Genomic DNA, 72089 nt, shown 5'->3' with positions numbered 1-72089 from the left:
AAATAAACCTATTTTCCCCTGTCCAAAAGATCCTTCTGGCTTCCCATATACCCTCCACCAGAAAACTCTACCACAGCAAGTGGACCAGATTTGTTATTTGGGCTAAACAACAAGGTCTAGACCCCTTCATAATGCCAGTTCATAGAGTTTTGGAGTACCTGTCAACCATTCTTCATGCAGTTGCCTCAGCCTCAACTATTACTGTACACCTAGCAGCCATTGGCAATTTTCATAACGGTTCTAATGACTATTCTGTTATGTCCCACCACCTTTGCAAGACTTTTATGAAAGGAGTCATGCACCTCAGACCACCTATTAGAACACCAACCGAACCATGGGACTTGACCTTGGTCCTAAAAACTTTAACCTGTCCTCCCTTCAAATCTTCTAATACATGCGACAAGAAGTTCTTATCCTGGAAAACCTTATTCTTGGTAGCCATCACTTCAGCTAGGAGAGTATCAGAGTTGCAGGCTTTGAATGTTACCCATCCTTATTTGATTTTTCACAAGGAAAGAGTATCGCTTTGAACTAATCCTTCCTTTTTACCCAAGGTTATCTCAAATTCAAGCTTAAACCAGACCATTGATTTACCGGTCTTCTTTCCAAATTTTTCTAACAGAGGTGAATACCAGTTGCACACACTAGATGTGCATAGACAGTTATGGTTTTATTTAGACAGAACTAAATCCTTCAGAAAGTCGGACCAGCTCTTCATTGCATTTTCAGGCCCCAGACTTGGCAAAGCTGTTTCTAAAGTTACCTTGTCAAAATGGCTAAGAGATTGCATTACCTTTATCTACCATCTAAATCAATTAACCTTGCCTGCTGCAGTCAAAGCTCATTCCACCAGGTCAGTGTCCACTTCAGTGGCATTTCATTCCAGGGCTTCTATGGATGACATCTGTGCAGCCGCCACTTGGGCATCCCCTCATACCTTTATCACACATTACAAATTGGATATGGCCTCCAGGGGAAGAGCATCCTTCAGCTCAATGATGCTCAGGAATATCCTTCCATAGGGCCACCCAGGTCGCAAGTTGCTGGGGATTCGGTCCTAACAGTAAGGAATGAATGAAGATTTACAACATCAGATAAAGAAGTTATTTCTTGCCATAATGTTCCATCTGTGTTGTAGATCTTCATTCAATCCTTATGTCCCACCCTCCATCCACCTGCCTAATGACTCCTGGTGGATCATTTGGTCCTGTCTGCCTGATAAGGAATTTGCTCAGATAGGGCCTCCATTATTTCCACTGTCTTATCTCCATTATTTCCACTGTCTTATACTGGGTGGGCAAACTCGATCTGAAAAGAAGGAGAAGAGGGCACTCTGGGTGGGACTTAGCATGAGAGTTTTTGGCTGGCGTGAGCTTGTGTATTGGCTGGGTCAGTTCCAAGGATGGAACCGAAGTCCTTTCAGTAAGGAATGAATGAAGATTTATGACACAGATGGAACATTATGGTAAGACATAACTTATTTTTTGCTCACTTCTAAGTCATCAGAAGCATCATCTAGGGTTCAAACCCCCAAGAAATCAGACAACAAAGATCTGAAAAAGCATTTCCTGGATCAGCCTTCTCATTTGTTCCTGGGTTCAGAACTTCCATGCAAAGTTTTGAAACCTTCAGATCTGACCCCCTTGGATCTGAAAGTTAACCTGACAAATCTCCTTAGCTCAGATTTACACCTTTGGTCTTGGATCTGGGTTCCTCTTGCCTGCCCTTGCCTTTCTTGGATAGGTCTCCTAGGCATCATCACTCAAGAGCACCTTCAACAGCATCTTCCACTCATTCCTCCAGAAGTTTGACAGAGGCCTATGTGGAAGGGAGGATGAGAAAATTCCTCTCAACACAAATTCAGATGGAGGTTCTTCAGATCCAATCAGGTCCAGAGACCTTGGTTAGTACTACCCCAACAATACCGGTTCCTTCTCCGAGCTGAGCTTTGGTTTCAGACCAGTCAGATCAGAAGATTCCAGAAATATCTAAATTGGATTCAAAAGACATGGTATCTTCAACTCCAGTGGCATGACTAAATGGACTGACTGAGCACTTCAGAGATGGATGACTGTCAGAGATGTAGTGTCAGTGCTGAGTCTGTGGTGTTGAACATGACTCCAAAGTTGTCCAAGCCATCTCTACTCCTTGGAGCTTTGACATTAGATAGCTTGGCTCTGACTACTTTCTTGGGTAGTGTGTCTTTGGGTGGAAGGGAGATGATGGGCTAGAAGCATGTTTTTTGGAGCTGTGCGTTTCTTTCTTACCAAGGCATTCTGCTTTTGAGTTGGTAACAAAAACTTTCTTTATTCCTAGATTCAGGACATTGCCCCCCTCTTCAGCTCTGACTTCCCAACCCCATTTGTCTGTGCATCTTGAGCCTCAATTTCCTGTGCCATGGGGGCAGCCAGGCCACATAAGTCACCAGGATTTACCTGCAGGGTATACTCATTTCTTCCGATACTTTTCTGGAGCATCCCACTGAAGAAGTTCAGAGAAAGAAAAAGTGCAAGTGGAGGCACTTAGACTCTCTACAAGACTCTATCACAGAGGATACCAATTTCGAAAGGTCTCCAAGATCGCCACCTGATGATGTCTCCTTTGGAGACATTCTAGAACTTTTGAAGCAAAAAGCCGGTTGGTCTCCCCACTACCCTTCACAAGAGAAGTCATTATTCCAGGAGGCTTTTGGAGCTAGCCCATCTACCTCTAGAGTGACTCCACCTGCCAATGAGCTCATTGATTTGGTATCTTGATGGGTGTGGAAGGAACCTGACACTATTGAGTCGATCCCAAGAGACCAGATAGAATCCTGGCATCACCAAAGAACAGAGAGTTCTGGAGGAAGGGAGTACCCATTGATGCCATGTTTGTAGCAGCAACCACAAACAAGGAACTAGCAGAACAGAGTTCCTCTATCCACCCCCATAACAGGGAGTCTAAGGAATTGGACAGATTCAGAAAGCGTGTAATGGCTTCAGTGACCTTTGCTGTTCAGTCACTGAATTACTTTGCATACTTCAGTAGAATCCAGAGGAAATAAGGAATTCAGCAAATCCTTCTCTGGATCCATATCTGCTGAGGCAGACAGTACTGTTGCCTTGCATTTGGCTATCCTTCAATCAATTTCAAACTTGTCTATGAGACTCTACTCACATGCAACTGAAGGTACCTCATGGGTGGCAGGTTCAGGCATTTCCATCAGGAGACATTCCTGGATGTGCTTGTCTGATTTTGTGGAGCCCTTCAAGTCTTCCTTCATCAATGTTCCCTTTGATGGAAGTTCTTTATTTGGCCCTAAAGTAAAAGACAAAATCTCGACATGTGAGCAAGAAGGTAAAACCTTGTCTGCTGTGGGCATACATTTTTTGACCCCTCAAAGGACTTTTCCTAGGAACCAATGAGGTAGATGAAAAATGTGGTTCAGAAAGTCCCAGGGTACCTTTCAAGATCCATGTAAAGATATTTCTCCCAGGGGCAGAGGGGGAATTCTAATGGAAGATGCCATCCACACAGCATAGGTGGTCTGCAGAACCAGGGATCTAGAGCTACATTGTCTGACAGATCCTATCAGCGCTCCTGAAAGGAGGCCTGACTGCGCATCTCTGGAGGCAGACAGGGGTCATTAATCCCTGCACCAGAGAGCCTGGCTTGAGATTGCAAAAGATTTATGGGTGCAGAGGATTATCTCCAGAGGTTATATAAAACCCTTTTTTCCTACACCCTCCTTTGATAGTAAACAAAATCTCCAATATTCCACCTATTCAGAGGGAAGTAGCAGCACTAGAAATAAAGAGTCATCCAAGAAGTCACCCCAGACCAGAGTCCAGAACTTATTCAAGATTCTTTTTAGTGCTAAAGAAAACATGGGACTGGAGAACAGTTTTGGATCTCAGCAATCTGAACATGTCAGTTCAGTACACCAAGTTCTGGATGGTTATGGTTCAGTTCATTCTACCTTCTCTGCACAAGGATGACTGGATAAGAATCAATAGATCTTCAGGATGCATACTATCACATAAAAATGAACAGCTGATCCAATCATTACCAATTCAGGGCTCTGCCCTTTGATCTCGCTACAGCCCCTAGGGTGTTCAACAAGTGTATGGCAGTAGCAGCAGCTCACTTGAGGCTAAAGGGAATTTGGGTGTTTCTATATTTGGATGACTGGCTGGTAATAGCTCTGACCAGGTGTGATGCCTGTGCACTGGCCCAGCAATCAAGAAGCCTCAATCCTCATCACTAACACCAGTGAGGGGCATCCATATAGGGAAAGGATAATAAATACACACACAGTAAAGTACAATTTCCCTTAGGAACACACAGAGATCACAGTCAGTCTGGGGCTGGTTTCTCCCTTTCTCTCCAGGTCCACAATAAGACTCCCCACTGGCACAGCTATAGGGTCCAGATCTCAGCCTATTGGGCAAGCTAAAACCTCTAGGCACCCTCTCTGGCCAACCAGTGCTTCATGTCCCTGCCCAAGTAGCTGACGCACACACTTTGAGATAAGAGTTATATACAACCACACAGACACTCCTGGGGAAGGCTGGCACTGGTTCTCCAGCTGTGCCCCTTTTACTCAGACTATACAGTAGTGCCAGTTGCCACCACCCACTAATATCAGCTACTCAAAGGCCCTTCTGAAAGGGTGTCAAATTATTACTGTGCAATATTATTATCCAAATGGCAAGTGTGGCTGACCAGTCAAGGCTTATTAGAGTGACTTGGTACTGTATCACTATATACATGCAATGTACTCTTAGAGCTTAAATTATCTCTACACAAAACAGTCACAGTTGAAAGGTTTTAAAATATTTAATAATAAATAATAAAAACACAAGACAGTACTTCTTACTACACAGTACTAGTCGGGTCTATATTATGATATTTCATGCTCAGAAGAGCGAACGACACATAATCAACCCCATGTAAGCAAAAGCTTACAACATCAAACCCTCAGGACAGCAATTTTTTTCCAAGGAAAAAAAAAATCGCTGCTCCGAGAAAAAATAAAACTATAAAACATTACATAATATGGGGGGCTTCGCCCCCACACCCCTACTTAAATATACCAACTCCGAGATCGCACTACAGTGCCAAAAAGACAAAGTAGCGAAAGCGGCCAAACAAATTCTTTCCCAGGGAAAGAATTTGCTGAAAAGCTGCTTCGCTATTTTGCCTTTTCACACTTTTCAGTTCAACAAAGACACATTCAACAACCTGCGTCTTCGACAGCGTAATAGGGAGCCTAATAGTCAAGAGTTCAGAGATCACAGAGAAATACTTAAAATAATACAGTAGCAAAAGTTCTGACATCACAGAAAAAGAAACTAATCTAATCTTCCTATTTCCTAGCTATATCTAAGAGAAAACACAATTCTAAACAACTTACATATAGAGCAAAGCAGTGCTTGGATGTTCTCAAGACAAAATGTTCTGAGCTCTCTCTTTAAATTGACACAGAGCTGCTTCATATTACATCATTTTCACACTTCTCTGGTGTTCCCAGGTTAACAGAAACTACATTTACATCTTTTTACCTGGTCAGAAACCAGAGACAGCCGTGGTGGTGCAGCGGTAGCATTGTTGCCTCACAGCAAGAGGTTCTCCTGTTCGATTATCGGCTGGAGTGCGGGGAGTGCCTTCTGTGTGGAGTCTTAATGTCCTCCCCGCGGTTGGGTGGGCATTCGAAAGACATGCGTAAATGGGCATGCCTTCACTGAAGGTTGAACGTCGAGCTGGCACCTTGGCGTTCGTGAAAATCTACTGCCAATCATTAGCAGACCGGAGTTCTGCTGTGACGACCCCTAACCGGGAAAAGCCGAAAGACAACAACAACATACCTGGTCAGAAACCAGAGCAATAAAGGACATTTATACATGCAAATTTTAGCCATTAACTCTGGCCTTAAAACAATAGGCATGATGCCTCCCTCTAGACATATTGGATCTGAATTTCAACATCAAAGACAGTCATAAAATGCTTGTCTTAGCTTTCTTACAGCAGAATGCACTGTTGTTACATTTTTACAGTTTAATATCCAATGCAGTCTTTTTACATTTAAGAGAACAATCCTGTGGCTTACATTAATATTTACAAATGACAGAATTATCTACAGAATTCTATATGGCTGGGATGGCAGCCTTTACCTATCTTTACACCAGGCATAATCTCATGCTCTCACCTGGGAATTGCCATCAATCAGAAAAAAAAACTCGAGCCATCTTAAATATTGGAGTTCATCAGAGCCTTGTTCAATACAATATCTATGACAGCCTCTCTCCCTCTATCAAAGATTCAGACCATTCGATTACAGGTTAAAAAGATCATTCAATGTTCTTCTCTTTCATCTGGACTGATCCTACAAGCATTGGGATCAATGTCTGCTGCAATTAATTTGGTACCATTAGCAAGGTGCCACATGAAAATCCTTCAGTGGACCATAGGCACTCAGGGGTCCATTCTTCACCAGTCTTTATCCAGCCAGATCAGGATAACATGGGCTTGCAAGAATTACCTTCTATGTTGGATATATTCAAATCTGGTTATAGAATGTCATTTCTTTGTTCTCCCTCAGTCCAAGGCCATAGTGACCATGGACACTTCCCAGACCAGGTGGGAGGGGCATTTCTTGGGAGAGACAGTCCAAGCACATGGTCCCCTGAAGAGGCCAATACACATATCAGTGTTCTGGAAATTAGAGATATCGTAGCGTGGCAGGACTTGCAAGACACTCTCCTCTCTGGTACTATTGTGATTCAGACGGACAATATGTCAGTGGTCTGGTAAATCAGCAAAAAGGGGGAACCAAATTTTACCCCCTGTGTTGAGAAGCTATGAGAGTGTGGCAATGGGAAATATCATCCAATTGGTTTCTGACAGCAATGCACATTCTGGAGAAATCCAACGTTATTGCAGCAAATTAAACAGGTCCATTCTGATGCCTCACAAGTGGTCCCTCAATATGAAGTTTGATGAAAGGATTTTCTGCCGATGGGGACAACAATATTGAAATCTGTTTGCATCTCCCCTCAACAACATATGCAGCAGGTTCTTTGCTCTGAACCCCTACTGGGGGAGTCACCAAGGGATGCTGTACTTCACAATTGTATCACGGTCTCCTTTACGTCTATCCTCCATTACCTCTAATCCCCAAATTTCTTCAGAAATCATCTCAGTTGAAGATCACAGTTATCCTCATTGCCCCTTAATGGCCTCATCAGATATGGTTTCCTTTTCTTTGGCCTCATCTGCTTTACTAATCATAAATTCTAGATCAAATTCCAGACCTTCTGTCTCACCTGGTAGACATGACACATCCAGAAATTCCAGGCCTAAAGATAACCGCATGGTTTCTCCACTTCCTTTGATAGCTAGACAGCCCAGGCTCTCCTCCCTTGTCCACCACTTTCTTTTATCCTACATAAAGCTTTCACCAGAAAACTTTTCAGAAGTAAGTGGAAAAGATTTGTTTTTGGGCACAAAAAAAATTGATAACTTTTCAGCACTGGTTTCTGAAGTTCTTGAATTTTTAGCTGCAGTTTTCATTAAAGGTGCTAGCTTTTCTACTGTTAAAGCACAATTAGTTGCCAGTTCCAATTTTCATATAGGAGTAAATAATTCATCTTTAGCTTCTTCCAGACCTTATAAAGCCTTTCTAAGAGGAACTTTCTTTTTAGACCCCTATTAAAAGATGCCACTCCTCCGCAGGATTTAAACATTGTTTTACAGTCATTGACACAATCTCCAATTGAACCATCAGCTTAGTGTGAAATAATATTTTTGACCTGGAAAACTGTCTTTTTAGTGGCCATTACCTCTGCTAGAAGAGTTACAGAACTGCAGGCCCTGTCTTCCAAGCCTCATTATTTGATTTTTCATAAGGGTAGGTTATCCTTAAGAACAAACCCCTCCTTTTTTCCTAAGGTAGTGTTAGAATCCAGTATTAATCAAGTTATCAACCTTCCAGTTTTATTTTCAAATTTTTCTAATAAAAGAGAGTATACGTTACACCTTTTGGATGTTCACAGACAACTATGGTTTTATCTACATAGAACCAAAAATTTGAGGAGGTCAGAACAGTTATTTGTTTTTTTGGAATCAAAATTAGGCAAACCAGTCTCTAAAGTGACTAAGGCTAAATGACTAATTAACTGTATTACCTTTGCTTACAAAAAGTTGGGTTTGTCTTTACTAAAACAGCGAAAAGCTCATTCTACCAGATCTGTGGCAACTTTTTCAGCTTTTTTTCTAAATCTTCATTGGATGATATTTGTTCAGCCACAGCTTGGCCTAATCCTCATACCTTTATTACTCATTAAAAATTGAATCTGGTCTCTAGGGGAACAGCAGCCTTTGGCTCAGAGTTGCTCAGGAATATCCTTTCTTAGAGTCCTCCTAGATATAGGTAGCTGGGGACTGTGTCCCAACAATTGAGGAATGAATGTCAATGACAACATCAGATAACAAAGTTATCTACTCACCATGATGTTCCACCTGTGTTATCCATTTTCATTCTTCCTCAACTTCCCTCCCTCCAATCACCCCCATATTTGACTTTTGGAAGGATTGAAAAGATGCTGAAAGGACCAATGTCCCTTTATTTAAGTATCAGATTCTGTTGTTTCATCATTATATAATGTGTACAGGCTTAAGGGGCAGCAGACAAGATATGATGTATGTTAGGTGACTTTGGAACTATGGGTAATGGAGGCACTCCAGAGTTTCAGTGTGCCATGAGCTGGAAAAAAATAGCTGAGTCGGATTCAAGGGTCAGATCTGAACCCAACAGTAGAAGAAGAATAAAAATGGTCAACACAGATGGAACATTATGGTGAGTACATAGCTTTTTTTTATTACACTTTAAATATTTAGTGATTAAAAATAATTCCAATAAAATAACAATAATAATTAAAAATAATGAATTCTGCTCAGTCAGTGCTAAATTTGGCACTTCCAGTAAAAAATATTTGTTTCACGCTCTGCCAGACAATCAAAGTAATTAAAACTCTACAATTTTTGGCTGAAAGTGATGACCCAGAAACACCAGCATTACTGAAGCTGCAGGGATATTCCTGAAAACTACAATTATAGCTACACCTCAGTGAGTGCAGGCTTGGGGACAAGGCATCAAGGGAATCAAGTGTGTCATTTTCTATGTGCTACAAATGAAGAGGCTGGCAAGTTATTTAACACTATGAGGGGTATTTGTATTTATGTTGCACTTCTGTCAAGTACTACTTACCACGAGGCAGTGTTTTTTTTATTTCTACTTAGTTTCACAAAATATGGCTAGATATGCATTTCATAGACATGCCTTTTCACTTAAGTGGAAAAGCACATATTTGAGATGCATAAAAGCCACAGTAGAGACAGGCATATTTATCTAGAAATAAAATACAGTAGATCTGTTTCTTATAACACCTTATTAAATTATCGTTTGTGACATAGGCAAATTTACATTTATATAGAAGTAATGAAACCATATTAAGTTCACATTTACAAATATTATAGGATATATAACAATATATGTGATGTATAATGTAAGCAGCATTACATAAATTTTTCAATTCTTGTCATATCTTAAACTTCATTCCTCCTCCAAACATTTTTTTCTGCATGTATTGTTCATGCAATTTCTATTTTTTCTATGTAAATTACTTCTACTCTTTTCTAAAGATCCCATTTCCTGTTATTTTATCTATGTTACAATATTCACTAGTTCAGGTAAAGTTGGTTTAGATTTTCATGTCCATTTTCAAATAATTGCTTTTTTGACAGACACCAGAATTAAACCTAACAAGGACCTAGTGTGTCTAGACAATTCAGATCCTGTATCTCAGCTCAAAAATTATTTCCTAAATTACATTAATTTCCTCACCCAGTATTGCTGACAGAATACTCTGCAGGAAATGTTTAAAGTCTGACAACTCATTACACTCTCAAAACATATGTTCCCAGTTACTTCTTTCTTCCCCTCAGACCACCAACATTTGCCATCTGCCTGAGGAAAAAATGTTTGGAGCCTCCTTGGGGTATAAAAGTATCTGTGCAAACACTTCCATGCTTAAATCCTAAATCTTCTAGACTCTGTTGCATATTTTGGAGCCATACATATGTGCTTCTATCGTGTCTTTGTGAATTGCATATCTAAACTCTTCTTCCTAATATTTCCTGACCTCTTCTGATTGATTCCTATAGTTATTGTTAAATATTTTATATGCCCTACTAATTATCCCTTTTTAACAACAGCTTCTGTTCTATATTCAGTTAAAAATGTAATCAGTGCAGGTCTTTCATTAAGGATCACCCTGTTCCTTTCTCTCTGTCTATAGTCTGATATCAATCCCTGATAGGGAAGGCAATCACTATTCTGTGATCCAATGTCTTCTTGGCCAATTCCAATTCTATTACCTTTCCTACTCCAATTATTTGTTCCAATACCTTGGTTGCTTTATCAACTTCCTCCAGAAAATTCCAGCCCCACTCTTGTCTATTCTCTGTACCGCAAATTGCAGTTGTCCCTATCAGTAGAATCTCCTTTCTCTATTCCAGTGTTGGCTTAGTTTGTAGTATACTTTCTCTTAGTTTATATGAATGTTGTTATTCTCCTTAAGGATCTGCATCCACAATCATATTATTTCCTTGTTTCGTGAATTACCACCTTGCTTCATCATCATTTCTTTTCACTTTAGATTTCTGCTTGTGTTATGTATAAGTGCCTTAACTGTGCAGCTCTGAAATATTCCTTCAAATCAGGGAATTCTAAACCTCTTTGTTCTGTAAAACATCATAGATCTTGACAATTAACACTTCACAAATGCTAGATGTTTAAGACTATCCCCCTATTTATTTCAAAATGAGAAAAAAGACAAGTAAATTCCAGGCATCCTACCTGCTAAGGAAGCATTAACCTAATGTGAGGCCTTTACTTTTTCAAGAAATCAAGGGTTCTGAGGGATTACTGTTGCTTATCTCATTGAACTAAAACATAAGAATGCATGACATTGAATCTGGAGAACTGTATGACTGGCTCATCAGTCTTTGACAATTAGTCTGTGGCATAAAAAATGATCATTTAAAGATCAAATTTATGAGAAAAGTTGACTTAACGTTAGAAACAGTACAGAAAAAATGTGGCATTTGAACAACCTACATAATGTATAATTCAAAAGCATTACAGAAGGGAAAATTAAAGCATCTGTGTGAAATAAAGTAAAAACAGAATTTAGAAATTGTCAAAATAAAAATAATGAAACTGAAGTCATGCAGTCCTGCAATACAAACACGATGACATCTGGTAACAAGCAAACAGTTAAGAGCCACAGTCAGTATAAATGCATAGAAAGTGGCAGTGTAGAGCAAAGTATCAAGTATGTACGTTATGTGGAGGCACCAGTCATCTTCCAGTGTGTGCTTAGAACGGAGAAAATTTCAGAAACATAATATTAATGCTGTAAAATCAAAGGAATGGTTAAAGTCAGACATGCTTGTCAGTGGAGCAGAAGTGCAGTCTGAATGCTGTGTGCAATAAACTCAAAAGCAGTGTGTTTGGTATAAGTCACAACAGCTTTGTGAATATGTAGCAAAAGATGTTTATCAGAAAGACTATGGATAATTGGTTTAGCTGTTATGTTTAATCTGGGCACTGGTGCTGAATGCATGAATCTGCATATAAATTGCTAGGTTTAAATTCCAAGCTAAACATACCTGCATATATGCTGCTGCATTACTTTGGGCACAAGTTAAAGACATTGTGTCAGATGTGATTGAGCTGTGTACATAAAAATAAGGTATATACAAGCTTTTTCAGGTAGTCACATTACAGAGTTAAGTAACCAAACATATTGAACAGAAGTGCAAGTGTGACTTTTGGCATGGTTAAAAGAATTCATACTGTTTTCATTAAATATTACATCTTTATGCAAATCTAAATGACAGAAGTGCAGCATGTAACCAAAGTGAGCAGTATAATACTATTGGCAGTTTGCAGACAGTTTCTGTGATGCAGGACTATGAGAATGTATGAGATGACAGTCATGTTGCCTTGGTTATAGAAGAGCTACGAGTGGTGCTAGATATGAGGTAGAAAAAGGTCTGTTAAAGGGTCAGACCCAGGGATTTTTTGCTTTGATTCAGCCTTTGTTTACATTTCAGGTTTGCCTTTTTGAGCATGCTCACCTTTGGTTGAGGGGGGTGGGGGAAGAGTGCCTGAAGTAAGTTTCAAAGGTGTTAGCCAAATTCCATCTCAAATTGCAGTTGTAATGACAACAGTTCTCCATGTGAGCCATTCATTAATTTAATCTGTGCATTTTACCCATTGAGAAAAGTAGCCTTTCAGGCATTTTATGACCTGACTGCTGCTGCTACTCTAGAAGAAGCTGTACTAATTTTTTTATTGAAATGCAAATGTAAAAATATAATTACATGAAAACAATATACAGAAATATCATCTTAATTCTTTGACAAGTGCTAGTCTCTGATACCACAAAATTTGAAATTATAGTCTAATATACTCAACTGTAATATTTCATGTTATTTTAAATGATTGTCAATATACTTTGGTATAGTGTTCATGTGTGAATGTAGCTTTCCCAGCCATCCCCTTTTCCTATCACTACCATACCATCACTGTATTATACCCTTACACAACACTGCCACTGCACTGCAAGCCAATATCAACATTGACAAATACTTGCTAGACATTAAGCTGCATTTAGTCTGTCTAAGTGTAGTATTCATTAAGAAACATATGGCAGCAGCAAAGATTTAAAGTCTTTTGTATATTTGTCTTTTAAGTTAATTTTAACTGTGTCAGGAGCATGACAGTGACCAAAACATACATTTCAAACACATATTTTGAACCAGAGTAGGCCAAACCAAGGTCTATAGAAAGCACACTGTCTTCTGAGAAATGTGGCTTTAATTCCAGTACTGCTATTAGCAAAAAAAATATATATATCTTATACCTCTGTGAGCAGAGTTGGTCCTGAAGAAGATTATATTTAGTGTTGGGACATGCAGGGATGCCATTTCCAGCAAACAGTTTCAGTGTTATTCCATCAAAAACTATATAGCACCATTTTTTTCTGGCTTTATCACACTTTGACCAACTGCTCCCATCTTAGTGTAGTCATCAATGCAATACAGAACCTTGCAAGATTAGTTATATAATGAAATACCAAGATTTATAAAACCACAGTTTGGACAGAAGAAGAAACAATTTTCATGGAATGCAGATTTAAGTAGTACTTGGTGATAGTATGTTAAATACTCTTGAATGATAAAAAATACACAAAATTGAACATAGTGAAATTAAATAATTAGAGACAGACTGTTGAAATAGTATAACAATACAAGTTGAAATACTAAATATAATAGATGAATAGATGCAGAAGTCAAATGAGTTTATATTCTTTCAGTACTCTGACAGAACATAGCTCACAACAAAAACTAAACATACATGCAGGATGAATCAATGAAATTACAAATTATACACATTATCAGGTTAACACAAGGCAGGTTTACAGTTCTAAGTTCATAGAAGTCCACTCAAAAATTTACAAATTCAAATTTGTCAAAAAAAAAAAAAGAACAGTTTCACTAAAATAAAACTTAACAAAAAACACATACCCCGGGATTCAGTAAAATCCATGTAGGCTCCATGTAGACCCTACACAGAATGTGCCCATGTAAATGGTCATGGTTCCCCCTTGGTAGTGAAACATGCATATTAATCGTGGCATGCTGCCGAGGGACAGCATAGAAACAGTGATATTGAATCCATGTAGGTAGAAGTGTTGAGGCCGGTCAGATGTTATGTACATGGTGAAGCTCCCTGTAATGTTCCTTGCTGCAATTGACATGTGCTGTGAATTAATAGTTTGTGTTTTAAATTTCTAATTTTTGTTGAATTATTATTTTTTTTAATTTAATGCCCGTTTGCGTGGCATGGCCCAGAGCACAACAAAGCCAAGCTGCACTTACTCATAGGCAGCTGACACCTGCCAGACATCTAAAAATAGGAACTGGATGTAATTAATTACGATAACTGTTTTTTTTTTTTAATTTCTTTTTAAATGTTTGTTTGCATGGCGCTAAGAGCAGCAATGCCAAGCTGCGCTTACACATAGACAGCTGGCACCTGCCAGACATCTAAAAATAGAAACTGGATGTAATTAATTATTTATTTCTGCTTATGTTTAAGCCTGTTTAAGCCTGTTTGTGTGGTACACCATGGTAGCTTAGCAGTATATGTGAAGGTGTACTAGTCTGTATACTATCCAATTAGCTAAATGGGTAGAGTGACGGCCTAAAGCTTCATAGGTCCTGCATTCGAGTCCCTAACAGACATACCATTTCTTTAATGTACTCTAAGTTTTTGTGTAATTTAAAAACATATAGCTTTTACATTTGAAAGAGCTGCACGGTGACAAGCACTGCTTAAATGTGATTAATGGCTACTATTGTTTGTGCATTGCTAAGCTTTGCTAAAACCTTGGCTGTGCAAGTTTTCATGATGCTCAGCTCTACTTAACTGGTTTGTGTGACACTAAGTGTTAAATGAAAAAATACTGTAATAAAAAGATCAATACACAGGAGGTTCAGGTTCAGTTCTTTACTAGTGTACACCAGGAGGCAAAAAACGTACAAGTACAGAATTTTGTCTGAATGAAACAGGAAGAACACAACTTTTATAGTATTTCTTACTAGTATTAACCCACCAGGCTGACGTAGTCAGTCACAAGGGGTTTTACATCACTTTAGCTTACAATATTCTATTCATCTAAAATGCTGATACTACATTTTGTTTAAAAACTTTTCTAGTAAACAACGTGGCCTTGCTAGCCACCTGGTTAGTTACAATACCCTTTTACAAAAGTTTCCACTCAAGGTTCTAAATTAATTCGAACATAATAGTAGATACAGTTCTCAATACATTTTCCTTGTTACATGTTATCACTTCCTCCTTGCAACCGGTGCATTATCTAGTAACATATACAAGGTCGATTGCTCAGGCGGAAAAGAGCAGAAGATTCTCATTATTTCACACATTTAATTTCCTGACCCAGCAGATAATCACTTGTGAGAAGCATAAACATTAATTCTTGCTGAGCTAGCAGCTGCTGGGGTCAGAGGCCAACTTGCAAAAAGGCACACTGCAGTTTCCAAAAGCTTCTTGCAGTTTCATATGAATTCATTTTTCTTGTCATAACATTAACAGAATAAAATGCATTATATCTTTCTTATTTCTTAATAAGCACTAAACATATACATTAATACATATTTTTCTAACATTTTCCCCCCTGTTAATACTTTTTATTCTATTCTCAGAAGTTTAAATGATTTTTATTTCTTCTCCTAACCTCTTCCACTTGGGACTTGCAGTTAAGAGAGTCATTCAGTTTAGACTTCAAGGAGAATTTCATTTGGAACCAATTCCTCAAGTTCAATGTCTTGATACAAGGTTTCAGAGACAGACATATCTATAAAATCTTTAATTAATCTTTTCATGCAGGGGATTCCACAACAAACACATGCTCCTAATAGGAGTAAACCCACACAAATGGCAGAATATTCATTAGGATGGAACCCCACCCCCCCAAACAGATTCTGGAAAATATCTGTCAGAGGGTTTGGGCCTGGTTTGGTCATGGCCGACACTTGCTGAATCACCTCCAGATGGTTATTAATTTCATGTCTATTATCTGGTATGTACACACAGCATTCTTCTTTGATAAGCGCACACTACCAACTCTCGCCGCTAGGGTGAAGTCAAGAGCCATCCGATTTTGCAACACAACAGTTCTCATGGCATTCAGTTCATCAGTCACTAATTCAAGAGCAGAAAAAGTTGCATTACTCATTACTTCGAGAAGTTTCGACAGTTTTCTCAGCTCCCAAATCGATTTGACTGCACCATACGCTGGGAGTATACCTGCCCAAGATATAACACTGTCACTCAAGTCCATATGAGTCAATTTGCCTTTGTCCTTCACAGAATTATGGTCTTTCCAACCTGCTTCAACTCACCCTACTGGATTCACAGGTTTCTCGACTGGATCTTTGGTTTTCTTGGAAACATCTCTCACGTTCCGTATTTTACCCAGAGGTAATTCCGCAGTGTGTCGTATGGCCAGAACCAGGTAGCCCAAAAAACAACTGCCGGACCAATTCTCAGGTAGCCATTTGTATGCCTTTTTCCCCACACACAAAATAACAGTTTTCAACTTTAGTGCTAATACGCACCAACCCTGCATTAAACATTTTCTTATCTATGATTGACAATTGTTTAATCAAAACAGGATTTCTTTGTACTTCATTCAATGTCGTTTTCATTGAGTTTAAATATGAATCATAGTTAGTATTGCAAACAGTACCCCCACTTTTAGTCTTAATATAACATTTATAAGATATTGTTATGTTACAGTTACTCTAGCCCACCTGGAGAGTATCATTCTTGAAAAAACACACAATCCCTTTTTGTGTAACAGGTAAATACAATGCTATTTTATCCTGTGATCTCACAGTTCCTGTGTCAAAAAGCAAATTCTCCCAAGTCTCATTGATCCCCTAAAGGAACAGCAGACATTAGTAGTCCTCCATATGCTGTTGGTATAGCTGTACAAACCCAGCAGTTTGAAATGTTCATAGTCTCAGTATATACATGTTTAATTGCTAGGTTTGTGTTAAAGTTTGGATGCCAGTCTATGGATGTCTCATCACGTTTATCCAGTTTTACTTGTGTGGTTGAGAAATGAAAAAAACACAACAAAAAGAAAATTGTCAAAAGTACAGTCAACAAGTGCATGCTCAATAATATGATTATGCAACATTTTTCAGGTTAGTCTGAATTCTTATCTTTTGCCATTTTGTTCTTGTTGCGTAACAGTTACAATGTTTTTATCAAGTTGAAAGTTCTTTACCGGTTTACAGTGCATCAAATGGATCCAAGATGACCTTTCAGCTATTTTGACTGCAGTAGGCTTGGCCAGCAGTACCTGGTACGGTCCTTCCCACTTCGGGCTTGCCCAATTCTTCCTCTTTGTTACCTTCACCCAGATCCAGGACCCCGGGGCTAGAATCGCTTCCAATGGTCTGGTCTGTTCTTTATCTGAAAAAGAGTTAAACTGCAAGAGAGATTTATTTGTTAACAGTTTCCTCATATAACTAGCTAGTGAACTATCAGCCTCCTGGTCTGCAGCCATGAGAGCTTTCCACTGAGGTACATAATATGCTCTCCCAAACACCATTTCAAAAGGAGTTAAACCCTTTGCATTTGGAACTGTTCGCATACTCAGCAGCGCCAGAGGCAGACAGTGCACCCAGTTTTTCTGTGTTTCACTGACTAACTTTCTAAGTTTGTTCTTAAGGACTCCATTGTGCCTCTCCACCAGTCCTGCAGACTGAGGGTGATAAGCACAATGGTTCTTAAGGGAAATCCCAATGAAGCGTCCCAATTGCTGTATGGTCTGATTCACAAAATGTGTACCATTGTCACTATAGATCCTTTCCGGTATGCCAAATCTAGGAGTAATCTCCTTTATGAGAGTTTTTGCCACTGTTGTTGCATCCGGGTTTTTAGTCAGAAAGGCTTCCACCCATTTGGAAAACATATCTACAGTGACAAGGCAATACCTTTTGTTATCACATTTGTTCAATTCTATAAAATCCATATAAATAGTATGGAACGGATATGGCAGTGTAGGAAAACCTCCTTGTTTAGGTTTAAATGCCCCTTGTGCATGATGTTTGTTACAAATATGATGTGCCGCACAAAATTTTTTATGTAATTTGTGAATCCATATGTTTGGAATATTCGGTTTACCAACTGTACCATCCCCCCTGTTGAGACATGGCACTGCCCATGGCTCAACAAAGCTGCATATCTAAACAAATTAGACGGCAAATTTGTTTTTTTCTCTTTGGAGATGTACAGCCCGTTTTCAAGGATTGCTCCTCGTTTTTCCCATTTTTGTTTCTCTGCTTTTGTAGTAAGCGTCTGCATTGTTTTTAACATTTCTAGGTCTAAAATTTCAGAGGGTTGTAATTCCTCATCTAAAAGTAAAGTTTCTGAGTCTGAAGCTGCTTGATTCGCAGCTGCATCAGCTCTCGCATTACCTTTTGAAATTCTGTCCTGCTGTTTCGTATGAGCTACGCATTTGCAAATAGCTACTTTAGTAGGTAACTGAATAGATTCTAACAATTCTAAAATAAATTGCGCATGATTAATTGGTTTACCACTAGATGTTATCATCCCTCTATTTTTCCACTGCTGTGCAAAAACATGTACAGTAGAAAAAGCATACTGACTGTCAGTATATATGTTTACACATTTGTCTTTTGCTAAGGTACAAGCTCGTGTTAAGGAAATCAATTCTTCTGCTTGTGCAGACAAGTTATGTGGTAAGGACTGGGCTTCTAAGGTTTCAGTGTCTGTAACTATTGCATACCCCACTAGATTTTTCCCTGTAGGGCCCCTTCTGCATGAGCCGTCCATGTAATATGTCACCTCGGCCTTATCCAACGGAATATCCATGAGATCTTGTCTGGGTAATGTTTTCTGCTCAATTTCCTGCAGGCAACTGTGTGGTGTGCCATCCGCAGGAGTTGGGAGAAAAGTTGATGGATTTAATGTCGTGCATTGTTCAATTGTCATATGAGGTTGGCTCAACAGTATAGTCATACAGGAAAGGTGTCTAGCAGGAGAAAGATAAGCTACCTTTTCTTGCAGTAACATTATCGTGACTGCATGAGGCACTCTCAATGTGAGAGGGTGGAATAACACCACTGAGGCTGAAGCCTGTACTGCCATTGCAGCTGCAATCACTGCTTGCACACAGTGGGGCAATGATCGCGCCACTGGGTCTAACTGTGATGAATAGTAAGCTATGGGGCGTGGCTTATCCCCATGTTGTTGTGTCAACACTGATGTCATATATCCTTGCCTACAGTCTACAGTTTGAAAGAAACGTTTATGATAGTTTGGTAATCCTAGAACTAATGAAGAAGCTATTAATTGCTTCAATCTGCAGAAAGCCATTTCTGCTTCAGGTGTCCATTGTAATAAATCCTGTGCTGCCATCGGTTTTTTATATGAGGTCGGTCAGTGGAGCAGATTCCAAAGCATAGTTTGGTATCCAACTCTGGCAGAAGTTAGTTGTTCCCAGGAAGGACATCATTTCCTTCTTGGTCGCTGGTTTGGGTGCTTGTAAAATCGCTGTTTTTCTGTCCTCATCTAGTATTCTACCTTCTTTGGATATTACATATCCTAGGTATCTAACTTGTTTTCTCCAAGGCTGTAGTTTGCTTTTGTTTACTTTGTGTCCCTGTGTTGCTAAGAATTGTAACAGTGCTATGGTATCCTCCCTGCATTGCTGCTGGGTGGGGGCTGCTAACAAGATGTCTACATAAAGTAGAATTTGACTACCCCCCCGGTGGGGTGAATCCCGTCAAATTACTAGCCATTTCTTGTGCGAATATTGTTGGACTCTCACAATATCCCTGTGGTAGTCGAGTATAGGTATACCTTTTCCCCTGAAATGTAAATGCAAACCAATATTAGCTATCAGGATGTATAGGTACTGAAAAGAAAGCATTGCTGATATCTACCACAGAGAAATATTTCTGGTGAGGTTTCAAATCATTTAACAAAGTGTGTGGATCTGGCACCGTAGGTGCTCTAGGTATTACTGCATTATTTACAGCTTGTAAGCCCTGAACCATACGCCATTTCCCGTTTGCCTTTTTAACAGGAAATAGGGGTGTATTACATGGTGAATTAGGAGATTCTACCAGTACTCCTTCTCTAAGTAATGCTGCTATTATAGGTTTGATTCCTATCTCTGCATCCTTTCTCAAAGGATATTGTCTCTTCTGTGGTCTGCCCATTTTACATTTTTGTTCTTAGTTAAACTGACATGTGGTAATCGATTAGATTTGTATAGTGCAAGGAATTCTTAAGGTAATGAACAGCTAACAACACTGTTTCCCTCAGTATCCCAGTACAGATTATGTAACACTAATCTGTTTGCACGATTTCTGAACAATTCTTGCTCATATTCCTTATCAGGTCCTGGTGTGCTACAGTAATACAGAGTGCAATGCAACAAATGCTGTCTGTCAGTGTCAAGGGAGGGGGATTTACTGATGGCTACGTTCATCAGTTCCTCGGTCACTGCCCCTGGACCAGTCGTAACTTAGTCCTGGCTATACCAGTAAAAAGTTTCACCCTCCGGTCGCACCACAAAAGTATCCATTTGTCGCTGTGCTTCCATACCCTGCATAGTCAGAACTACTGCTATGCCAAATATCTGCATAAGGTCCCTACCTAATAGGTTCACTGGACATTTTGTAGAAACAACAATTTTACTCCTTTGAGTCATCCCTGAAACAGGGTCAGTTATTGCTATATCATGGGAAAGCGGTTCCCGGTATAGCTGTCCATTTGCAGCTTTCACTAATATATAATCAGGTGACTCTGAATGTTCCGGTAACTTGGAGGGGTGTATCAGAGTCCGTGATGCTCCCGAATCACACAGGAATTTAACTTCCTTCCCCTCCACCAGAAGTGTAACTTCCGGTTTTGTGTCTGCTAGGTAGAGCTCTAGGCTCAATAATGCTAAATCTAAAACCTCATTTTCTTCATCCTCCATGTCTACTTGCACTTCCTCTACTCCTTTTATCACATTTACATTTGTTCTTTCTTTATTGTCTTTTCCCGATGATTTCTGACTCTCGTATGGTGTATCTTCACCATCATATAGTCAGTCCTCATCTCCCTTATCCTCTGTGGTTACCTTCTTATTTTGTTTGCAATCCCTAGCTAGATGTCCTTTCTTCCCGCACTTAAAGCATTCACCTCTCTTTTTCCTTTCTTCAAAGTCCTCTGACCACTTGTCAGACTGTTTATTTCCCTGTGCATTTTTCTTACACTTTTTACCAGACTGTAATACATAAACTTCAGCTCCGTCTTCAGCAGTGAAGACTTGCGCTTTCATTTTCTTTTTGCTATTAAAATGTTTCAGCATGTCTAGCATATTCAAGTAAGGCTTGTAGCCTACTTGTTCGATGATCTATCATATGCTTCGTAATGAAGCTACTAATAGGTGCAATGCAACCTTTTAAAAATGCATTTTTCAATTGTTGTTCATACGGGGAATCATTCGTTTGAGTTTCAGGAACTGTCATGCCACTATGATTGTTAAAGCACTCTAATAATCTGGCATAGTACCCATCTACTGTTTAATTTTCTTGCTGTATGCATTGATTAATACAAGTCCAGTCTGCTCTAGGTTTCCATTTCTCAGAGATTCGGTCTGTAAGGCCTTTTATTCTATTGTCAAGTTCTGCGTCACTATGTGGGAGTGGCTTAAATTCTGCATTACGAGGATTCCAGGTGCCACAAATCATGTGCCAATCTGGATCTACAATTTGTCTAACTACTTTTTCTACTTCTTCCCCATTTAAGTGGTAACTTAACCTCATGCCTTGTAAATCTTCTAGGAATTTTGTAAAATTAACTTTTGGATGGGGAATTCCCTCAGTAGCCTTCCGGATATCCTCCGGTGTCCGTGGCCTATATACCAAGAGGGTTGGGCCCTGTCCAACCTGTCCTGCCTGAAGATTTGGTACCTCTATAAGTGGACATATTTCTTCCTCACTCTCAGCTTGTAAATTTCTCTCCATTTGATATGATTCTATGTCCCCCTGTGTTTACGTGTTCGGGACCTAGTTTCAATGGGATCTCTAAAAAATAATTTTGGTTTCACTGAGACATCAGGATACCGCGGAGGTGGACCAGCTTGTCCACCCACTTCATATCCTGAAAAAGGGAGTGGGGGGGAGGAGGAGGAGCCATTGTTACTACTATATTATTATCTTCTTTGTCTAAAAACAATGCCTTTGAATTATTACTCTTTTGTTCCCTACGGTTTGCTTCCTCAATCCACCTGTGTGCCTGAGGAATGCCTAATTGCCGTTGTTTCTTTGCCTGACCTTTTGTATCACTTTTAAGCTGTTTAAGAAGTTTAACAAGTGAAGATTTGTCTAATTTCCCATCAAATTCATATTTGTTAACCCATTTTGCATAATATCTAACATTATCTGCACGTTGTAGTTGCATATATTTTGCGTCTTCGGTTAGGGGCAGGTCTCATGATGTTTTAGTGCACTGATTTCCCATGTTAATAAATGTTACTTAACCCTTTTACCACATGGTACCACAACTTCAGTTCCTTTCATAGTTTATCTAGAATAACTGCCTACCTTATTCTGTTACCCTGATCTATGACCAAATAAACAATAATTTTTCTTGTCCCTGATCTGTATGACAAATCTGACAAAAAAACAATATTTACTGTAACCTAGTCCCTGATCTAAAACAGAAAAAAGGCAAAAAGTCTCCCTACCTGAGCCTCTGGTATTGAGCAGTCATGGTTTGCAGTGGAGATCCGCTCTTCAGCCACAGATCAGAAAGTGGCCAGCCTCTTTAAACGACAATTCAGTCAGAGGTCTTTTCACTCAAGAAGAACCATTTCGGTATCTTCTCCTGCATGCAGACTTCGACCACCGCTATGCTCTGATCCGCAGCTTTTGAGGGATTCCGGTATGCAAAGGACCAATCTGTTAAATTAAAAAATACTGTAATAAAAAGATCAATACACAGGAGGTTCAGGTTCAGGTTCTTTACTAGTGTACACCAGGAGGCAAAAAACGTACAAGTACAGAATTTTGTCTGAATGAAACAGGAAGAACACAACTTTTATAGTATTTTTTACTAGTATTAACCCACTGGGCTGACGTAGTCAGTCACAAGAGGTTTTACATCACTTTAACTTACAATGTTCTATTCATCTAAAATGCTGATACTACATTTTGCTTAAAAACTTTTCTAGTAAACAACGTGGCCTTGCTAGCCACCTGGTTAGTTACAATACCCTTTTACAAAAGTTTCCACTCAAGGTTCTAAATTAATTCGAACATAATAGTAGATACAGTTCTCAATACATTTTCCTTGTTACATGTTATCACTTCCTCCTTGCAACCAGTGCGTTATCTAGTAACATATAAAAGGTCGATTGCTCAGGCGGAAAAGAGCAGAAGATTCTCATTATTTCACACATTTAATTTCCTGACCCAGCAGATAATCACTTGTGAGAAGCGTAAACATTAATTCTTGCTGAGCTAGCAGCTGCTGGGGTCAGAGGCCAGCTTGCAAAAGGGCACACTGCAGTTTCCAAAAGCTTCTTGCAGTTTCATATGAATTCATTTTTCTTGTCATAACATTAATAGAATAACATGCATTATATCTTTCTTATTTCTTAATAAGCACTAAACATATACATTAATACATATTTTTCTAACACTAAGCAATGTGGTGATTTTTTGAATGTTGCTGAAAGATGTGTAAGGCTGGAAAACAGCCTATATTAAGGGCAATAGGCGGGAATTCTGCAACATTTGTTGGAGTCTTTCTAACTATCAGTATGCCAGTTGGTGTTGGAGAGGGTACGTGTTTTTGGGCACAGAGATGGGGTGTGCAGGGGTCCAGGATTTTTGTTGGGTTCTTGATACGCAGTTATGAACCTAGGCTGCTGCAGGGTGATTACCAGGGCTCAGAATGTAAGGCTGAGGCCTGGGATCAGTTGGCCTGGGACCTTACCATTGCCACTGGTATCCCCCACACTGGTGAGCAGTGTCATCACCACTATGATGACCTGAAGTGTAGAAAGAAAAAAGCTTTGGACACCTGGGTCCAAGAGGCGAGGACTGGGCATGCCCCAGACATATGTAAGTATTCCTTCCAGTATTTTACTAAAATGCAAGGTGAATCTGCACAACTGGCATGCATAGTGGTGTGCTTCTCTCCCAACAGTTGTAGCTGAGAGGGACAATGTCCAGTCCCATGCTGGGCACCTGGCCAGGTTGCACCATGAGTGTGGTAAGTACAGATATATTATGCTAACTGTAGTGCAATAAGCAATAAAGAATAAAAAAACAGTTCTACAATAAAGAATAAACATTACAAACTATAGTGCAATAAATGGGCAATTAGAAGTGTAGTGCAATAAATGAGTAATAACTACTGTATTGCAATAAACACTAAACAATACCAATAACAGTAAACAAAAAGGTGTACAGCAGGATTGGGGTGTCGTAACATAATTGTACTAGAGCTCTATGCATTGTATGTGCATGGTAAGGTTGCTGCAGTCAAGTGTAAAACTCTAACTGTAAAATGCAAAAGTAATGGTCTGAAAATGTATTGCTCAACTCATAGTATGGCTCAAGGCTGTCACCAGGTCAATTTCAGTCACATAATGCTCTCCTTTCCTCCCACTCCAGGAAAAAAAGGTGTATGGGTGAGATAGCCCACTGTATGGAGTGATACTGTGTGTAGACTTCACAGATAATCCACACCAGTACCAATAAAGTGTTAAGCAGCATTGTGTTTTCCTAAGTAAATCTGCCTTAATATTTGTAGTAGGGCTGTAAAAATTGTGTGTCTGTTCTAAGTTGCTGCAGTTAATTGTTACATAATTTGCAGATGTCCCCTGCAGTCACAGCTTTTGGGTTCTTCTCCCATTCCTGCCAACTAAGGCATGACAGCTGTCTAGTTTACTTAATATATACAAACATACCTCTCAACTGTCATGATTTTTCATAATGTAATTACAACTGTCTAATCTGTTCCATGATTACCAGATAAATTATTACCTGGAATGCAATATATTTTCAAATCTGTTTACAGAACACCTTCCAAGTTATGTAAGCCCACATTATATGAAACTGTTCTGTGTAGTCGTGTACCTGTATTTGTTAGTGCTTGGCCTATACTGTCCCATGCTAACAGCTTGAAATGTATGTATGCACTACATCAGCTATAGAGGAATTGTAGTTACTCTACTCACAACTGACATTGCACACCTGTAGAAGTATGTAGTAGCACTTTGTGTAGTAATATAACCTGCAAGGTAACTAATGGTATGTTTTTCTCTCTCTCCCCTCCCCTTATCTTCTTTTATTTATTATTATGAATTAATATTAGCATATTTTGTTAAACTAACTGTTTTGTTGGACTTATGGTTTAATTCATCTGGCTTGCTGTTAGCATACTTACTGTTATGTTACGTAATGTTGTGTTACACATAATATACCTTAATATTTATTTGAATTAATAAATATTATGTTCCATTCTGTTAATACTAACACTGGTTTGGTTATTACTAACCTTAACTTATTGTTATAACTACTTTACTACAGTGCATCAAGGTCAGATGGTTTCTTGTGATCCACCTACCTTGCCTTCTCCGGCCGTAGCACCCGGTCCAACACATCTGGAACCCAGCCTGGTGGTGCCCCCTCTGTTGCCTGTGCACTACCTGCAGCATCAGATAGTACTGCCCCATGGGAGGGGGATGGGCCCCCCTCTGTGAGCGGTGGTGAAGGTGGAGTTGTCACCAGTGACAAACTGCCAGATTTGGTGCACAGGATCATGTTCTGTGGGTTTGGATGATGCCTGTGCCAGATGGAGAGCATGCTGGCCATCCTGGTGGAGCCAGTCCGGAGCCCAGCTTCCACCACTGCCGCCCACAGGGCAGTGATGGAATGGTGACAACAGTCCCATAGGTAGGGTTGTGAGTCATGCTGCTACCTTGTGGGGCCACATTGGACTGAGATTCCACAACACCCTCCCCATACAAGATGTTCACCCCCCTCTTGTGTTACACACCACCCCTCTCTGCTGTCTTGTCTGTCTGCAAAAGCTTCCTCACCTACCCAACTTACCTCCCCCGCACATACCTATATCTCTTCACCAACATTTCACTCTCGTGATAAAAAAAAAAAAAAAAGTGGGCACCTGTCCAAAAAAAAAAAAAAAAAATATATATATATATATATATATATATATATCATCCCATACATAACTATCCATTTCACACATGTGTCCACTGGACACACATAATTTGGTTCAATTGGCTTAACAATGCAATTATGTTGTCCTCACCCCTCTCTCTGGATATGAGAGTCCAAAGTCATCTACAAATTCTGTCAACATGCACAGATGTAGCTGTATAAGAAATGGATAGCTATGGTTCTTTCCTGCACCTTTTCTGCACATACCTACTTGCCTTTTACTATGTCCCCCCCCCCCGCCATGCCACACAGCTGTTAATTAAAACAGGTGTTTTAAGCAAAACATAGTAATTACAAGTTACACTCATTAAGCATGTTTAAGCAGAGCTGCGCATCGCACTGTGTCGCACAAAGTTGCTTAAAAATAAATGGAAGAAATTGGGAGTGCACCTTAGAGTCTGGTGCAGGAGTACACCACTAGAAAAGCAAACACAGAATAATGGATGTAAGTGAGGTCTCTAATAGCAGGTAAATGTCCCCTTTCATCAGCAACATTTACAAATACACCTGTTAAGGCATTACTGACAAAAATAAATGTTCAACTGGGACCCTGGTGCAGAAATGCATCCATATAAAGCCATGTACATAATGATGGCTGTAAAAAAAAGTATGCCACAGCTTGTATGTGTGTACTTATATATTGAAAATACACCTGCTGTAACAGTGACTCAGTAGCTCAGTCTGTTAAATACCTTGCAAAGAGTACATTTTGCCACACACAGCCCTGGGTTCAAATCCAGTGGTGTGTAACATTTAAATTATATTAATTGTGAAGCCAGCAATTAATGACTGAGTCATGCACTCTTTGTCCATACAATGCATTTCAAATGAAATGTCGGCTTGTCACTGATGGAAGTCACAGGCCAGCAGATAGGAACACACTTCACATATCTCTATAGCAAAACTATAAGTGCATAAAGTGTCACATCATCCATTAATATGCATTCACAGATGGTTTTAACTTGGGTAATGCAAATGAGGCCCACTAGTATCAGAGTGCAGTACACAATCCTTTCAAACTCACAGTGCAGACTAGCACATCTGCACAACTACCATACACATATGAAGCCCCTGCTTGTAACAAGGACTGCCAGCATACATGTTCCAAATGAGTAGCAGACTGTAACATGTGGCCTGACAGTTGCTCAAATGGTGGACATAATGTTATATTGATCTGCTATGTTGCTCAAGAACACAGCAAACATGTTGCCTAATACTCTGTTAGTGATACCATTGCCTAACATACTTACCTTAATTGGAGTGGAATGGGTACCCTCACTCTGGCTCTGCCTCTACAACAAGGCTGACACAGCTCCCACAGTTACAAATACAGCTTGTTGTCCTCCAAAATGTCCGCACTCTCTGCCTATGTCTGTTACCCGCAGTAGCAGCTGCAGCCTGCAGGATACACATCTCCATGTAAAAGTAGCTGCTACAGACCTACCCTCAGCGATGACGTACTCTTCTCACCCCAGTAATGTCCAGCACAACATATCAGAAAGTGCTTCTAATCTACATAAAGACATTATATCTTGTACAGTGGTTGCATGTCATTGTCTGATAATAGTGCAAATCAGCTGTGTTGGCTGTAATTAGCATTTCAGAACCACAAATTGGTTAAGCGTCAATCACCTGCTAATGAGAAGCATGTTAAAAGGCAAACTTGCTGGTTATGGGGAACCATTTTGTATGAGACTTTCTGCACACACAACATGCAGTTGCAGAAGCTTAAATATCACCACATATCAACACAGAAGTTTTGCACTCTAGCAGGTATGTAACCTTTTTGTTTACAACAGGATGCAAATGTGTGAATATACTTACGGGGAATAGGGATCACAGTATTACGCCTTTCTTAGAACTGTGATAATGACACGTCATTGATCTCCACATTTGTTAGACCTACAGAGGACGTAGAATACATTAAGGGTGGAATGTGTTTTGTCAATGTGGCACACTGGTGTCATGGGACTGCCCCTTTATAGTGGTTGTAATAGCACACTGCTATTTGTTTGGCACTGCTGCTTTAACATATTATCAGGGGGTTTGCCCCCGGAGACACACTACAATAGACTCCAGTGTTGGGTGTATGATCATACAGTAGTATCTGTCATGGCACACACAGGAATAGCTGACTATTGCTAGTATCCACATAGTTAGTATGTTTGCACACTGTGGAATATGACATATGTGATCAAACAGTGGATACTTCTAGCCATTCTGTTCTTGCTGTATCTCTACATAGTGTACTTCCACGTATGTGATCCTAACATGTGTTTCCATTCTGTTGTCTTTCAGGAAACATGTACCCAAGATGCTGTGTACCTTTCATGGATGCAGAGAATGATATTATACTTGAAGGCCTCTGGCAACACCATGAACTCGTGGAGGCAAAACAGGGAACAGCGGGCAGCTTTGTGGGCTGACCTTGTCTATGGCGTGAATGCCACAGGTTATCAGAGCAGGATATATGAACAGGTTTGGCACCGAGCAATGGACATGATCAGTGCTGCATGCAGAGGGCCTGCAGTGGAACAACCACTCTCAGCCACTGAGGAATTCCTGGTGAACCTAGGCACACACGACAGCTCCCAGGCATCCATCACACTGTACATCATGGATGTGGGTACCACAGTTTCCATGGCAGAACAGCATGCAGATAATCTTAGTTTAATCATCATTGCAATACTGTAGCATTCAGTGTTTCAGCATGTACATACACTGCTCAGATGTTGACCGATATAACAATTAACACAGTTCCGAATAGATAAATAACAAAAAATATCCAATGCAGCTGAAGGTCGCTCAGTAGAATAAATATGCACACAAATGAAAAAACAATAAACCAAGCATCCACCATGGCTGGTATTATGCACGACTTTATTGCAGATGAACAGGATAAGCGCTTTCATACATAGTACTGCTTCATCAGATCCATTAACACAAACATTATAAAACCATTTATATAATAAAAACCAAAAACAATTATCCAATTAAAAACTTCAATCAATTACTAATGCAATCAATGCTTCTTAAGTAGTGGCTTTAAAGGAATGACAGCATTAAGCCCTAGGGTTTATCTGCCTGTAACCTAGTAATCCACTTAGTCTCTGCTAACTCCAACCTGTTATTAAAATTCCCCCTTCTCAAATCCACTGGTATTATTTGTAAAACCAAGAATTCAAATACATGGTCAGAGTGTAGTGAAATATGTTTTGCTAGTGCATTAAGTAAATTATTATGCCTTATGTCCTCTAAATGCTGCAGAATGCATTCTTAAGGTCTTACCTATGTAAAAAAAAGTGCAGTATCTGCATCTGGCCATATAGACTAAGCCTTACTAATTTACTTAATGCACTAGCGAAACATATTTCCCTACACTTTGACCATGTGTTTGAATTCTTGGTTTTACAAATAATACCAGTGTATTTGAGAAGGGGGGATTTTAATAACAGGTTTGAGTTGGCAGAGTCTAAGTGGATTACTAGATTATGGGCAGATAAGCCCCCAGGGCTTAATGCTGTCATTCCTTTAAAGCCGCTACTTAAGAAGCATAGATCGCATCAGAAATTGAAGTTTTTAATTGGATAATTGTTTTTGTTTTTTATTATATAAATGGTTTTATAATGCTTGTGTTAATGGATCTGATGAAGCACTACTATGTGTGAAAGCACTTATCCTGTTCATCTGCAATAAAGTCATGTATGATACCAGCCATGGTGGATGCTTGGTTTATTATTTTTTCATAACAATTAACTCAGTAGCTACAGTAAATATGAGCTATATGGATGTATTACCTTGTTGTGGTGCAACATGTGATGGTGCTGACATTACCTCTCCCTCAACTTTTCACAAACAAGGCTATGGTCCTGCTCCTGGTAAGCACAACACTGTTTTGTATTAGATGTAGGTTTACAGCAATGTAATCTCTAAAGTGTCATCCCAGGCCTGCTGCTTGGATTGCTGTACTGTCAGCATGATTGCCAACTGTACAGATATTTTCTGACTGTATACATGTTAGAGTCATACGTATGCCTTGTAGGTGTGGCCACACTGATAGATGTGACAGTATTGCATTGCAGATTGTCATATGTATGAACTGTGCAGTCTTCACAAATGTCAACAGTGTACCTCATTGTTGCTGATAAGATTGCTGTGTAAAGAGCTTTTATTTACAAATAACTACAGCTGTTTTTGGGCAAAGTAATGTACTCTTGTCCTGCTATATGAGGTTGGGGTTTCAAAAGGTCTGTAATAGTGCTAACAGTGTATTGAGCTGTGCATATATTGCAGCATAGTACTGCAGAGCATAATAGTGCAGGTATTAGTGTACTGCTTTTTTCTTTCTTATCACAGGTGATGGGGGGTTGGTCTCTGTCCACTACACAACTTGATGTCAGTGTCTCTTCAGATTCTGATGATGGTGGCCACAGTGAGGCACAGGTGGGGGTTTCAGGGGCTGAATTTGTCCCAGAGGTTCACATCACTTTTCTGCCCTCATTGTCACCGCACACAGTCAGTATGCCTACACATACCTAGTCCCTGGAGGCCACAGATATTGGACAATCAGAGGGTGGGGACTTTGAACAGGAAAGTGTGGGAACTATATCTCCAGTGAGTGTAAACACTGGTCATAGCCAGAGAGTTGGCGAGGTTCCATACAGGCGGATTGATAGGGGTGCTCGTAGGAGGCCTGCTGTCTTTCCACCACCTGCTGCAGGTGTCACATCATGGTTCATGCGGCATATGTGTCAGGCCATCATGGAGGCACAGGCATGTTCTGAAAGGAACTCCAGATGTATGCTCAGGGTTATGGATGCAGAACTGTTTAACATCCGTGACTGCCTCCACTGCATTAGTGACACCCTGGGACAGTTCACTGATGCAGTGGAAATAAGGTGGGCTGAGACAGTGTCTGTCTTGAAAAGCACAGTGTCTGTGCTGGAATGTGTGGTTGGAGTTGAGTGTTGGCCGCGTGGATGTAGGTCAGCAACCCCATCTACTGAGAGTCCATGTAGCCATGCACAATCATGCTTCCTTAGTGGCAGCACATCCAGCACTACAGAGGGGAGTGTGCTGTCCACATCAAGACATGGCAGACCATGAGCCCATGGTCTTGGGTGTCCCTGTGCAGGACACGGTCCCAGTAGACAGCAGTCACTGTCAGGTACTAGTACCGCTTCTGACCTTGAGCATGGAGGTGTCAGTGTAATTTGTGGTAGAGCCAATTCCCGTATTTGGGGCAGGAGATGCTGAACTGTCAGCTCTACCATGCACGGTTCAAAGCTGCCCAACATACAAACATGTAGGGCTTGCAGTATGTATAAATACTGAAGAATATTACCTGATTTATTATTGAACTGCATTTGAGGAAGTGAACTAAATGAAAACGCAGTGTCCAGATTTTGCGTTAGTGCTGTGAACCTTGGTGTATTTTTCACTTGGAAAGCTGTTTGCGTGCTGTGGATTATTAAAACCTTGGTAAAATAATCTTTTGGTGCCTTATTTCCTCCACAAGTTACCATTTGTTCTTTTGTGGAGTTTGACTTTCGGAACTTGTCTCCATTTTTGCTGAAGGGCTTGCACTGAGCTTGACTGTGTACAAACACACACTCTCACACACTGTCCAATGCCAGTCACCTACTGAGACACATGGCACATTTCCATGGTCCATCTTGCCTGTTTCCTTTCCTGATTCACACACATGCTGTCAACTGTTTGGGTCAGCCTAGGCCTTCTGCACCCCCACACAACACCCTGTGCAAGTGATGATACCTGTGCCACATTCCTGTCATCCTCATCATCGATGCAGGGAAATGAAGCTATGTGATTGATGCATAGGGTGACTATATAAATTAACATGTACTTGTGTAATGCATTGTTGTTTTACCATGCCACTTGTAGTGGTTACTGACAGATACTGTATGCTGACATTTGTAATGAGTAAGCCACATAATTTTGTGCACCTTATGTTGTATGATGTTGTAATGGCTGTATACTTACACAATGAAAGGTGTGTCACGGACCTGTTTCTGTTTCAGGCTTCTGTTGGGGACACGTATGGATATACAGTGGAAATAAAGCCATAGACATCACAGCACAGGATAGAATGTCAGTACAGAAGTAGTATGTCTTCAGCAAGGTACAGCACTATAGGTGCATGGCTCCATAAGTCCATATGTGTATAGCAGGCTAACAAGGACAATGGCATCATTCAGTGTACTCATGCATCCCTAATCTTTGAAAAGGTCCGTCTGATACCCTTGATAAGTATCACCGGGGTTTTGGGAGTTAACACATCTACAAATTGTGGTGGTGGAGATGACTCATCTACAAGTTTCTTGTGTCCAAGTACAGACATTTGTCTGACAACAGCTATGATTTTCTTGTTCTGCATCCCATTGTATGATGTGTGTCACAGCAGATGTGTGCTTTACATGCATGGGGGGGCTGGTTACATATAGGGTGTACTATCTGTGTTACATACCTGTCTCTCCAGCATGTACTATTTGTACCACAGTGAGGGTGTAGGTGTGTAGATCTGGTAAGACATGTGTTAGTCCTGTCATGGATATGAGGGAGGTATACAGTGGGATCTGACATCTCAATGTATAGCAGCCATACAAATCCCCTCCAAAGCATTTATGAGTCAGACTACATATGTACGGTCTTGACATGGACTCCATGGGACATGTTATCTGCAATGTGTATTGCTGTACCATGGAAACTGTGTGTCTGCTACAGTTGTAAGATATGCCTGTGTAGTGACATAACAAGGATGCTATTGTACACAATGATCACATTCAGTATAGCAATGACAGTCTCAGAGTTACATCACAGACCTTTCTGTTTATGTTGTACAACATCGAATGCATCCTCACATCTTATCATCCAGTGAAAGTCAAAGGCTATATTACTCTCTGTGTCCATAAGTCCATGAGTAATGGCTCAACTGTGTGTGATGTGCAGACACTACTATATTTCCCAGGGGTGGATGACTTTCCAAGGGATAGTGTTGTGCAGTTGTTGGCATTTAGTATTTGTCAGTGACTCAGACAACTGAATGTGTGTCTCTGGCCATCCTGGATAACTGTTGGTTCTGTGTGGGATTCAGTGACAGCTCCTGATATGCAGTCCCCTGCTAATGTAGTCAGTCAGAGGGCACTGACAGTGGCTGTGACTGCAGAGAGGGAATGGCTAGAAGGGGTATGTCATTAATGATGTCTGGGTAAATCCACTGATAACTGGCGTCATTGCAGCATAGGTCTCCCAATGCTATCTTCCCAGATTATGACTGTCAAAACACTTGCCTATCCACCAGCTGACATAACACTCTGTAGGAAACCTACACAGTTTCCAGCAAGGCCTGCTGGCCTAATATTGTCAAACACCTTGTCAGGCCATGGTAGGTAGAGTGAATAATATTCCCATCATCCATTGCATAGTGTAACACTTACTGGGGTCCACAGTTAGAGTCAGTAGGCATGATTTAGCCTTGAGCATTACAAACAGTGTGTGATCCAGTGTCAGTAGGTGTATGACAGTGTTACTGCTCGTATCCATGCTAACTCCTTTCATGGCATTTCATGTCACGTGACTCAGAGATCTGGGGACACTGCTTGGCACTACATGCTAGTTGCTCTTTGTGCAACTAAGTATTGCAGTTGCTTCCAGCATGTTCCAAGAAGTGAGTTATCCAAGGTGTCTGTACAGAGTGCAGACAAACACATTAGGGAAATAATATGTATACCCTGTGATGGTAAGATGGGGCTTTACACAGATATTCTGCAGCTGGACACTACCCAGGCAGTGTGTACTGGAAGGACACAATTACCTTGTGAAGACTGTGTTAAGCATGTGACTTCACAAAATGGCCAGTGGCTAGTGGCCTCACTGACACCACTCTCATATAGGATAACATCCAAAACATTTTCTGTCATCACATGCAAAATGTTACTATGAAGCCCATGATGACAAGCAGGACACAGCCTGTTTGTTCATCCACATAGCTTTCCCACATCATGAAAGGCTCTGTAGGCTTCACATACCCTTTTCCAGGTAGATGCCATGATTAGCAACCTGGGCACTCAGTTGGCTTTTGCATATGTTATGCTGTCTGTTCCAGGGCTAGTGGTATATCACTAGGGAACTGACAAGAGAGGGATTAGTAGCACTGCTGTAGTGCCACAATATAATGTGCAATGTCCAGTGACATAGATCTCAAGTCTTGCTGTAACAATCAGCACACTGAGGGCAGGGCCGGTGTTACCATTTTGGGGGCCCCCAGCAGATGTCAAGTTGGGGCCCCCTGAGTATTTCAAGTCTACATATCACCTTGTCACTGCCACCCTTCCTAAGCAACATTTTAGTTCATACTGCAAAGTTTTAGTAGTGCACAAAGACTGACCTGTAGCTACAGTACTCTTACATTACAACAAGTCTGTGTACCACACTATGTTGGACCATCTCACAACAGGATATTTATGGTTACTGGCATATAGTTGCAAAAATGACACATTGCAGCAACTTTATGTACAGGTTTGTACATAGATGAAATGGCATCCTAGACCTGCTGTTTCAGCACCCACCCCCCCCCACACACACCCTCCAGTCTTCCCGTTTTTCCTCCATTTTGGGCTCCCCATACTATGCACACTACTTTTTTCTTCCTTTTCTCTAATTTTGCCTTGCTCTTCAGCTTTTTTAAAAAGCCATAACTATCTATATGCTCTGAAGTGTGTTTTAAAGATTTTTTTTTCTTTTTACACAATCTTTTCAACCAATGATAACGTAAACAAAATTATGATTGAGGAAGGAAATCGTGTTGCTGTACAGCTTTAGTTTTCTTTGCATCCGGGTGGCATGATTCCAGAGTAATCCTATGGGCTAGGCTTGTAAAGGCTCTAGGGCCATTAGCCTAGTACACACCTATGAACCTATGAATCTTTTCAACACATCTTTCCTAACCAAGACAGCACAGTAGTAACCATTTAGGAAATAACTCAAATAAGCCAGGGCCCAAGAAGCCATGGGGTTATAGATGTTCTGGGTTGTATTTTAGAGCATTTTCCCAGCCTTTTAATCAAGTGATGACCTAAAAAAAAAAAAAAAAAAAAAAAAAAAACACAAGTAAGAAAAGAATTTCAGTCTTCTTTTTTTTCTCTTCAGGAAAAACATAAGTTGCACCCAAAACCTAATATTGAAAGATGATAAAATTGTAGCAACAGTAAACTAACAAGCTAGTTGTTATCTGGATACACAAGGCCTGTGTGGGAATTTCCTGCCTCCCTAACCCCCCCCCATAAAAAAAAGACTGCCTAAGCATCGCTCTGGTGTTAGGCTGGGGTGAAAGCAGAGGTACAAACTGCCACAGTCATGTATTTCAAGTGACTGCAAACATACATATACATACCACACCTCCTCACTTCTCAACCCAAACTGTCAAAGGCAACTAGTTACCTGTATGCATTCCTGAAGTGTGACTGTGAGGAAAGTGAAACAATGACTGCAGTAATGTATTCTACTGTGTTGTTCCTAGACAGTACCCTGCCCCTACACAAGCCACAGTAGCCTTCTTTGTACACCTCTGAGGTCTGTGAGAAATGTAAAAGAAAATAATGACCACACTGTCCTGAGACCAAACACAAGCTATAATGACCTCATGTACACACCCCTAAGGTTTGACTGTGATGAAAATTAAAGACGTAATAACCACACAACCCCCCCCCCAACAGACACACATTCACACAACCTACAGCAGCTTCCTGTACACACATATCCAAGCAGGACTGTTGGCCATATCTAGCCTGCTCAGGTTAAAAAGTGTAATCAGAAAATTACTGCATTTTTTCTCCTATTTTTTCCCCAACCAGCAACAGCTTTTGTAGGGCCCCTAAAAAGTCAAGGATGATTAAGTGAGTCCCATGTATCCATTTATATAATCTGGGGAGTAGGGACCCCCAGATTCTTAGAAGATCTAAGTGTCTAAATGTTCTAGGACATATTTTATGCCTCACTTTTGAAATATAATTACTTGTTAGCTACATTTTTTACTGATACGCAGAAGAATAATGTACATGTCCTGGCATTACTGGGTGTGTGCACACAAATAAAAATCAATAATACTTTTTACACGCACACACACACACACACACACACACACACACACACACACACACACACACACACACACACACACATGTACGCACACGTATAAGCCATAGCAATACTAGTTTTGTACCATTGCTAGTGGCACACCAGATCAGTAACTGCTGTTTAGCAGTTAAACAGCAGGTGTAAGTCACTTTTATTCAACTCAATGAGGAGTAATGCAAACCTGTCACTGTCCCCGATTTCACTGACCTTCCCTGATTTTGCTCATAATTTTGCTCTGTCCTTCATAAAAAGTTTGATTTGTTTGTGAATCATTCAGGACTACGGACTGTCAATAAATCCAGACATCAGAGTTTTATACTTATTGATCAAGAAAATGCATGTTAATCCAAAATGTGTTATTCTATTAACATTTTAATTGAATTAGAGTAATATTTAAAACATGTCCCTCATTTTGAGCCTTTATTCTGGTATTATTGGCATTGCACTGACCTCTTCAGCAAAGAAGTTGGGAGCTATAGTATCTGCTCTTCTGCCAGTATTTATAAAACTCCCTGTACGAGAAATCTATCCCTGAAGATCAGAAGCATCAGCTGTTCTTAAACTCCAAGGTGTGCATTCAGATCAGTCACGCTGGGATGATGATCTCTCTAGTGCTTACCTATGGTCATTACCAGCTTTATTCTAACAGAGTCATATCACAGCCCTGTTCAGGTTAAACAACCTAATCAGGAAATTAATACATTTTTTCCTCCTCATTTTTTCCCAATCAGACATAGTTTTTGGAGGGCCCCATGCAGTCAAGAATGACTGAGGGGGCCCTTGCAGCCATGGGTATTGCAGGTATCTAAAGCTGGATATGTTGTTAATTTTAGTCCAGATAATATCCACCAGCAGGGTTTAACTAAGCCAGGGGCACTACATCAGTGGTAAAATATTTAATGAAATTGTGAAAGTTGTTGCTTGATAAAACACTGTTACTATAACCAGCGACATCTTTGAATTTTAAAGGAGATATAAATAAGAGTTATTACCCATCTGTTTTTTTAAGTACACAGTATTGCCATACTAGCTTTTGTTGGTTTGACAGACATGTTACAAAATATCAAGATAAGATAACTTGCAGTGATTGGGGGCCCCCAGGAACAGGGGGCCCCCAGCAACCGCAGAGTTCGCTGGTGTCAAAAGCTGGCTATGACTGAGGGGGAGCCATCATAGGTGACAATTTCACAGCTAGTCATGCATCCTGGCCTTCAAAAGATTGCTGGTGGATATCTGTATGACATGGCTGTGAGGCCTACTGCAGTGGACTGGCCACCTTTGACCAATGTGTGCCTACCTGCCACATGTCCTAGGCATGTCATATTGTACAGTTATGAACCCGAAACACATATCTGTGTTCCCACATCTTTATCAAATGACAACCAGTGTGCTGTCTAGTTGCTTGACAGGCATCATTTGCTTGCAAGGCCAACATAATGTCAGCAAAGTTGAAAAAGTCCTCTCTGCATGCATGGGCATCCACATCTTCACTGCAAGGTGTGCCTACAAACACTGTATATCAGGCTGTCAATCCCAAGGTTGTAGCAGCATGATCCTACCTTTGCAGGACCTGCTGCTGAGATGTTGGGAGTGTCCCCACCCTTCTACACAATGTGTGGCAGATGTGACTGCATTTCAAACCTTGCTGCCATGGTGTCTCCAACAGCAGTCATTACACATGGCAATGAGCATTATGCCAACATGCACAGCTCACATCCTGTACCACCTACACACACATCACACACACCTGCATGTGTGCAGCTCCTTAACAGACACATTGCCAGACACCTCAGAAAATCCTGCCTCTTGATTGCATAGTACATATAATACTGCATGCACCACCATGTCACCAGTCAAATACCAGAGGCAAAACACAAAATCACATCTCTTAGTCAGAGGTGATTACATCATGAGACACATTGATGTCTGTGTAAAGTGGCTACATATGGGAAAGATAGCTCTCTGTGGGTTGACACAATAGGCCTTACCACACATTGCCACAAATCAAGGGATACCAATTAACATAATGTTGACATCATAGCTCCTGCAGGAGTGTATATCTAGGGACATATGTCACCGGCCTGTATGCAGGCACATGAATGTGCTTAGCCAGTTTGTGTCTCTTGTGGGTATTTGCATAGCTTTCAGCTGCAGTTGACCCTCACCTAGGATGATGGCTTCATACACATGGAAACTGATGGAAGTCAGTAATTGCCTTAGCATGTGGTGTCAGCATCAGGGGATCTACTACATGTCTGCCTGGGATGCCTTGCTCAACAGACATCAGTGCTTCACCAGTGACAGTCTTCATCTTTCACCTGTCAGATTTTGAGTACCGGCCAAGGCTACTGACACCCCCACATTCAGGAAAATGTTGGCAATGAAAACACCATCTTTATACAACATCATGGTTATGCTGCTACATGGTGGGCATGGCAATACTGTACCCCACTCTGTGGAATGTGTCACCAACCTGGATTATGCAGACATACATGCAGTCAAGGACATCTGGTTCAAGGTTGTGGACAGCACCACAGCGGTAACAGACTACATGTCCATCCATATCTTCACATGTCAAAATGACAGTATTCAAAGTAATGCAGGTGGTGTATATATATTCATTAACGATAACTTCACATCCAGATTTTGCAAAACAGTGTGATTTCCTGGAGGCACTACAAGTGCCATTCAGTACTGGAGAGGCACATAATCAGGCAGTAGTTGGCTACAGGAGGAGCTCCATGCATCCAGACACCCATTGTGCTTATTTGTATGTATATGTGTCTGTCAAACTATATCGTTACACCATGGTGTGAGGTGTCATTAAGTGACCACCAAGTGTGTGGCTTAGTTGTGCTGCAGCTCACTTGCTCAAAGTTTAGTCCACATCCTTAACTACAGTGCCCTGTAGCAGTGCTACTACATCCCCCCAAGGAGAACTATTGCATTGCATCATGTGCTTACCAATATGGGTGACCACTGCAGCCCCCCCAATGCGAGGTCCTCCCTGGTGGGATCTGATCACAGATCAGTGTCATTAAAACTACCAGCACTAACCCCCCTTGCAGACAATACAGACATATATTTCAATGGAGCCATTTATTACCTCCTGTGGGATGGTTTACATAGCTTGACTGCACCTCTCCCCTCTAATGGGACAGGCAAGTATGAAGAGCTCTATACCAATGCCTTATGTTAGCAGCATTACAACTGCATGACTTCAGCTGTACCTGACAGGAGGAACACAGGCTCCTCATAGCACAGCAATTCTGCCTGGTGGACAACTGCCATTATCAGGCTATACAATAGGAGGTAGACATTGCTGTGTGACAGTTGGGGTGAGGGTGCCCCCTAAAATGGAGACACAACCTACTCAGCTAAAACAAGCACATAGTGTTGTTGTGATGCTGTGTATACACAGCAAGTGACCAAATTAGCCACTTACACAAAGCAGAACCACGATGCACAGTGTAGTTACATGTGCAACCTCAAAGGAGATGCCCAGAGTGTCGGTGAACTCATACATAATGATGCCACATATAATGAGTCTGTACTCATAGCTAACCTGTAGTCCCACAGGTTCTGCGTCAATTTCACTCACCTGCCCCACCACATGTGACACATGACATTCCTACAACCTGTCCCATAACTTCGATATCTACAGAGCAGGTCAAATGGCCTCTCTATGGAGGAGGTGGAGTTACTGAGGTGATCATATTTATGTCATATGGACATTTACACATGCACTATCTAATCTTACACACTATAGATCACAAAACGTATCACATGTGCTACAGCTTAAGTCAGATACTATAATGGCAGCTGGTAGTCTTCAGGTTTGATAGCCAATGAGGGATTCTCATTTGTTTGGCAGGGGGATATATATATACACACACACACACACACACACACACACACACACACACACACACACACACACACACACACATGCGCCAAGTAGCTTGCAATGAAATTAGAACCCCTACCTATCTAGTCTTACACACTATAGAGAACAATACTTATCACATGCACTACAGCTTAAGTCAGATGCTATGAGGGCAGCTGGTAGTCTTAAGGTAGATGACATCATCAAGCCTTGTAGAAGAGGGCAGTTTGGAAGCCAACAGCTACTTACTGGTCCAAAAAGTGCATAACCATTGCAGTTTGATAGGCAATGAGGAATTCTCAGTTGTTCTGCAGGGAATATATATACATATATATATATATATATATATATATATATATATATATATATATAGCTATATATATAGGTATATATTTATTTGAAAATACATAGAGATAAATATACTATGTATGTGAGAGCTAGAGATGGTGACAGATGGATATGTATACATATATGAATGTATGCACTGACAGATGTATACATAACAGATCATTTTGATCAAGGGGCAACAGGATTGCACTCATTTTAACTAAGTATATGGGCATGCCCAGTGGGACTGTCAGTACTTATAAAGTGACTCCAGCCCATACCTACCTGCACTCCAGTACAAGATTTTGTGTGTTACAGACACTGACATCTGTCCCTGTTTCTGCAGTACTGCACTTCACTCAAAATGTCCATGGCATTCTCCAGTTGTCTGATGTAATTAATATGTTACAAAGGTTTATAATACTTCACATGCAAAAGATGTAGATACTTCCAGATTTTAACCATCAACAGCATCACCCTTGCTAACTTCCCTAGTCCACTGAGCCACCCAAGCTGCCAGCCAGAGATTAGTCATTCATCACACAATCAACAGCATATATATGTATGTTGTTATTCCTGCGTTAAGTGAGACATACAGTGTGTGATCAGTTTCTATGTTACTGCCCTGAGATTGCCTGGACTTCTGATATACCATTGATGACCTACTGTTAAAGCAGTTATATGGGGAAACTGCTGTGTTGGGTGTGGGGGAACAATAGCACATGTTCTGCTGGGATACACAGTAGTTCAAATATTATATGACCCCACTGTTTAACATCTCCCTTGACTGATTTAGTGCATATTCCAACCATGAGGCCTAGTGAATATTAAGGAACACATACTGGGCAACTGTAGTCCAAAGTGCATGTTGCTTTTGTCCAAATAGGCCACTATATTTCCTTGCATAAAAGCAGCAGATCCATATATACAATACCATATTATAATAATCCTTAGAAGTAGTGTGTAGGTTAGGGACTTACCTTGCAAATGCAGCAGTTGACATAACTGTAGTTCAGGGCTGACTCTGTGTGATGTAAGCAGTACACAGCCAATACATGGATAGGTACAGGTTGTGTGGGTTGCCTGGCATCAGTTTTAATATATGCATCTGAGTAGGAGTAAGGTGTCAGTCCCTAGGTCCTTAGGTTGTCAGTGAATGTGCTATGCATTGTCTCTTAGCCAAAGCCAGGGTGTACTGGACATGCCTATGTCTGCCTACAGGGACATCATCAGAGGGTTCCTCCTCTGAGTCCTCCTGTGACTGTGGCTGTGGTGACCTAGGCACTGGTGAGGGGCTGTGTATCCCTTCTCTTTGCTGATCCTGCTGCAGCTGTTTTCATAGGATCATATTGTGTAGCATAGCACATACTGTGAACATATGTGCACATGTGGTTGGAGAGTACTGCAGGGCTCCATCAGATATATTGAGGCACTGGAACCGTGACTTCAGAAGCCCAAACACATGGTCTATGATGTTCCTAGTTTGCGTGTGTCTCATTATGGTGTTCGACTGTGGGTGTGTGTGTGCATTTCTGATGGGTGTCATCATCCATGGTTCTAGGGCATAGCCAGCATTCCCCAATAAATGGCCATGTGGGATGTCCCCCCTAGCAAACGTCTAGTACAGCTGTGATGTGTGCCAGATGTGGGAGCCATGATAACTGCCAGGGCTGCCAGCACACACATTCATGATAATCCCCTGGGCATTGCACACCACTTGACAGTTGCTCACAGCCTGGAAACTACATGCTTCATAGCCCATCCACTGTAATACCAGCACCAATGCACTATTGTAGGGACTCCATGCATTGTCCTGTAATATATTTCTGTCACATAATATTCATTTTTTTTCTTTATTTTTCTCTAAAGCATGTTTGTGCAATGCGGCACGCCATCCAAACATGCCCAGATTATTAAAAAAAAAGATTTCATTTAACTTATTTCCTTAAATTTTTTTGGACATACAGGATAATAGTTTTGCTCATATGTATATGTGCTATGACATTTTTGTCCATATATCTCCATTTTTACAACCCCCTTTGTCAGTCTACACTCCTGTACACGGAATTTTTCCATGTACACTACAGACACTGACATGGGGTCTACACAGATGCCTATCTGCTTGCTGGATCACTCTACCTGCATGAGATTCACCTGCTTATGAGGTGATTTGCATGCCATGGAAGTTTCCGTGTTGGTGAGTGCATGCGCTGCTCAGCAGTGCTTACTGAATCTATAAATGTTCACATCTGTGTAAGCAGTGTGGCACGATGCCTACATAGTAAAAAAAAGTGTAGGCTTTATTAAATTCCCCCATAGTCTGACTTTTTTGACTGAAAGGAAAGTTCTGCAGCATCCCAAATGTCCTGAATGGAGTCTGACCATGATATTTAAATGCCTGTCTAAAAAGCAGCCCATATGTCCATCCATAAAAACTCAAAGACCTACCACAGTTTAAAACAGCTCAAAATAAATCAAAATTGACATCAAAATTCAAGTACCAAAAGCATCTGCTAACGATTAGCCTATTTTTTCTGCATACTGTGCAAACATCTATAGCAATCCAAGGAAGCAGGCAGACAATAAATGAAACACTTACTGTGTAGCTGTTTGTGAGCAACATAATATTCACAAATAAGGGCAATAGCAGCCAAATTATGGCCAATGTCTTCATGAGGTGAAAGCAAAGAACGAACATGCCAGCCATCTAACAGTAAATACAATGCCTTACAAGTAATACTACACTCCAGATTTCTAAATCCAGGAGGCTTCATAATGCAAGAATGAATCATTGCTAATAAATCCACTCTTGGCATGCTGAAGTAATGGTAACAAAGGCAAAAGGCATGTTCTGACTGATGGCAGCCATCAGCCTCCATCTTGGGACCTAGTAGCTGACCTGACTTCCCATAGTATTACTGCTACAAATCCTTCTATTGATGTGAAGAACCTGGTTTGATGATGTGCATGGGGTAAACGGAGCCACACATTTATGTCAGTAGAACAGCTTAAGCTGTTAAATAGGTTGACTGATTGACTTACTCATTGTTAGCTAGCAGGTTTCATTAGACAAAATTGACTGATTTCAGGATTATGCAACAAGCTTACACCCTGAAATATAGCAGAATGAACATGGAATTTGTGGGAATCAAAACTCAAAAGGCATGCTGCTTCATAATTTGTTGCCTTATCTGCTGCTAAGTTTTAGTAACAGCTAAATTATCTCTTGCTGATAGAACTGGTAGTGTTTTCTGATGTGATTTAATGTATATTTTTACTATTAAATTTGTATTATATTGAAGTTCTGGAATGAATAAAGGATCTCATAATTGTCAAGGTGTTTTAATTTAAAATTTGCCATTACATTTAAATATGTAAATTGAAGATTAAATATTTTATGTGCGGGATAAATGTGTACCATCATTAATTAATGAAACCTTCAGTGCTGCAGATATTGAATGTACTTTATTTGGTTCAACATCAATTACAATGAGTGTAAATTTAGGTGAGTTCAGTGTTTTTGAGTGGTCTGTCATTCTTGTCATGTTGTGCAGATAATTGTGATACAAGAGATAATAGGAGACTTGAATTTTTTTTTCAGTTCAGCAAAGTAAAAGTAATTATTCTTTTGAAATAAAGAATGAATGTTTTTATTCTGTCTTTGGTCAGTAATATAGATAATGTAAATTAATGTTACAGTATTAGAGATCATTTTGATAATGTTAGTACTGAATGGAGGTCACACTGATGCAAGCTCATGGGCACTTGTTACGGTTATTTTTTGTCCTAATCATGGATACAATTTTGCTTTGCATTTATATACTACTTTCCTTGCAAGCATATTATCCAATTACTACTGCAAGAAAGCTGAATGGGGCTAGAAGGGACCTGCTTTATATGTGGACTCCTGTTGACGTATTTCCAAATTGCTAAATTACTGTTTTAAAATTATACTGGTTTGGAGGAATGCTTTCCCAACATTTAGAAATATGTAGTATTATAATTACTAGCAGAGTGTTGGTACCTGTGCATGATAGGATAGTCAAGGATATTCAGCTATCAGGTGAACAGAAATAAAATGTATCAGCTTTCTGGCATAGGAAAATGGCCTCTGCCCATATCACTGGTGACCCCTGCAAATGCAGGTACAGAAGGCAAGACATAGGGATGAAAGGACAAGCAGCAATGGCTTACTTGACTTTCTGGGAGGCAGTACATGTCTTTATGTCTCAACTATTAGTACCCATTGTACATTGTACTGTGGATGGTAACACCACGGAGAGAAGCAAAGCCATTGTCAAATATAAGTTATTCTAGCGCTGAGCCACTTGAATGTGTCCTCAGAAACAATGCTGGGATAACAGAATGGAATGTAAAGTTGAAATAAACAACAGCCTCCCCAAGACTGATTATGTCCTTCATCACCCTTGGCTCTCATGGCTTGTAGAAATGAACAAGAGCTAGGTGTAGGGACACTTGCAAAATGTCAATAAGATAGGTGAGATGGGGGGAGATGAAAGGAGATCAGGCTTAAAAAAAGGAAAACTGTAAATTATTGTTCAATTTGTGGTGGAGCTAATGTAAGATTTGAATTTTATAGACAAGTGAAAATGTCCAATAGGGTGGGCATTACTGGGAATTAAAATATTGCCCAGGTGTGTTGTGAGGCCATACCTCTCAACTGTCCAGAGTTTTGCAGTATGTCCAGATTTTTCTCATAGTTTTGGTCTCTTCCACATGACATATGTAGTTTTCTGGCAAATCATCAAGGACTGAAGTCACTAAATAAAGCACACATTTAAGTTTCAGGCTTCACATCCCATAGCAAAATGCATGCTAATGCAAAACCTGTTCTTCTATCAACTTTGTAAGAACAATATTTAAAAGTGGTCCATGATTTTGGGCCTTTGGCCACCCCCCATTGTTTTTAGCTTTGCCCAGATTTTTTGTGCTAAGATGTCGAGAGGTGTGCCTTACACTGCTGATGATGGACCCCACCCATAGAATTTTCATTAGTTTCCTGTAAGGTCCAACCTGGACATTTGTAGATAGGAACTGGACAACTGTTTTTTTTTGTTTGTTTGTTTTTAACTGAAATATTGCACAATACAGTATTATGATTTATTTTTGTTTTTGTTACAATTTTTGATATAGAGTAGTCATTTTGTAGTTATTAATTTTGGCTTTTTTGTGTTAAATTTCTGTTTTATTGTCCACCAGGTGCCTTCCTCTACTTTGTTTTAGTGTGGTTTTCCTTTTTCTTTTTTTTCTTCTATTTTTTTATAATTTGTGTCTGCATTTGTAATTGTTTTTCCTAATGGGGTTGTGGTGATACTGTTGCCCTTTGATGTTCTTTGCATATTCTGCAGATAAGATTTACTATTTTTTATGTTGTTTTTCTGCTAAAGGTATTTTATACTTGATTATTAACATGCTGTAGTTCACTCCCCACCACATATTTTTCTTATTATTACTATTTTAATTAATATCTGTATCTGCCTATCTATATGAGCATTATACAAGTTATTACTGCACTCATTTTATTATTTGCTAAACCTTTTTTTTTGTCGCTATTCAGTTTGTTGAATTATGTAACAGTCGAAGTTCATTATATTGACCATTACATAATTCAAGGGTTTTTGCCCTTTCTTTGAGTTTGTGCAACTCTGGACTAAGTATATTTAACTTCCTTGTGTGTATGGGCAGACTCCCATGTCAGATGATGTGGGGTCAAAGCCCCTCAAATAAAAAGTTGTTTATAATTTTATATTTAGTAATAACAAGTGTAGTCTATTGGTTTACATGTGTGATTACATTTGTCAATGATTTGCATATTTGCTTGTTTGTTCGATGTCTCAATCAAGTTCACCAGAGGTTATTCATTATAAACTCATATAGATAAAGATATACTATATATTTAATCAAAAACACCCAATACTGACTGTAAAAACATTGACCTCAGGAGGTTGAAAACACCAGCTTCAGTATGCAAGTGCTGAGAAACAGCCTTGGTGCATGCAAAATGCCCTTTTTAAAAACACAACAAAACATAATTGTTTTGTAGGGGGTATGATAATAGGAGGTACTGCCAGCCATGCCAGGGGAAGTAAGGCAGTAGATGTATAACTTCTGGCAGCAAAGCTAGCTGTAATTTTGTAGGTAATTATATGTTCTTTGTATATCAAACTGATTTGTATAGATGCCTGTGCTGAAAATGTATTTTTGAGGTTTGCTTGTGTTAAAATGCATCAACAGTGCACTCTGCTGGAATGGAATGAAATGTACATGTATTACTGTAACTGAATTAAATATATATGCTTTAATAGAGGACACTGGGACAGCAAAGGTTAACCAGCTAGCTTACTTTAAGAAAAATAAGGGAAATGTAAACGAGCCATTAAATCATTAAAATGGCACCCCATAATTAATGCTAAATTGGACCAGAGATGGTGGGTCTGGAAGAAGCCTTTATTCATTAGTTCAGTAAAAGGAGGGGAAGCCCCACGCACTCCCATAAACATTTAAGATGTGTATTGTAGGCTTCTATGCTAAATTCCTGTCTCGTCTTGAAATGGGGTTACTGTGAGAACCTAGAGTCAGGTGACCAGATGAGGTCATTCTGCAAGCTATCTTGGATAGTATATTTTACAAGGAGTAATCTCTAAGGATGGAGTATTCTGTTTTGAGGAACCTGACTAGAAAGACATGTATTTCATTATGCCTTGCTCTATCAAATAAGTTATTAGGGAATAGTATTTCTCCTAGAGTCAGTCAGGAATATAGTGAAGCTTAATTTAGATATTGGTCTTTTTTATTTGTCTGAGTCTGTCCATCAATGTTCTTTTCAATATTTTCCTGTGATTTGAACTCTGTGGTTTACTGTGAATATATATTCAATATTTTCATGCTCTTTTATTATTTATTATTAAATATATTTAAAACTTTTATTGTGGCTGTTCCTTGCAGAAAGTATTTAACCTTTGAGAGTTGTCGCCACAGCGGAACTCCGGTCCACTAATGATTGGCAGTAGATTTTTACATGCCGAGTTGCCGGCCCTGACGAGTGTTTATATTTATTTGGTGACACTGTCTGGTCCACTCCAGAAGGCCCTAGCCGTCAAGGTCAACTACTACCATTTGCATTAGTATTAATATTACATAGTATAATTGGACATCTCTTGTTAAGGGCCTTAGAGTAGCTGATTGGGGAACATTTGCTGGCGGCGATAACTACCTTATACTCTGGGTAGAAGGAGACACAGCAGGTAAATCTGTGCCAGCCTTTCCCAAGTGTGTGTGTGTGTGTGTGTGTGTGTGTGTGTGTGTGTGTGTGTGTGTGTGTGTGTGAAAAATCAAATCTCACAGTGTGTGTGTCTTGGAGCAGGGACACCAAGCACTGGGCTTACAGAGAGGCTGCTGGAGGTGTTGGCTTGGACACTTGGCTGAGGACCTAACCCTACAGCTGTACCAGTGGGGAGTCTTTTTGGGGACCTGGAAGGAGACAAATAGTGAGATCCAGACCCTGGTCTGAGTGTGTTCCCTGTGTGCTCTTAAAGGAAATTGTGCTTGATGCAGAGCGGTCTGCATCTTGAAATACTGAGTGTATCCATTTGTATTCCAAGTGCACGTCCCTCTCCAATGTCAGTGGTGAGGATTCAGGCTCCTTGATTACTGCTCCAGCATGAGGATGTCACATATTGGTTGACAATGATGGGACTATCACTCATGACAGGGGGCACAAAAATAGGGTAGGGACATATGCCCCAACTCTGGTAATTGTGCAGTCTTGCACAGCTGAAGACCATCTGCTTAGTTGACCATGTGCAGTCTACTAAATGGTTGTTAAACACACACACTTCTCAAAAGCAAGTACTACCATATGTATACACAGGAGGTGCAGGGGGGACTTGTTCCCATGAAAATATTATGTTTTGTTGTATTTTTTAAAAAGGGCATTTTGCATCTGTTGAGGCTGTTCTCAATGCACATGTACTTGCATGTTGACACTAATGTTTTCAACCTTCTGAGGTCTGTGTTTTTTACAGTCAATATTGTGTGTTTTCAATTATATGTATATATTATTTACATTTCTATGTCCTTTAGTTTTTCTTTTCTTTATTTTTATGTTTGGCTTTCATGTTTAAATAGCTGTTTTTTGTAAAAGCTGTTTTAGCAATGGCTTTTATATATGCCAGCTATTTTTTTTCTTTTTTTTACCATGCCTCACAGTGATTTGGTACCTTGAGGTTAGGTGGCGGACTTGAATTTCATCAGCTGCCCTTGAACATTAATATCCTGTTGCAGAAAGTTCATTGCCCCATCAGTTACTGTTGTATGATTTTTCTATTTTTGTTTTTATTATTTAATATTTCATATGTTTATATTTTACTTATAGGAAAACTTCTAGGCTGTGTCTCTCATCTTGTAATGTACATGAACAATCTCTGAATTCCAGCCAAAGGGTTGCAAAAAATAAGCTGCTTTGATGCACTATGTTCACTTTTAAGAATGTACCACTTCAATCCCTGTAGCAGTACAAACAGTTCATTTTCATCTCCCCTTCTATGAGTGAGCTTACTAAACAGCTGTTGACCGCACAAACACATGCTCAACAAACGTAAGTACTCCCATATGTATACATGTGTAAGGCAACTATTAATGAACTCTTTTCATATTTGATGGGACCAGGGTACATGGGAGTTATTCAACTGTTTAAAACCTCTCAAAGCCTATTTACTTTACAGTTTAGCTGCCAAGTGGATCTTTCTAAGCCCTGTGGCACCACTAGCATCTTTTCATTTATTTATCTTTTCATTGTGAGTCCCCTTCCTTCATACTATTTTAGAATTTACTTAGAACAGGTGTTTCCTTATAGCAGTCCTGATATACATTTTTGTTGTAGTACATCAATGGCTTTCCATTTATATCCATGAGTAAAATTAACATTTTATCTCATAGACATAGTTTAACTTTAACAGCAAAATGGCATGCTTTCACGTGTCTAAATGTACTGCATCAGGTCAATAATGAAATATTAAAATTTACACTCTTGGAGGATTATCAGCTACATTAGCAGTGATTTTTCTTACAGTCCAGTAAGCATTTTACATGTAAACAAAACACAAATGTGGCAAAGCAGGAGCCCTTTTCCTCACAGAGAAATAATGTATTAAGAAAATAAGGAAAGCGATACCCAGTGGGACAGAATCCAAAACTGGTAATATGACAGTTTTTCCATTCAGTTAATTGTTATTGCTTCATAACTAGTATGTCACTGCTTCTCTGAAGACTGTAAGGCCCACACTGTTAATACAATCTTCCAAAGTTCTTGTAATGTGCTTGACTTGGTACTTCTGAGGAACTGTAGGGTTTGATGTAATGGAAAAGTGCAGAACATGGCTCAAAATGGACAATGAAAAATGATGCAGTGTGTCAGAAGGCGGTATAAAGGCTGTACACTCAGACCCTTGGCCAGTCGCACATAAGAGTACAGCAGGGCTTAATTTTTGATATATCTTCTTTTTAGGTCTTCTTATCAAATCCAAGATGCCTAAAGGAATGCATGAGGTGGGGTCAGCAAATTGCACAATAATGATCTTGTTCCTCAAGGTTCAGGTGTACAAAGCGTCTATGAGATTATTTGAGCAAGTTGACAGAATAGTTAATAAATTGTCAGTAGATATGCAGTACTAAGAATTGCAATGTTGTTCCTCAAGGTTCAGGTGTACAAAGCGGCTATGAGAAGATCTGAGCAAGTTGACAGAATAGTTAATAAATTGTCAGTAGATATGCAGTAATAAGAATTGCAAGTTTTATTTATTAATTCATCTCTCTCACCATATAATTTAGTGTATTCAGTCAACCAGTATGCTTTTGCAAAATTAGCTTGCCCCTGCACATCAAAGGAGGACATATTCTACACAGAGAGTGACAAGAGTTCAAGAATGAACCCAGGACCTGTGAAGCAGAGCTTTTATCACTGAGCCACCATGCTGCTCTAGGCTCTGTACTTAATGACTAGAAAGTTAAGGAAGAAAGCAAGATGACTGTATGATCATTAAATGGCCTATAAACTACTTAGACTGTCATAAAAAACAAATATGTTGGGGTGTATTGCCATTGGAAGGAGTCAGAAATTAAGGGTGTTTCCCCTCCATAACAGGTGTTGATAAGACTTTACCTAGAATATTTTGTCTAGTTTTGGAAACCATGCTTTAAAAGCAATACACTGCACATAGGGTTTTTAGAAAAGGGTAGTCAAAATGACACTAGGCATGAAAGAACAAGACTGTGATAAAAAAGAAAGGAATTTAGGTCGATGTGGTCTAGCAAGGAGAATGTGTAGGGTAGCATTCAGGACATACTGATACATTGTTCAGTGCTATTTAGGCTTAGTGTTAGGGTTTGTGATATTCATGACATACTGATATAGCATTAAGTGCTAATTAGGCTTGGTGCTAGGGTTTGTAAGATACACGACATACTGATAATATGTTTGGTGCTACTTAGGCTTGGTGTTTGGGCTTGTGATATTCATGACATACTGATATAGTGTTCACCGCAACTTAGGCTTGGTGCTAGGGTTTGTGATATACATGATATACTGATAACATGTTCAATGCTACTTAGGCATGGTGCTGGGGTTTCTGATATACATGACATACTGATATAGTGTTCATTGATACATAGGTTTGGTGCTAGGTTTGTGATATTCATTACATATTGATGTAGTGTTCAGTGCTACTTAGGCATGGTGCTTAGGTTTGTGTGTGATATTCATGACATACTGATATAGTGTTCAGTGCTACTTAGGTTTGGTGCTAGGGTTTGTGATATACATGACAAACTGATAACATGTTTGGTGCTACTTAGACTTGGTGTTTGGGTTTGTGATATTCATGACATACTGATATACTGTTCAGTAAAACGTAGACTTGGTGTTTGGGTTTGTGATATACATGACATACTGATATTGTGTTCAGTGCTACTTAGGCTTGGTGCTAGGGTTTGTGATATACATGACATACTGATATAGTGTTCAGCACTACATAGGCTTGGTGCAGTTTGTGATATACATGACATACTGATATAGTGTTCAGTGCTACTTAGGCTTAGTGCTAGGTTTGTGATATTCATGACATATTGATATAGTGTTCAGCGCTACTTAGGCTTGGTGCTAGGGTTTGTGATATACATGACATACTGATAACATGTTCAGTGCTACTTAGGCTTGGTGCTAGGGTTTGTGATATTCATGACATATTGATAAAGTGTTCAGCGCTACTTAGGCTTGGTGCTAGGGTTTGTGATATACATGATATACTGATATAGTGTTCAGTGCTACTTAGGCTTGGTGTTTGGGTTTGTGATATTCATGACATACTGATATAGTGTTCAGTGCTACTTAGGCTTGGTGCTAGGGTTTGTGATATATATGACATACTGATAACATGTTCAGTGCTACTTAGGCTTGGTGCTAGGGTCTGTGATATTCATGACATATTGCTATAGTGGTCAGCGCTACTAAGGCTTGGTGATTAGGTTTGTGATATTCATTACATAGTGATATAGTATTCAGTGTTACTTAGGCTTGGTGCTAGTGTGTGTGATATTCATGAAATACTGATATATTGTTCAGTGCTACTTAGGCTTGGTGCTAGGTTTTGTGATATTCATGACATATTGATATAGTGTTCAGCGCTACTTAGGCTTGGTGCTAGGGTTTGTGATATACATGACATACTGATAACATTTTCAATGCTACTTAGGCTTGGTGCTAGGGTTTGTGATATACATGACATACTGATATAGTGTTCAGCGCTACTTAGGCTTGGTGTTAGGGTTTGTGATATACATGACATACTGATATAGTGTTCAGTGCTACTTAGGCTTGGTGCTAGGGTTTGTGATATTCATGACATATTGATATAGAGTTCAGCGCTACTTAGGCTTGGTATTAGGGTTTGTGATTTACATGACATACTGATAGCATGTTCAGTGCTACTTAGCTTAGTGCTAAGGTTTGTGATATTCATGACATACTGATATAGTGTTCAGCTCTACTTAGGCTTGGTTCTAGGGTTTGTGATATACATGATATACTGATATAGTGTTCAGTGCTACTTAGGCTTGGTGCTAGGGTTTGTGATATTCATGACATACTGATATAGTGTTCAGCACTACCTAGACTTGGTGCTAGGGTTTGTGATATTCATGACATACTAATATAGTGTTCAGCGCTACTCAAGCTTGGTGCTAGGGTTAGTGATATTCATGACATACTGATATAGTGTTCAGTGCTACTTAGGCTTGGTGTTAGGGTTTGTGATATACATGACATACTGATATAGTGTTCAGTGCTACTTAGGCTTGGTGCTAGGGTTTGTGATATTCATGACATACTGATATAGTGTTCAGCTCTACTTAGGCTTGGTTCTAGGGTTTGTGATATTCATGACATACTGATATAGTGTTCAGCACTACTTAGACTTGGTGCTAGGGTTTGTGATATTCATGACGTACTAATATAGTGTTCAGCGCTACTCAAGCTTGCTGCTAGGGTTAGTGATATTCATGACATACTGATATAGTGTTCAGTGCTACTTAGGGTTGGTGCTAGGGTGTGTGATATACATGACATACTGATATAGTGTTCAGCTCTACTTAGGCTTGGTGCATACCTCTCAACCTCTTAGAGAAAGAAATCTGGACAAAGCCATAAATAAAAGTGATACAACGGCCCAAAAATAGGGACATTTTTAAATATTGCTCTTACATTGATAGAATAACAATTTTTGCATTAGCATGGTGGATTCCAAAATGGTGGACAGCTTGTTAGCACACTAGCTGTGCAGCTCCTCATCTGTTAATCTTTATCGGACCTTTTGCTAGTTCATCCCTCTATGAAAACACCTAAAAAAATCAATGTTTGAGAAAATAATACAAATATAAACTATTATCACCGATATTTTTGGCAGAAAAATTATCTTTGCACAAAAACTTTACTTACTGGATGCTGAACCCTGAACCGCATGGTGTGGAGACTTCCAGACACTGAGGCATAAACAAAAGGAAACAACAGCAGAGGAGAATTTTGTAACTTGGATTTAACAAACTGAGCATTATATTGTGGCTTCAAGCAATTACTTCTGGAACTGGGATGCCTAATCATTCAGACCAAATGGAAACACTAACCACTAAAACCAAACTGTCTCTTATAACTACTCGAGAAAAGGACATCTCTTCCAAAAGGCAAAAAAAATTAAGCCACAGCAAGATGCCATGAAGTTAGCCCTTAGATCGAAACAAGATCCGTCTTTACCAATTGAAGACCTTAAGATGGCATTGCAACCTCTGCAAATGGAAATTCAGGGATTTTCACATAAACTAGCCTCGTTCATATCTAACCTAAACCAATTAATGCTCAGACTTGATCAGAATGAAGCAAAATCAATGGACAATAAAATTAAAATAAAAGAAATTCAACAAAATCTGCAGGCTAAGGATAATGCTATCAAGGATCTCCAGCAAAAAAATGCTAGATCTCAAAGCCAGAAGCCGACGTAACAACCTCATAATGAGAAGAATACCTGAGTCCTTTAAAAATGCACAACTCACCACAATAATTAAAGAAATTCTAAACACTCTTCTAGATAACAAGGATCTTCTAAATGAAATAACCATTGAAAGAGCCCACAGATCTCTCAGGCATTCTCAAGTTGTTGAAACTCCAAGGCAAATTTACATCAGACTCTTGAACTCAGCACATGTCCAAACCATTCTTGCGGCCTTCAAAGCAAAAAAGAACATTACTTGGAGAGGCCATAAAATTACTATACTACAAGACCTCCCACTGGAAATTAAACAGAAAGGCCAGCAACTTAGTAAGTACTGTGCCTATTTAATTGAAAACAAAATTAGTTTCCAGATGAAATATCCTTCAACCTTAATCTTTCATCACAAAGACACTAAAATCTCAATTGAAACCCCCGAGGAGGCTAATCCACTTTCATGCACATATACAGAGTTAATCCTGCATGATTTAACTCACCCGGTGAATCTCTGAACTAATGCTAAGTAATCCAAAAGGTTTTCTTTATCTTCATGCTTTCTTCGCATTATTTTAATGAAATAAGCTGTTGAGACTAAAATCAAATGCCCGTTAGCATTTCAACGTTCTGTTTCCCAGAAAGCCTTCAGTTTTGTGAGGAAATGCTGAACTGTTACCTTCTCACCTTTTCACTTAAAGACGTCATCTTTAAGTCACTTCCTGCCCCTATGCCTTACTGGGAACAGTCAATTCATAGAAATACATTGGAAACAATAACGCTAGTGCTCTAAGTCCGGGACCCTTTATATTTCGTTTTCTTTATTATTTCCTTCCTTCTGAAGCAAACATTAAGACTTCAAATGCTATTATTAGAGAGAAGGAAGAAGAAAAGGTTCAAGTTGAGCTTGTACTTGCTCGCACAATCCGGAAGGCAAAAGCTCCATCAAAAAGCCCTATTGCTGCAACCAATGACAGATTTGGGCATTGTTATTTTTCTTTTCTTTTCTTTTTACTTTGCTGGTTTTGTTTTCAAATATGCAGTATCACTGGCAGAAATATTTCACCTTTTGTGCTTATATCAAGCTTGACGGGATAAGAGTTTTTTTTTCTTTTGAATCTATTTTTAGGAACAGATGTTCTTAAAGTGGAAACTGGCCATATGAATCCTACTTTAAGATGCAAAACAGTCACGGCATGAAGCCTTTGTAAATGTTTACTGAATAACCGTACTGGTCTTTAAAAAATATCTGTTGCTACTTTCTGTACACTAGCAACCTCCTAGACACTGTAGAACATCTAGTAACTCTTGTATTTTATAAGTTGTTACCCTAACTTTTTATTTCCTTTGTCAAAAAACACTTCTGAATTGTTAATTGTCTTATGGCCATTTGTCTTGAGTTTTATAGTCTTAAACATGCAGTACATTTAATGGTTCATCCTATAATAGATAGGTTGAAAAACTTTCTGCAATTGCTAAAATGATATGAAGACAGACTTCTTTTTATAGTATAATGGCTAAAAGCAATAGTAGGTATGAAATTCAAATAATGCCTGCTATTTTCTCTTCTGCATTCATAGTGCTCTACCTGCAACATTTTGAAACTAGCCTTTTATACTTACTAGTGTATTTGACTGTTACAGACATTACTGGAGAGCACTTAACTTTAGTAATGTACAACCAGTTTTAACTGTAATGTCCTGCACCTAATTCCTCTACTGGTTCGATAACTTTAAATAATAATAGTTCTGTTTATTTTGTAAATGTACTAACAGGGGGTTAAATACTCCCTTGTCAGATTAATGCATATGCTGAGATGTTCTGTTTTAAAGTTAATAAATAGCACTAGAAGTAGGAATGTCTTTTGTATTGTTTGTAAAAGCTTGTTATTGTTCTATTATACTTCTCCTGTCAGAATTATCTTTTTTTTTGGCTTAACTAGGATATCTTTGTCCTTACCAAGCTATGAATATCTTTACTACAGATACTAGGAACTTTCCCACAGTTTTTGTTTTTTCTATCTCCAGCAAGATATCCATATGATATTACTATTGCAAAAGCACGAGGTTAGATACAAATTTTATTTAATTGTTAATAATTAAGAGGAGTAGTTTTGCACAGTCTATAGCTAATGTTTGTCTATGTTTGGATAAAGTTAGGTAGTTTTATCATCCCTCTGCTACTCGCTTCTCTCACTTTACTCAAATTCTAATTACTTCCTACTATGCAATAAACATATTCACATCTTTACAGAGGGATGGGTGGTTAGGCACCTACATTGGTTTTAGGAGTTTAGAAGTCACCTCATTTAAATTATCTTCAAACCTAACAGTTTTAAACACGTTCATCCAATTTTACTTATATCACTCAAACAACACTCTTAAAAATAATTCTAGATTGTAATAATGATTACAATAGAGTCATAGAATATAAAGGGGCTATCAGATAAAAAAAAATAATCCTAATTATGAATCTCACATACCGAAGCAAATCTAATATAACTTTTCTACAAGAGACTCATATATCCAATGAGCTCTGGAATAATGACAGAAATAGGAAATGGGTAAAACAAATAATTGCTGCCAGATATAACTCATCATCTAGGGGAGTAGCAATCATAATTAATAAATCTTACCAAGGGGAGATCACCTCCACCAAAAGTGACCCCAATGGAAGATGGGCTCTATTTACCAGTAACTATCTTGCCCTAACTAAACCTTTACTCTTCCTTAACATTTATAGCCCCTGTACAAACCAACATCTTTTTATCTATGACATATTTAATATCCTAGCAAACTATCCAAATCATCTATGCATTATAGGAAGAGATTCGAATGCTCGGCTCTGCCCAGTTAAAGATAGGTCACATAAAGAGACTAGGCAATCTCAACATACTACCTTAGCACTAGAGGAGTTACAAAACACTTTTGATTTAGTAGACCCTTATACAAAATTCCAACATGATAACTTAATACCCAGATTCACTTTTTTCTCAGCCAGACATAAAACCTGGTTGAGAATTGACACCTTTTTAATTTCCCAAACTTTCACTTCTTATAGACTAAACTACAAGGTTTCCCCTAGATCCATATCTGACCACTCTAAAATCAGCATCTCCATTGACACCTCGACCTCTAACCAAAGATCCTCTTACTTCAACAATTGGACCTTAAACCCTAATATCATTCAAATAGAAGTGCTACAAGAAATAAATGCTGTCCTAGCCCAACTGGACAATGATCTTACTTCTACCCAAATCCCTTTTGACGTGCAATGGGCTGCTGCTAAATCGGTCATAAGAGGTCTCATCATTCAAAAATCAGCGTGGTATAAGAAAAAACATAATAATCTTAAGTACAAACTGGAAACCAAATTAAAGATGTTGAATTAGAACTCCAGCATAAGTACTTAAAGGAACTAGAAGAAATCATGGCTGATTTGCAAAAGCAATAGCATAATCTCTATCTAGAAAACATCTAATTTGTAGAGTTCAGATCAATTTACCAATACTCAGAATGGGTACAAATTCCCTCAGAATTCCTTGCCAGGTTAATAAATATCAGTAATGGACCTCCCAGGATTAAAGAAATCAAATACAAAGGACTGTTAAAACATAAAGATCAAGATATTATAGATACATTTGAAGATATCGACAAAAACCTATATAATCTACCATACTCCCCCTCTACAGACAAACTTGAAGAGTTTATGAATAGGCTAAAATTCCCAGAGCTTAGTGACTCCCAAGAGAACTCCTTGAAATCACCCCAGCATTTAGAAGTTAAAACTGCAATTAATAAACTTAGACTAGGTAAATCCCCTGGCCCAGATGGATTCATGGTGGACTTTTACAAAAAATTCTCTAAGAGTGTCTCTAAAATTTTGTTACAAATATTCAGTTATGTAATTCAATATGGTATAACTGATAGTTATTTAAATAACTCAAAAACATTCTAATTCTTAAACCAAATTCTGATTTCCTAGATCCTGCCAGTTACAGACCAGTTGCCCTCATCAATACGGTCCTTAAAATTCTAGCTCACATTATTGCAAACAGACTAAAAAATACACTCCCTTCCATAATCCCACATGAACACATGGGTTTTATGTAAAACAGGCAAACATGTGATAACACTCTTGGTTTGGATACCATTATAAGACCTCTAGGTAATGATAGACATCCTAGATATGTCCTTACTGCTGGCACTAGCAAAGCATTTGACAGAGTAAATCTAAATTTTATATTTAATGTTTTACCCACCTTTGGAATCCGACAAGAATTTATAAAAAATAATTAAAGTACTCTATCAAAAAGCCTCCACTACCATTCAAATTAACAAAATCAAATCCAACCTTATTCCTATTTCTAATGGCACAAGGCAAGGATGCCCCCTTTCTCCCTATCTTTTTAATCATTATTTAGAACCATTGCTATTATATATATATCCCAAAAAACCTACCATATACCTAAAAGTTTAAATATAAATCTTTTAGATTATGCTTTTGCTGATGATTTAAATTTATATTTTGAACTTCCTAACACCGATCTTCCAAAAATTCTTAATTCATTAGACTTATATTCTGATATATCCCATTACAAATTAAATCCAAATAAGTCATATTTATTCCCTTTAAATCCACTAGGTCATAAAGAATTCTACTTCCCTGATATTGAGTGTAAACCCAAATACCAGATAAAATACCTAGGCATAACCTATACTCCTAACTTTAATGAGATCATTAAGAACAGTTTGTTACAAGTATGGTTGAATATTGAAAATGATATCAAGAGATGGAAAAATATTAATATGTCCTTACTGTCAAAAGCAAGTGTGGTCAAAATGAACATCTTACCCAGAATTCTCTTTCAGCTATATGCTACTCTTTCAATCATTCCACACAAATTCTTCGCTAATGTAGAAAAAAAACATATCTAAATTCCTGTGGCACCCTAAATCTATTAGACTCAAATATGACAAACTTTCCTTAACAAAGGATAAGGGAGGCCTGGGGTTACCAGACTTTAAACTTTACTATAATATAATCACTTCTAGTAGACTGATCCAAATAGTCAATTATGATCCTAATCTGAGTTGCTGGACACCCCAGTGGATTAAAATCTGGTATAATCAACTTAAATCCCTTCACATAAATCCAAAAGCTCTCCCCTTTCTAAATGTAACTAAAAAAATTTATTCATAAAGAATTTACACCCACTGGTCAAGCATATGATACAAACTTTCCAAAATCTATTCAAATCTATACAACTTTCCAATATCCTTGTTATTATTCAACCACTCCACCTAAATCCCAACCTGCTAATTAACAACCAACCAATACATTTAACAAACTTCCCACTAATAAAAGACTTCACAGTTTGGGAACTATACAAATGGCAGGACACTAATATAACAGAACTAAGACAGAAACTTGAACTTTCAAAGAAATATACTAACATTCTTAGACTGATCCTCTAGCTATTAAAAACAAAGTTATCTTCAGTTATAACTGACCACCAGGATATTAACTCTGCTATTCTAATACTTAAAACGTTAGCAATTAAGAACAATACAATCTCCATGACATACAAGCTAATAACGAGCATAAAATCTCAGAATTCCCTTCTATTCTCAGCCTATTAGCAGGAAAAAAGTCAACTGATCTTGTATGAAAACAAAAATTTGGCTATTGAGAATACGATTAAGTTTATTCCCTTTAAGCGTTTGTTGTACACCAAAATTATGATCAACAGCAATGCTTATTATACGCCATCAATTCTAAATAAATTCAATCCCAAATATTCAGCATACTGCCCATACTGCCCAAATCAAGTGGCAGACACTTTGCACTTTTTCTGGAGCTGTAAGAGAGTCTACAACCTATGGTGTTCCCTTAGAGTCAGATTAGAAAAGATGGGATATGAAAAATCCACCTTCTCATGGGAAATGGCTATCTTACATATTACCACAATCAATCTTCCCAAAAATCTTAAAACACATTCTCATCACTATGTGTGCCCTTATTAAATTCTACATCACCAAAAACTGGATTGATAAATTCTTGATTTCATGGGAATATTTTTGTAAACTAGCTATTAAATACATATCCTCCCATAAGCTAGCATACGCTGCTACAAAACAAAAGCAATATTACCATAAAATACTGGGGATACTTACTGGATTTAATTCTTAAAAATTGAAATCTGACATCACTCCAGCCTATTCTATTTAATGCCTTTACTAACTTGCCACAACAATAATTTCGACTATTCCTTTCATTTCCTCACTCTACAAACACTTTTACAATATACTTACATGTAACAGATAGTTTGCATACTTCACCCACACATCTCATTATGATATGCCCCTTCATTCATTCATTTTCCTTTTCTAGTTAAGAATATCTAACCTTGCAGATGTGACTTCTATTGTATATAGCGTACATAGTTCTAGACACAATTTTAAGTTTTTCCTTTGTGTTAATGACTGTCATTTTTGTCTACAACTTAATGTAATTATGGTTGTATACATTGGTAGTTACTGTATTGTATTTTTTCCTTTTTCTAGTGATATCTGTATTATTAAAAACTAAATAAGTTTTTGAAAAAAAGTTTTGCATTAGCATGAATTTTCTGAAAGTTATGAAGTCTGAATCTCAAATGTTTGTCATTATTTTCTAACTTAAATCTTGAATGATTTACCACTAATTTGCCAGAAAAATGCAATTTTATAAAAAACAGACCAAATATATGAGGTGGAAATCTGGACATTCTGCAAAACTCTGTATAGTTGAGAGGGTATAACTTGGTGCTAGGGTTTGTGATATTTATGACATACTGATATAGTGTTCAGCGCTACTTAGAGTTGGTGCTAGGGTTTATGATATATATGACATACTGATAATATACTTGGTGTTACTTAGGCTTGGTGCTAGGGTTTGTGATATTCTTGACATATTGATATAGTGTTCGGTGCTACTTAGGCTTGGTGCTAGGGTTTGTGATATACATGACATACTGATAACATGTTCGGTGCTACACAGGCTTGGTGTTTGGGTTTGTGATATACATGACATACCAGTACAGTGTTCAGTGCTACTTAGGCTTGATGCTAGGGTTTGAGATATTCATGACATACTGATATAGTGTTCAGCACTACTTAGGCTTGGTGCTAGGGTTTGTGATATACATGACATACTGATATAGTGTTCAGAGCTACTTAGGCTTGGTGCTAGGGTTTATGATATTCATGACATACTGATATAGCATTCAGTGATACTTAGGCTTGGTGCTAGGGTTTGTGATATTCATGACATACTGATATAGTGTTCAGTGCTACTTAGGCTTGGTGCTAGGGTTTGTGATATACATGACACACTGATATAGTGTTCAGCGCTACTTAGGCTTGGTGCTAGGGTTTGTGATATACATGACATACTAATATAGTGTTCTGCGCTACTTAGGCTTGGTGCTAGGGTTTGTGATATACATGACATACTGATATAGTGTTCAGCCCTACTTAGGCTTGGTGCTCGGGTTTGTGATATGCATGACATACTGATATAGTGTTCAGTGCTACTTAAGCTTGGTGCTAGGGTTTGTGATATTCATGACATATCAATATAGTGTTCACTGCTACTTAGGCTTGGTGTTAGAGTTTTTGATATTCATGACATATCGATATAGTGTTCAGCGCTACTTAGGCTTGGTGCTAGGGGTTTTGATATACATGAGGTACTGATAACATGTTCAGTGCTACTTAGGCGTGGTGCTGTGGTTTGTGATATACATGACATACTGATATAGTGTTCAGTGCTACTTAGGCTTGGTGCTAGGGTTTGTGATATACATGACATATCGATATAGTGTTCAGCGCTACTTAGGCTTGGTGCTAAGGTTTGTGATATACATGACATACTGATAACATGTTCAATGCTATTTAGGCTTAGTGCTAGGGTTTGTGATATACATGATATACTGATATAGTGTCTGTTGCTACTTAGGCTTGGTGTTTTGGCTTGTGATATTCATGACATACTGATATAGTATTCAGCACAACTTAGGCTTGGTGCTAGGGTTTGTGATATACATGATATACTGATATAGTGTTCCGTGCTACTTAGTCTTGGTGTTTGGGCTTGTGATATTCATGACATACTGATATAGTGTTCAGCAGTACTTAGGCTTGGTGTTAAGGTTTGTGATATTCGTGACATATTGATATGGTGTTCCGTGCTACTTAGGCTTGATGCTAGGGTTTGTGATATACTTGACATACTGATAACATGTTCGTTGCTACTTAGGCTTGGTGTTTAGGTTGGTGATATTCATGACATACTGATATAGTGTTCAGGGCTACTTAGGCTTGGTGCTAGGGTTTGTGATATACATGACATACTGATATAGTGTTCAGTGCTACTTAGACTTGGTGTTTGGGTTTGTGATATTCATGACATACTGATATAGTGTTCAGCGCTACTTAGGCTTGGTGCTAGGGTTTGTGATATACATGACATACTGATATAGTGCTCAGTGCTACGTAGGCTTGGTGCTAGGGTTTGTGATATTCATGATATATCGATATAGTGTTCACTACTACTTAGGCTTGATGATAGGGTTTGTGATATACTTGACATACTGATAACATGTTCGGTGCTACTTAGGCTTGGTGTTTGGGTTTGTGATATTCATGACATACTGATATAGTGTTCAGCACTACTTAGGCTTGGTGCTAGGGTTTGTAATATACATGACATACTGATACTTAGGCTTGGTGTTTGGGCTTGTGATATTCATGACATACTGATATAGTGTTCGGCACTACTTAGGCTTGGTGCTAGGGTTTGTGATATACATGACATACTGATACTTAGGCTTGATGTTTGGGCTTGTGATATTCATGACATACTGACATAGTGTTCAGTGCTACTTAGGATTGGTGCTAGGGTTTGTGATATACATGACATACTGACATAGTGTTCAGTGCTACTTAGGGTTGGTGCTAGGGTTTGTGATATACATGACATACTGATATAGTGTTCAGTGCTACTTAGGCTTGGTGCTAGGGTTTGTGATATATATGACATACTAATAACATGTTCAGTGCTACTTAGGCTTTGTGGCTAGGAGGTTCTGATTTCATGAACAACAGACTCTTTGCATGGACATTGCATGCCCTTTCCATGTCCTTGCAGATATGCCTGTTCCCTACTATTTATCAAAGACATGCTGCTTACAAACTGAATGTCTAGAGGATTCTTTCTGAGACTTTTCTCCCCTGTAAATAGCTGTTGGCTAATGCTGGAAAAGTTAAGATTCTGAAAGTGAATGAGGAGAAAAGTGTGCTGACATGGGAGAAATTAATAAAACAGAAAGTTTTCTGTATGAATATGGATGGTTTAAAAAACACATGAGCTACCCACTTGAGATAGCAGAAATGAAAAGGAGAGGACAGTAAAAGTGGCTAGAAAGCTGTGCTCTAAAAGCTAACTGAAAAGACCAGGAGGCTTGCCAGATGTTTATCTTCTGTTGCCAGATTATTTATAGACATCTGGATTCATAAATGTTTTCCACCCTTTGGACCAAATGCAAGGTAAACCCCTTTTAGTCTGTAATACTGCCTTGCAGCTGATTTATGGTTGGTGTGCAAGACAATACCTGAGCTGTAAGGTACACAACAAAATATTTGGTGCACTCTACATGTTGAACAGCACATGCATAAAGTGCACTGTATACTGCTACAAGTGGACCCGTGACCAATAAAATAAATTAACATATGGAACGTATCCTAATCACACTTTGCATTTGATGAGTGACCTCCCAGCACTATGAATTGTACAAACATTTCTTTATTAATGTAAACTAATAAAAATAATAAAACTCCTTCATCCTTTTATATACAGACTTTATCAGAAAGTTATAATGTGGTAGGAAACCCTTCTTTTTAAATTGCATAGATTCATGTGACATATGTAAACAGCTAGTAACCTGGAATACACTGAAATTTAAAGAAACAGTCAATTAAAAACAAAGAGTTCCACAAAAGTCACTTGAAAGGCATCACATAACACAAATACTTAAAATGAATGCATCAATAAATAAATGCCCCACTTCTTATAAAATACTTGTGATGAAATTATAATAATAAAATGGCACATTATTATTGTCATATTATTGGAATAAAATAAATAAATAATACATTTTAACCATTAGTGACTTCAATAGCCCCCCCATAAATTTATTGTTTGTAAAAAAAATTCTGAATTATTTATAAAATGTATATACATTTTTGGGGAAATTAAAATATTTTAATAATTTAAATAATTGCATTCATAATTTTAATAAGCTCATGTTTAAAGTACTATTAGCTCCCAAAGAGATACCTTACTAAGATGTTGATCAGTCATGCTAGTGAACTTTAGAAAATCTGTTATGGTATTAACATATGACATAAATCTTAAAAAGTCAAAAGTCAGTCCATAAGATAAATATATCATCCAAAAACCTTATATACATGGACAAGTAACAACAAAACTATGAAATGAGTATGAACTTTTGCTCCCAATAATTAAGCACAACATTGGCCTATATTACCACCGAGGCAACCGCCATTGCTATTTCTGAAATTTGTGAAAGTACCGCTCTTTAAAATTGATGTAATTTTTTCTTAAGACTATGTCCATAGAGTCAGTAATTGATTTGACATATCCGTCAGTAAGTTTCTTAAAACCAACCAAGGCTGACTCAAACCAGTCTAAACCAAAAGAATGAGAGATTGATATAAATAAATCAACCAAATCTATACCAGTCAAGCAAGCATCTTTGTTGAATTGTTTTCCATTAAGAGGCTCAAAAATGCCATGAATCTTTCAGAACTTTTGAATTTATATAAAGTCTTTTAATTTGTGATTGATGTATTTTGCAAATGGTTCTGTTACATATCTGGAAGCTGCCATAATGGGATGCAGGGGTGGGTTAATTAAATCTCTGTGGATTTTTCGGATCCCAAAAATAGCTGGTCTCTTAGGAAACTTAACAACCCGGAAGTTATATTCAGTTTTTGTAATTAGTAATAATTTATTTTAGAATAACTAATGTTTATCCCATCTTGCCAGAGTAGTCAATGTGATGATCATTGCCACACTCCCCTCCTTTTTCTGGTTTCATAATTCTAAAAGATTTATCTTGGGATAAATTAATCAACAGTTGTTTCTCTTCCTTGGTTAAATTTGGAAATTTGTATGTTCTCTTTTTGCCTCTATACTCCCTTAGGTCAAATTCATATAATATTTCAAAAAGAGCTACACTTTGATGGAGGGGTGGATTATAAATGCACTTTCTTTTTAATATTACACTGTTGGTCTGGTTCTCTGTGTCATTGCCAAATAATAAAGCTAAATTAATTTTCAGTGTAAATAATATTTCTTTTTCTAAATTAATCAACATAGCTTACACTGACTCTACTCTGGTATCACAATGCTCTAGCCACTACTTCATCCTGGATTGTCTTGGTTATAACTAGGGCTTTATCCTGATACAACATGGAGCTGTTTTGCTTTTTCCAAAAAAATGTTAAAGTAAGCTTTGCTACTAAAGGCAATTAGTTAAGCAGAAAGAGAAAAAAGAAGCATTTAGTTTAAGAATTCACTTGATAAATAAGTCATTCTATTCAGATTCAGTCACATTAAAGTACCTTGGTCATGTTTGGAAGCATCTTTCTTTGACAATTAATTTCATTACTGAGCTCCTTGTGATAAAGGTGCAAGTGATTTTGTCAAAAAAGAGACAGATTACATTGTGCTGTTTGATTTTTAGTTTCATTGTTTACTCAGTTTTTCTCTATAATAACACCCATAAAAGGATGCCATGGTAGGTACTGAGCAGTGGTTTACATACAGCTGCAATACATCATGGGTAATAAAAACAACTTTAGTTCTTCAGAGAAGCTGCTTGTTATGTCTGTACACTACCTATACACAAAGAAGGAAACACCTCAGATATAACCAACTTTAGACCAATAGCCATACTGTCACCTCTCTCCAAAATATTAGAAAAATGTATTCATAATCAGGTCCTTCACCACCTACTCCATTAAAATCTACTTACACCCACCCAGCATGGTTTTCATCCAAAACACAGTATCACAACTGCTCTAATATCTTTCATAAACTCCATATCACTAGCCCGTGAAAATAACAAATTAGTCTCTACCTTGTTCCTGGACCTCTCCAAAGCTTTTGACATGGTCTCACACCCTCTCCTACTGTCCAAACTTACAAACCTTAATTTCTCTCCTCCTACTATCTCCTGGTTTTCCAGCTATCTCATAAACTGGCAACAATCATTTAAATGGCTCTCTGCCCAATCCCCCTCTCTCACAGTTGAAATGGGAGTCCCCTAGGGTTGTATCCTGGGACCTCTACTTTTTAACATTTTTACTAATTCACTTCACTCTGCATACTTACAGTCATCACTAGTACAGTATGCTGATGACTCTACTGTAATCATCCTAGCTGAGAACCCATCTGACCTTCACTCCTCTACTCAAGCTACTTTTAACTCCATAGAGACATGGCTCAGGAGCAACAAATGAATTCCCAATCCAAAAAAAAAAACTAAGCTCCTACTCTTTCTCCCTAAGAACATCACTAGCCTCAAATCTACATGTACTATCCAATCAAATAACAAAACAGTCATTACTGTAGAATCTAGTACTAAATTACTAGGTGTCACCATAGATGGCCAGCTAAAATTTGATATTCACATCACTAATAGTATTAAAAAAACTCACCAGAAACTAGGACACCTTTACCGAAACAAGAAATTCCTAACAAACAGAACCAAAATAACCCTCTCCCATGCTTATCTTCTCCCCACTCTCTTATACAGCTGCCAAGTTTTCACAGATCTCAATTCTGGTCTCCTCACCAAACTGGAAACTACCTATAACAAGGTTGCTAAATTCGCAGCTAATCAATCCTATAAATCCCATCACTGCCTATCCCTTAAGCAACTAGACTGGCTTGAATTTCCACACCTCCTTAAAATACACCAACTTCAACTTATCCACTCCATCCTATATACTCCTTCATTCTGTCCTAGCAAATACTCACCATCTAGACTACTTCGCAGCTCGGACCAAGACTTGCTTCAAATTTACAAAGCTAAAACCAAAATAGGTCAATTACTTTATAGTTATAACCCAGCAACATTCTGGAACAAACTCCCTCTTGAAATTAGGTTACTAAATCAACCTATACAATTCAAATCTGCCACTCGGGAATACCTAAAGAAAAACTGGACTTGCCTCTGTACTCATCCACCATGACCACTAGTCCTAAGCCTCTCACCTTCAAAATTCCCCACCTCTCCATTCTACCCCTATATCTATACTACTGCTACTGTACTCATAGATCCTAACTGTCTCTAACTGTGTGCAGTTTCAAAAACTGTCTTTTTTTTACTTAATGTTGTAACTGCTGGGACTTACTAGACTGTAAAATTTTAAAGAACCTATGTAACTTAATTGAAATGTATCTATGTAACCTTATTGTACATTGTCTTTTATCTCTGTACCACACTGAGGAGCTTTTCTCCCTGGGTCTCTGCTGAAAAAGAGCTTCCAGCTCAGCCAGACTAACTCGGTCAACAAATGTAAAATAAATAAATAAATAAATAAATACATACATTTACATTGTGGTTTCACTAGTACACCATCACATGCCAATGTTCAATATGAGGTGTTCTATCTGTAAGAACTAGTTAACAACTTGCCTTTCTAGGAAGTAAGAAATGACTTCTGATGCATTTAACATGGAAATGTTGCAGTCTGTACATTAATTTAGGTAGTGAGCATCATGAGTTCAGTTATTCAGGATGTCATGGAGGAATTTCAGCACTGAATAAGATATTCACAGGACTGTTCTTGCCAACAAAATGCACTTCAAAAATAAGCCTTTTTACATCAGCAACCGTTTAATTTAGTATATACTAAGAAGGCTGTATCCAGCTCCAGAGGTTTGTTACCTATACTTGCTTTAGAACATGACCAGTACACTTCAATGGATAAAAAAAGTTGTTTATTTCTTATATTTTGTTTAGCATGTCCTATTGTTGTAGTCAATTGTTGTGCTGGTTGAAGTGTTTATTCATTTTTTATCAGGAACATTATTCTTAGAGGATAACCATATAGTAAATAGTTTCACCTTGGCCAAGAAGATATGCCTAAGCTGTGTCTAAACAGTTTTGTTGTAGAAATACACTCTTCAGTTGTTGGAAAAGGAATTACAATTCATGTAGGTTATTTTCAACAAAATGTTTCTGGAACAATAACCGCCATTTAAAAGCTCAGAAACTGAAATTGTTTTGGCACTTTTGCTTGCATAATGAAACTGATATAGTTGAATATGTGTGTTTTGACAATAAACTGTAGTTTTTGAGAAGAGTATCTGGTGGTTTTCTTCAAGAGGACTTAGAGTTAAATTTGTTTGCTCTGTAATAGACTTTTATTTTGAGTGTTGAAATAATATTCACTCGTAATATATTTTCTGCCCAGAGCTGAAGACATTCTCAAAATTGTGGCTAGGATTTAATCAGAATTTCTGTACCCATACTAATTGTCCAGAATGGGTACATGATTCTCTCTGAGTATATTCATCAAAAGATTGAGTTCACTTTTTCCTCTTAAAAGTAAAAATGGCCATTTCTGGGGAGACTACATAGCTAAATAACACTAACTAGTTCCCTGGACTACCAAATTACCCATGTGGCTCCCTCAGCGAAACTACTTTCTGGGATACAGCAGCCACCATTGGTAAACCATAGTGGGAGATTGGTCTCTAAATATGAAAGATTTACCATAATGCAGAAACTTTCCACATTAAGGCTTCAGTAATGCAGTAAGCCTTTCTAAATATAAGGGTGTCAATAAAATAACAGCATCCTAGATGGTTTGCATGCATATTTTGAACAATATTGCCAAATACTATAGTTTTCTTAGTTAGAAATATACAGGCATTGTCCAAAAACAGGTAGCTATTAAACTGGTCTCTTAAAAGAAACAGTGATTTGAAAGCAATTTTTTGTTTTTTGTTGATAATTTGTCAACCTAGTAACAACATTTCTCAGTGGAGAAGTCTTTACAGATGCAGAATCCAAAGCTGTGCATGTGCTGTCATTATTTTCACAATTAATTTGTTTGCATGCCAATGTTTTTTTTTAAATGTGGCAGGAAACTGAAGAGCATCTGAGCCTTCTGATATTTCTGCAAATACTGCAAAATGAAGATTCATTCCTTTTGTTTTCAAATTCTCTATCTTTCCTTTTAATATGTTCATCAGTGACTTTGATGACTCATTTTCTAAAACTTCAGCCTTATTCTGCATAGTTCTTAATTAACAGTTTGTTCAGAGTGTCCTTGGAAGCCTTCCATTAAGAAGCAGAGCTTTCATGAACTCTGTTAGCTTCTGGCTGATGTTTCAAGGTACTTGCATGACTTCTTGCAGAGCAGATAGAAAATGCATAAATCAATACTAAACTTCAGATGCAATCAGGTTTCTGTAATGATTCTTTGATATTTTAATACATACACTAATACTTTAACCATTGCAGAGTTTTGTTTGTGGTTTTAAAACATTTTTCAGGTGCAGTTAATTGTAAAATAGATGACCAACAATACCTCATTTTTTCAAAAGAGAATGAAGTGTACAGTTCTTTGTTTTATGTTAGACATGTTGTAGAGCTGGAGCATTAGCAGAGTTTATGGTTTTGTATTTTATCCCTAGATAAAAATCTTGTGCGTGTGTGTGTGTGTAAGTGTGTGTGTGTCTGTGTCTGTGTATATGCGCGTGCTAAGTCTCCACTAGAAATCATGTGAAAATAGTGGTTGAATTTCCTAATGTTTCCTTGACTATCTATGAACAATAATTTTATGTTCTTTGCAGCTCTCAAAGCATCAGCCAGACCCATTGATACTACAGTTGAACTCAGATTACCTGTCCTATACTTAAGCTCTCTAGTTATTAAGAGGCAAGAAGTTATATCAGAACTCTGGTAACTGTTCAATAGGATCTTTTGTGGGCATTTGAGTTTAGGTATTGGTGATGAAATGGAGATGAAGTTCAAATATTGCTTAGGAAAAATATTGTGTGTATTTTAATATTTTGTTTTCCTACATTTAAAAAATGTGTATTGAACTTTATCTGGCATATAAATATAATGTTTTGCAGAAATAATGTCATTCTTTTTTGAGAAGCAGTTTACTTTCTTATTTAACTTTGATTGAATTAGTCACGTGTTTCACAACATCTATGATTTCCTTATAAAATTTGCATGAGGTGCATGACTTGATGCCTTCCGCCTTATTCTTCTGTTTAAACTAAAGAGTATTTCCTTATTTTTGTCATTACAAAAACATTTCCTTTAATGGTTATTTTTCTTAAGTAGCCCAATGGCTATTGTGGTCATTGGTCTTGTTCTCTAACTGTAATTCCTACAACACAGCATGTGTACATACATTTAAACTTGAGCTTCTAGCATAATTTGATAGTTGCTTTCAGTTATTTATACTTTGGCTATCCCCTTTTCCAATATCTTTACTACTCCCTCTACTTTCAACTATCTTGTTGTTGTTGTTGTGTCTTTTCGGCTTTTCCCGGTTAGGGGTCGCCACAGCGGAACTCCGGTCCGCTAAAGATTGGTAGTTGATTTTTACGTGCCGAGTTACCAGCCCTGACGCACAACCTTCAATGAAGGTACGCCCATTCACGCATGTCTCCACACAGAAGATGCTCTAGCTGAGAATTGAACCGGGCAACGTCTTACTGTGAGGCGACAATGCTACCGCAGCACCACCACCGTGAACTTTCAACTATCTTGTAATGATTTAAAATAATTTAGTCAATTCCAGCACTAGATCAGTATTAGTCCCCTACCTAGTTCATATTTTCTTATATTATTTTTTTAGATTCCCTTATATATGGTTTCTAACACCTGTGATATCCACATTAAACAAGATAGTTTGTTAGTCATTAGTAGATAACGTACTGATGCATGCAGTCAAGAGTTAGTGTGGTATAGTATAGGTTAATAAAGGTGTTGGGCTAATTTCCATTCCCATTTCCATTGTCTCTTGTTAAAATGTTGCATTACGTATGGTATTCCACAGCAAAAGAACAAAAGAAGAGCAGTTTTCTCTTTCAATCTCTCTCTCTCTCTCTCTCTCTCTATATATATATATATATATATACACACACACACACACACACACACACACACACACACACACACACACACACACACACACACACAAACACACGAGTTCTCTTTGGCCCATCAAAGTGGCAACTTTGTAAATGAAAAAAAAAAAGCTGGTACAGCTGATTTTAGAAATCAGCTTATCGCTTGTACTAGCTTTTTATTCCTGTGTGTTATCACAGTATAGTGAGGATAGGGAAATTTGCCTTATCCCACTGTAGTATGATCTCGGACTTGATATATATATTTAGCAGGGGTTATTGAGGGGAGGCTTGTCCCTGCAAAAAATGGATTTTGTCTTGCTCAAATCTTTGTGATTCAATTTAAAGTGTATTTGAATCTTAGTAATTTGAACTTTTTTAGTGGTATGACAGCCATTCAAAGTTTTATACTTCAAATGTTTGTCATATATATATATATATATATATATATATATATATATATATATATATATATATATGTGCTTTGTATGACTTTATCCTCATTGTATGCATTTTATAGTTTACATATTTTCCTGTTGGTGTAACTACTAACACTGTTTTTTTTTAAAACAGTTATACACTCGCTATTTCTGCTTCATTCTCCAAACTGCATCTTTTCTGTTATAGTTGTTGTTCTATACATTGTTGAAACAATTCATAAAAACATTTCCCAGAATTCAATAAAGTCCGTGGACACTCCGTGTAGAGCCTACATGGAATGTATCTGTGAACAAGGCCACGTTCCCCCTAGGCAGTGCACCATCCATATTAATTATGGTGCGCACCTAAGGGAGGTCACAACAACATGGATATTGAATCCGTGTAAGACTGATGCAGCCACATACCTTTCAGCCTGATAACCTTGAAAGAAAGATGTACAATTTATTTCATTAAATTGCAATTTTATTTTATTTTTATGTTCATGTGCTTGTTTGCACATCATTGCATGATGTCATAATTAATTTGATTGTTTTAGTTTTTAAATGTGATGATGTTTGTTTGATTGCAGTCTGAAGAAGCGG

The sequence above is a fragment of the Protopterus annectens genome, chromosome 8.part0 (genome assembly GCF_019279795.1).
Source record: "Protopterus annectens isolate FY-2018-M chromosome 8.part0, PAN1.0, whole genome shotgun sequence".
NCBI lineage: Eukaryota > Metazoa > Chordata > Ceratodontiformes > Protopteridae > Protopterus > Protopterus annectens.
This window is presented reverse-complemented; position numbering follows the sequence as displayed.